General features: G+C 40.6%; 1 protein-coding gene across 3 annotated transcripts; it reads right to left on the reverse strand.

The window, feature by feature from the left end:
* Positions 1 to 26,947: 26,947 nt before the first annotated feature.
* ss18 (SS18 subunit of BAF chromatin remodeling complex) lies at positions 26,948 to 47,879 on the reverse strand. 3 transcript variants are annotated; one of them, XM_017471348.3, is made up of 11 exons: positions 47,670 to 47,879; positions 42,476 to 42,552; positions 41,399 to 41,483; positions 39,979 to 40,120; positions 39,635 to 39,859; positions 37,612 to 37,773; positions 36,337 to 36,414; positions 35,511 to 35,633; positions 33,751 to 33,881; positions 33,149 to 33,210; positions 26,948 to 29,123 (listed from the first exon to the last, which is right to left on the reverse strand). In XM_017471348.3, exons 1-10 carry the CDS (start codon positions 47,736 to 47,738, stop codon positions 33,193 to 33,195), a joined length of 1,110 nt encoding a protein of 369 aa, XP_017326837.1. In that variant the 5' UTR covers positions 47,739 to 47,879; the 3' UTR covers positions 26,948 to 29,123; positions 33,149 to 33,192. The 3 variants fall into 3 exon arrangements, with proteins under 3 accessions (XP_017326837.1, XP_017326836.1, XP_053537550.1); XM_017471347.3 differs by lacking the exon at positions 33,149 to 33,210; XM_053681575.1 differs by lacking the exons at positions 33,149 to 33,210; positions 47,670 to 47,879 and adding an exon at positions 44,167 to 45,186.
* Positions 47,880 to 72,089: the final 24,210 nt, after the last annotated feature.

Genomic DNA, 72,089 nt, shown 5'->3' on the forward strand with positions numbered 1-72,089 from the left:
ACACTGATAGTTGGCTTGGCCTGAATACATTACAAGCCCACATAGAATCAATTTGTCCTGTTCTACTATATCATAACCCAATGCTGTTTCTCCAGTTTTGTCGGCAAGCCTTTCTGCTCTACCTGATCATGGGCCTTGCACACAAACTGAACAACTTGATGAGAATTAGGACAGTTTTTATGTATCCTGCTGGGATCAGTATATCACCAAACACTTGAATATTAGTTACTGATGTATACACCAGCATAGGTAGTGGTTGTGTAGACTTTGGCTTTTATGTACGTATCTAAAAAATGGCATGCACGTGTGTTTTTCACACTAACTTGACTATGTAACAATTGCAGTCATTGCTGCATAGCCAAGGGAGTCCAACAAGACAACATAGCTTGATAGAATCAGGTCCTTCTCCCAGTTCTCAGTTTCACACAGACACCCAAGCATCTAAGAAGGTGACATGTGGCAATGGAAGAAGAGATGCTGGCATGTTGACTGTTATGTCTGCATACATGATGTGGGGCTTCAAACATGCCACTGGACCTACAGGACAGATGGTAGAAATTCAACATGTACAGCATAAAGCATAACCCATACACATATATGACATACAGTGGTGCTTGAAAAATTGTGACCCCTTTAGAATTTTCTATATATCTGCATAAACATGAAACATCATCAGATTTTCACACAAGTCCTAATAGTAGACAACGAGAACCCGATTAAACAAATGAGACGAAAATATTATACTTGGTCATTTACTTATTGAGGAAAATGATCCAATATTACATATCTGTGAGAGGTAAACGTATGTGAAGCTTTGTTTGCAGTATCTGGTGTGACCCGCTTGTGCAGCAATAACTGTAACTAAATATCTGGGGTAACTGTTGATCAGTCCTGAACATCGTTTTATTCCGTTCCTCAGTGTAGAACAGATTCAACTCTGTGATGTTGGTGGGTTTCCTCACATGAACTGATTGCTTCAGGTCTTTCCACAAGATTTCTATTGGATTAAGGTCAGGACTTTGACTTGACCGTTCCAAAACATTAACTTTATTCTTCTTTAATCATTATTTGGTAGAATGACTTGTGTGGTTAGGGTCGCTGTCTTCCTGCATGACCCACTTTCTCTTCAGATTCAGTTTATGGACAGAAATCCTGAAATTCTCTGGTATAATTCAGAATTCATTGTTCCATTGATGATGGCAAGTCGTCCTGGACCAGATGCAGCAAAACAGATCCAAACCATGATACTACCACCACCATGTTTCACAGATGGGATAAGGGCTATGGGATAACATAGCCCTTCTTGTTGAAACCAAAAATTCTATTTTGGTCTCATCTATTCACAAAATATTTTACCAACAGCCTTCTGGCTCGTCCATGTGATCTTTAGCAAACATCAGAAGGGCAGCAATGTTATTTTTGTAGAGCAGTGGCTTTCTCCTTGCAACCCTGCCATGCACACCATGGTTGTTCAGTGTTCTCCTGATGGTGGACTCATGAACATTAACATTAGCCAATGTGTGAGGTCATTAGTTGCTTAGAAGTTACCCTGGTTCCTTTGTGACCTCGTGGACTATTACACGTCTTGCTCTTGGAGTGATCTTTGTTGGTCTCCACTCCTGGGGAGGTTAAGTCTTGAGTTTCCTCCATCTGTACACAATCTGTCTGACTGTGGATCGGTGGAGTCCAAACTCTTTAGAGATGGTTTTGTAACCTTTTCCAGCCTGATGAGCATCAACAACTCTTTTTCTGAGGTCCTCAGAAATCTCACCGATCAACCATGTGTTGTGAAGGAAGGTCAGACTCTGATAGATCCCTGTTCTTTAATTAAAACAGGACGCTCCCTCACACCTGATTGTCATCCCATTGATTGAAAACACCTGCCTCTAATTTCACCTTCAAATTAACTGCTAATCCTAGAGGTTCACATACTTTTACCACTCACAGATATGTAATACTGGATCATTTCCCTCAATAAACAATTGAGCATGTATAATATTTTTGTCTCCTTTGTTTAATTGGGTTCCCTTTATAATCTATTAGGACTTGTGTGAAAATCGAATGATGTTTTAGGTCATATTTACGCAGATATATAGAAAATTCGAAAAGGTTCACAAACTTTCATGCACCACCGTATACACCACAGTGCTGTTGAATTCTTGCTTCTTTTTATGTACCATTTTTGGAAGGAGTCTCCAGTGTCGGGGTTTTGTAACAGCCAGAGATAAAGCTGTTGCATTGAAATTTATTTCTGATTTTATCACGTTGCTATCTACAATCTCTCATTAGTAAGCTATCCAACTGACCTGAACTGTTCCTGCAACGCTTGGCGATGAGCACTAATGATTGACCATTAAACTTGGAAGCGCCGGGGCGCAGTGCCATTAGTCCACTTTAATAACCCATGCAAATGGGACATGGCATCACAAACATGTAATGAGTGAATCTGTTATGTATGGCGAATGGTTCTGTGTATGTGTGTGTGTTTTCGTTTTATTACTGCATCATTAGATTAATTTAGTGTTGCATAATGGGTTCTACATGTTCAGAAACAAACCTATAATTAACTCAGGGCACAGGGCAGTGTAGCAGCTGATGATGGAGTGGTACAACACTGGTATGAGTCCCATTTGGGAGAAAAAGCTTCTCCAACACACACACGTTGGGGGAGTCTCTTCAAACAGACACACGAGGTAAATTAACATGAACAAAAAAAGATATTCATTTCATATAGAGTATAAAATTGAATACACTAAGCTCATCGGAGTCTTCTAGCCTGAAGGTGAAAGAAACCAAACTTCATGAGAATATCAAGCTTTTTCCATGAACATAAAAGTTGTTTTATTCATGTATAATGTTTTCAATCAGTGTCTCGCGCAGTATCCCCCCCCCAACCCTGTTAATGTGAGGTGTCATCTCATTTTCCATGTCAGCTAAGTGTGACTTACGCATCAGAGACAAAAAAAAAAAAAAAAAAACAATGTCAGAAAAGTGTTCAACCGTGATTTATCTTCCAAAGCAGGCTTATTGTGTTGACACTTCCATGCATGCATACTGTATGAATGTAAATGTGCACGCAGGTTGTCTTTTAAACATGTCCAGATTGGGATTCACAGCTCACGAATTCGGATAGCACTTCAGCATTTTGAGGTTGGCTGTCGCATCCAAAATACAACAATTAACAGATTGAGGAAACAGTGTCATTACTGTTCAAAAATTAGCTCTGCATTTACTAAAAGCGAGCGAGCCAATTAGAACTACGACATAAAGTTTTCCTGCTAAGAACTCCTTTTATTTACTGAACCCATGATTATAGTGATTTATTTTTTTTTTTACTACAGTTTCTCTTGAGCTTCCACTTGGAACAGTTCTGACCTTTCTAGAGTTCATTTACTTCTTTTTTTATTTATAGTATCAAGACCAAGATGAAACGTGAACGCTAGACTTAAATCTGCAGGTGATGTTTTTTTTTAATCGATTACTTGTGACAAAACAAACCAGTGCATTTGCATCTACACTGTAAAACCGGATCAGTTCGTTTAACTCCCCCAAAAAAATTTGAGGAAACTAATTACCTCAAAATTTTTTAAGTTGATAAATCAATTTTTTTTTTAAAGCCAAATACACTTAAATATAATACAAATTCATTTTAAATGACAAAGTTTGAGTTAAATTTGTGTTACATTTAAGTGTATTTGGCTTAAAGAAATTGATTTATCAACTTAAAAAAATTTGAGGTAATTAGTTTCCTCACTTTTTTTTTTTTTTTTTTTGGAGTTAAATGAACTGATCCGGTTTTACAGTGTAGCATCGTACGGAAGAGGTTACAAGATTGAGGTTACAAGAGCGTTCCGTTGATTTTACCATATGTGTAACGTGTGCTGAGTGAAGTGAAAAATTTGAAAAATTAAGGTGCTTTATTAGGGTAAAAAAAAAAAAAAAAAAGAAAATCATGGTTAAACTTTATATTGAGGTGCAACAGACAGGTAGATAACAAAAAAAAAAAATCGCATGCAGGTCAAAACGAGGTAACACAACTATAAAATAAGGCACTATGGAAAGAAGGCTTGGACTGAAGGGTTCAGAAGGGTACAGACAGGGTGTAAATAGGAAAGCTAGCATGGAACACTGAACAGGTGAACACAGTGAGGTAATACACCAATGACCGGACAGGGGACAGAGACAGGACTAGAACCATAATAAAAACAAGATGTCAAGATGTTTATTTAAGAAAGTTTCAACGCTTTGTAGTAATCAGAGGTTAACTGTAACTATGTTTTCCTATATAGGAAAGGAGCCTTTTGGGTTTCTTAGTAAAATGACAAACTGTATTTTTTTTGTTTATTAACTTTTAAGAGATTAAGAGAGATTAAGGAGATTAAGAGAGAGAAACAAAGAGAGGCTGGTAAGCTATAACATGAACAAGTGATAACATGAACTAACTTGTCTCGTGGAAGTTCCACGCCATTAAATGCAACTATAAATGGGTAAAAAGTACTCTTTAATAAATTCTTTTTTTAAAATTTTTTTTAATTGTCTACATTGACAAATTGCTGAGGGATGAGGTGGTACCGGTAACTGCTTTGCGTATGAATGTGTTAATGAATAAGTCCATTTTGGTTGGCATTATTTGATGATTTTTTTTTTTTTTCCAATTTATTTAATTATTTTTAATGAAATATCTAAGAAAAGTGCACACACAGGTTTTTGCAGCTCGGGTCTGGTTCCAAGAGGGTGCGTGATGAGGCAGGATGGGCCTCGATGTCTGAAATGTGGCCATTATGTTGAAGAGTAATTAATAAATCATTTGCATATGTTGATCCGGAGCACTGGTTCTGTTCTAAGGATGAGAAGCACCTGAGGGGCGCAATAGCAGCAGACAGCATGCGGGCACAGGGAGAAAAAAAAAACGCTCCTTTGCTTTTTACTCAGAAAACACTCGCAACTAATTAGCCTCTAATTGCCAATATTTTGGCAGGTGTTTGCAGTGCCCAGGTGGAAAGAACTCATCATGGCAATCCTCGAGTGATGCGTTCTCTCGTCCGGGGCAGCTTGCAGTGTGGGATGATAGATTAACGAGGATTCCATCATCATTAATGTGAGCGCTAAGCCTGCACCGTGTTATTAATGCCATTAAGCTAACAATGGAAATCAACCACTGGGCGCCGTTAGATAGCGTTGGGTTGCTCACCATTATGAAACACACTGAAGTCCCATTAGGAGCTTGAAATTGGCAGGAGATTTTGGTTCTATGCTATTTTATATATTAGGTATCTTTTGCTGTACTCTGTGATGATTTAAGAATTAATATGTGTGTAAAATTGTTCTTATACACAAAGTCAAGTTTGCACTTCTATTTCAAATAAATGAACTTTAGTGAGATTTTTTTCCCTTTAAAATAATTTTTTTTTTTTAAACTTTTTTTTTTTAAATAGACTGATTTTAGTAGCCCTATAAAAGTTCTTCCAATATGAAAAAAATGAGGGCGCTAATGAGGGCGTTTCTTTAGAGCGAACAAAAGAACACATATTTGGTTTCCTAAATAACGTTTTAACTAATAGATATTGGTTGGTATTGGCACCCTGTACAGGGTGTACCCCGCCTTGTGCCCGATGCTCCCTGGGATAGGCTCCAGGTTCCCCGTGACCCTGAAAAGGATAAGCGGTATAGAAGATGGATGGATGGATGGATGGATATTGGTTGGTGCCACAGATGTGATGGAAATGTGATGGAAACTGATTGTTTTACTTACTGTGTTAATAATAAAGATGGACTGGAAGGGAATCTAACATGGTGTCCAAAAATATGAAATAAGGGGGCCTTCTTTGGATAGTTTGGAGAGATAATAAAAGGGAAACCTTTTCTAAAAGGGAAAACCTCTGCTGTAGGGTTAGAGATGGATGGATGGATGGATGGATGGACAGATAGATGGATGGGTAGGTGGATGAGTATATGGATGGATGGGTACAGAATGATGGTAGCAGCAGAATGAATTCTGAAGCCTACAGAAACAACCTGTCTTCCAATATACAGAGAAATGCATCCAATCTAATTGGGAGGAACTTCATCATGCAAGACAAAGACCCCAAAACACACTGCCAACTCAACAAAGGACTTCATCAAGGGGGAACAAGTGGAAGGTTTCAGACTGCCCAAGTCTATCACCAGACCTTAACTTAATTGAGCATGCATTTCACCCCCTGAAGAGGAGACCCCCGAAAGAAACAACAACTAAAAGAAACTACAGTAAAAGCCAGGAAAAGCATCACAAAAAAAAAAAAAATCTTTTTGTGATGTCAGTGGGTCGCTGGTTTCATGCAGGTATTTCAAGCAAGGGACATGCAACTAAATATTAGAAAATAAAATCAGAAGGTCATGAGGTCAAACCCCAGCACCGCCAAGCTGCCCTTGAGCAAGGCCCTTAACCCTCAACTGCTCAGCTGTATAAATGATATAAATTTAAGTCGCTCTGGATAAGGCGTCAGCCAAATGCCATAAATGTAAATATGTTCCTATACTTTTGCTCATTTAGAAATTGGGTAGTCTGCCACTAAAGGTGCCATGTTCAAAGTTGTTTAACACATCTAGATGTAAATATCAGGAAATGAAAGCTGAAATTTTGATCTATTGTCTCATGTTTGATCTCAAATCCAAACATCTTCAGTGTATAGCAAAAATAAAAGAATTGGCCTTGCTGTTCCAATACTTTTAGAGCAAACTGTATATAGTAAATCATTTTAGACTAATATCTAATATCATGACCCGCCCCTGAAAGGGTTTTGGAGCTACAGCCCAGGAGCTAAACTTGAACATGAGTCCTCCAGAGGAATTGTTCCTGAAGTCTATGGCTATGGTTCTTACTAAAGTTCCTAAAGTTCTTAACAAGTTCTTGCAGTGGAAATACTCTCAATATGTATCAGAGATTCATTAGACGGTTCAACACCGACTCCTTATGAAAATTATGAGGTGAACTACAAAATTGCTAATTCATCAGTGACTCAATTTTCCTGCATGATTTCCTGTGGACTGTTTGCAGCACATCTCCAAACTGTCACACCCAAGACTTGCGTATTCAAATATAAATTCGTGGACCAACGTAGCTTTTAAAAAAATATTCAACCCTGGAGAGCTTACTTAAATATTGAGCCAAGGAGGGGTTTTTTTTCCCATCTTCCCCAGCATCGTTGACATTTTGGCAGTGAGACCACATCAAACTCTTATGATTCCCCTAAGAGTTTACACCCCTCCCCCTTATTCCCGATAAAGTGCTGAGCAAGCAGAATGCCAAGCACTTGATGAAGAGAAATGGAAAGCACACAGCCACAGCCAGACATCATTAGAGCACATCTCTCATTTCCACATGTAGGAATGTACACAGATGTCTAATGGGGGAAAGGAACGGAGTCTGGCTGTTCGGCGTGCAGGTTAAATCCCTACTCAGTGCTCGTCACTGATGTCTAGGCACATGAAAAATGACACGGCTAAAAAAACATACCTTTGCAAGCAGGGAACAGAAACGGTGAAGGATCTCGTGGATGCTGCTGTTGTAGTTGGCTAAATATTACATCCTGCAGCACCATGAACTATTCAGCACATCACTAGGTAGATAGGAGATGTGTAGTTTGATGGACAGGAAGCGGATGTGTGTTTAAATGTGAGCAGTCTCAGGGCTCGGTAGCCATAATGTTTTACCTCCAGGTGGGTATGTATAATGTAATACAGTACCGAACCCAGATATTTCTATATAATACACTGTAATCCTTCAGACATGATGTTGCATCCCAATGTATACAGTGCCTCGTGGTCGGAAGTTTACGTACATTCATCATGCATGTGAATGTCATGGCAATATTGGGCTTTCAATAGTTTCTTTGAACTTTTCTTTTTCCTGGGGTAGAATGACTGTGCAACGTAGATATTTAATAAATCAAAAAACAAGAATTTGCTTCAATTTAAAGTTTTCATTTATGACAATGGCACATACAGGGTTAAAAATATACACACGACCTAATATTTAGTTGAACGTCCCTTGGCAGGTTTCACCTTGAGCAGACGCTTTTCGTAGCCATCAACCAGCTTCTGGCAGAACTCCGCTTGGATATTTGACCACTTCTTCTTGGCAGAATTGGTAAAGTTCAATGACATTTGTTGGTTTCCTGGCCCTAACTTGAATATTAAGCACGGCCCACAAATTTTCAATAGGATTAAGATCAGGATTTTGGGAAGACCATTCCAAAAGCTTAATGTTAGCCTGCTTTATCCATTCCACAACCAGCTTTGAAGTGTGTTTGGGGTCATTGTCCTGTTGGAACACCCAGTTGTGTCCAAGTTTCAACCGTCTGGCTGATGGTTTGAGATTATGCTGAATAATTCTATGGTAGTCCTCGTTCTTCATTATTCCATCCACTTTGAGCGATGCACCAGTTCCACTGGAAGCAAAACAGCCCCAGAGCATAATGGTTGGTACAGTGTTCTACACCTTTACTCCTCCAAACATACATCTGGTCATTGTGGCCAAACAACTCAATCTCTGTCTCATCTGACCATAAAACTTTCCTCCAGATGGCGTTTTCTTTGTTTATATGGTCAGCCAGAAACTTTACACAGACTTGAAGGTGTCGATTTTGGAGCAGGAAGTTCTTTCTTGGACGGCAGCTTTTGAGTCCATGGTGATGTAAAACTCGCTTGATTGTAGACAGTGACGCTGATGTTCCTGCAGCTTCCAGTTCATGGCAGGCCTGTGCCTTGGTGGTTCTTGGGTTTTTCCTGACCATCTGAACTAATTTCCTCTCAGCTGAGGGTGACAGTTTGGGTCTTCTTCCAGACCTTGGCAAAGTGGCTACACTTCCCAATAACCTGTACTTACGTGCGATTGTTTGAACTGATGATGGTGGAATCTGCAATTGTTTAGAAATGGCTGCAAGAGACATTCCTGACTTGTGCAAATCTACCATGCTCTTTATTCAGATCTGCACTGTGCTCCTTGGACTTTCCCGTAGTACTGAGTGTCGGTCAATCCAGTGAGTACTGTCAAACAAACCCTTTATATGTCGGCACAGAGAATCTGCCAGCTGTACTCAATCATGATCACTAACAGGAAAGAAGAGGCCTTGGACATTTTGGAACTTTCAGCACCACTAAATTAATCATCCAAGTGTTTTTATGTATATTTTTCACCGTGTATGTATAATTTTGGTCCTGTGTTGACAGAAAACCCCCCCCAAAAAACGTGTGAACCAAATTCCTGTTATTTATTTATTTATTAAATATGTATGTTGTACAATCATTCCATCCCAGAAAATGAAAAGTTCAAAGAAGCTATTAAAAGCTCAATATTGCCATGACATTCATGTCCATGATGAGTGTATGTAAACTTCCGACTGTAAACTGTCACTCTTCTTATTTTAAATAATTTCGCTATATATATATATATATATATATATATATATATATATATATATATATATATATAAAAAAATTTTTTTGGCCATTTCAATATTAAGGGCTATGTTGTGCAGATTCATGACCTATAATCCCAGTTATGTCCATTTCAGTTCCAGGTTCAGGGTCCTGAAGACTTTCCTGTGGAAAAAAAAAAACAAAATGTTATAACACTGGAGACTCCTTCCATAAGTGTGTAAAATCTCCATACAAAAAGCTTCACCAAATCAATGGCTATACGTCTTTGTTAAATAACAGCACTTTTTTATGTGGCACATCGTGCATACACGTCCCTGCAGAAATGCTTACTATAGAATCTGGTTACTTATTATTGATTAAAAAAAAAAAAAAAAAAAAAAAAAAAATCAATAAAAAAATTTCACCTCCATTTTTATTTGATATAGTTTCAGTCCGGGATATCGCCTCTTCCATTCTGTTGTTCGACCTTGAGCAAGTGCAATGCTCTCAGGCTCTTTCTAGAACAGTCCTTGCTGTTTTCCATGATCCACTGGGAGCAGTGAGGGCTGTGGCACGGCGGCACTGCGCGAGGCTGGCAGCTGATCAAAAGCAAACACGCTTCCTGTGCTCATTCTAATTATAACACCACACACACACACACACACACACACACACACAACTATAAATACAAATAGTTAGTAAGTGATAGCTAGCGCTCGTGGCCTGGAGGAATGCCTAGCAGACAGCATGCTAATCAGGCTACCTTTTGCCATGGGCTATTTAGGGAATAGCGTCTCATCCCACCAATTCCCCACGCTGAGCTACGGAATAAAGGAGGGAAAAGGGCTAGCGAATTCCCACATTGCGCCATTCAAGGACAAAAGGATCTCAGATGGATCTTTATCTTCGCTCTTGGCGAATATCCATACCAATTATAGCAAATACACAAACGGCACACTGAGCGCGAGTCGGAAATGTGCAGGGCACGACGGAGATTACGGACAACGCACACGTACGAGATAAAATGCTTCCTCTGATGTGTTAATGGCAGGAATTTGGTTCTCTGGAGAGCGTTCAGGTGGCAAGAATGATGGTTACACTTAAGATTTGCAGCAATTATTTATAATTCTATTACAGAAACATCATTCTATGTGGCATATGTATGTAGCTTCAACGCATTTAGCACAGCTTTCTGAAGACATTACTCTCGGAAGTCCTCTTCAACCTTAACACGCTCCCTCTCCCTCCCTCTTGTGACAGCGGTCCCTCCAGATCCTGGCTCTTCTCCAGAAGCGGGTAGGGGACGAGCGTCTGGGTGGAGCGAACTCGGGCACAGAGCACATGCTGAGCTCCACAGGAACCTCACACACACACACACACACACACACAAGTTACAAGCCCCTGGCGCTGACATACGCCTCTCAAGGACGCGGAGAAGTGGGCCATCATGCATCTCTCCTGCTCAGTTTTAATACAGGACAGGATGAGTACACTGAACAACAACAACAACAACAACAACAATAACAACAACATAATTGATATGAAGGGTGTAAAATAATCAGTGTTTCTATCTAGTAGATTTTCTCAGTAAAGAATTTGGTCGAAAGACATTGTTTTAAAATGTGCTTCATTAAATTTCTTCCAATATCTCTCAATCAATCAATCTCAGCTCTTCATCTGTCCGTGTCGTCAGAGTCACGCTCTGTATCTTCCTCCCAATAGCATGGCTATAGTGGGATCACACTGTTTTCGGGACACACACCATCGTCTCCCTGCTGCTCTGCCTCTGATCGACCCGTTCCCCTATACTGCTCCTGTAATGGACGCAGACCGAGCAGGACCCCGTCTCCATCATCCATCGGGACATCATGTGCTCTTCCGGTTATCATCTAGGGCAGCGGGAAAGTCTTCCTTCATCGCCACGTCTCCTAAACCGAGCGAGCAGGGGAAACCTGGTGGGCCCAACTTGCCGCTTTTCTAATTTAATGCTCAGCCTGACGTCCTGCTGGATCAATGGCATTATTTTCCTAATACGGTAGCATGGTGAGAGGTGGCAGGCAGGAGGGGGGTTAGTCCCGGTGTGGACCAGGCCACATTGATTTAGACCACGCTGAACTACGTGCATCTTTGGCAGAGCAGTGTATTTGAGGATGATGAAGGGAGTCCTGCGCCAGAGACGAAGCTGGAGAACAGGGCAGGTGCCAGAGACATTGAAAACAGCAATGTTTACAGATTAAATGAAGGGAGAACATATTACAGCAATTAGACACTCAGTTTGAAAGCTGAGAGCTACCTGAACAAATCTTTGGAGGAGGCTGTAATATGTTAAGTGTTTGTGCCATTGATCGGAGTGGCACTTTTACCAAAGTTGACAGGATCCCCCCCACCCCAAAAAAAAAAAAAGAAGAAGAAAATAAACTAAAATGGGGCAAACTATACAATGCAAGAAGATACTGTACAAGATTGTGAAAACACACACAGACACAGTGTGTCATGGTCTGAAAAAAAAAAAAAAACATCGGATGTTGCTGCCACTGAATTCAGGAAAACGACCGTGAAATGTATAAAAATCTGGTTTTGACCATGTGTGTCTATAACATGTTTCACATAAACCAAAGGCTGTAAAAAGATGTATTAATTGCTACAGTGCCTTGAAAAACCCCCTTAAAAGCCAACAGATACATATGGATTACAAATGAAAGTTTGGTATTTGGTGCTGTGCCGTATTTTATTTTAAAACAATGATATTAGCTTCATGAATGAAAATATTATATTAAGTTTGCATAAGTATTCACCCCCTGTGCTGTGGAAGCTCCAAGTTTACACATATTAAAGATATTGCCCTGACAAGAACACAATTGGCCTCTACTGATGATTCATATTGGGCTAAAGACCCCATTAAAACGAGCACCATTGCTCAGAATGTGAATCGGAAGGAAAGCTCTGAAAATTAAACCAAAAGAACATTCTAAGGGAATTAGAGGTAAAGTCATAAACATGCACAAGAAAAGGCTACAAAATAATATCCAAGTGTTTGGAAATCCCAGTGAGCACTGTAGGATCAATTGTGAGGAAATGGAAGCTGCATCATAGCACCTAGGCATGCCTAGACAAGGCCATCCTTCAAAACTCAAGAAGGAAGAAGGGAAGCCACAGAGAGGCCAACAATCACTTTGAAGGAGCTACTGGAGTGAAGGTAGACCAGTCAACAATATCAAGAGTTTTGCTTACAACCGGACTGTATGGGAGGGTGACTAGAAAGAAGCCATTACTGAAGAAAAAACACTTCACTTTATATCTGGAGTTTGCCAGAAAGCAACAGTAAAATGTGGGATAAGGATTTGTGGGCAGATGAGACAAAAAATTTAGCTTTATGGCAAAAATTCAAGAGAGTATGCCATGCAAATCCTATGTGTCCATCCATTCCACAATAAAGACCATCCCAACAGTGTGAAGTATGGGGACAGCAGCAGCGTGCTGTGGAGATGTTTTTTTTCTGAACAGATGGATGATACCGCAAAACAACCTGCTTCAATCTGCTAAAGCTTGGGAGAAACTTCACCATTCAGCACGCCAATGATCCCAAGCACAAGGCCAAAGAGAACACAGGAGTGGTTGAACAACAAAAAGATTTGAAATCTATTTGAAAACTGCGGCCTACAAATGTCATTCAACCAACCTGAAGCAGATCTTCCATGAAGATTGAGCAACAAGTACTCCCAGTGCACGAAGCTAGTAGGAACCTACCCCAACAGACTTATTGCAGCAAATGGTGGTTCTACCAAGTTCTAGTCTGAAGAGGTTGAATAATTAGCATTTTTTCAGTTTTGAATGAAATATTTTTAAGATCCGCTGACAGATAATGAATTTCGACTTGGGAAATGTAGCTACTTTCAGAGCATACTGACTTGAACGATCCGTGAAAGTGTCGTTTGTAATCCAGACAAACCTGATGACATTCAAGGGGGGGTTGAATAAATTTGCCGGGCACTGTACCTTGATAGTTAAAGCCAATTTCAGCCATCTTTGAACATCATCACTTATCACAGTGTACGAGATGATCTCAATAAAATCCTGGTTGAATTCTATAACAGACTGTATGATAATGAGCTCGGTCAGATTATACCAGCCCAGCGCTAACATTTAGCATAACAACACTGGTACACGTCACTGTTTGCTTCCTTGTCTGCTTGCTACATACAATTCCAATTCTAGCAATAGTACATTACATTCAAACCATTACTACACTTACTATGGGCGGTCAGTCATGGCAACATGCAACATTATATCTAGCTATGGCTTCTTTTGGAACTATTCTTATTCGGCAGAGCAAAAAAAAAAAAAACAAACAAACAAAAAAACCCAAATATTTGATAATGTGTCTGAAATGTTTGCACAATCCTATACTGTCTTCCTATTGGTGGATTTTAGACAAGCGTTGTAGCAGTGCTACCACTGAGATGTTAATTAAACTTTGCCACTGACTGGCTTTAGTTACAATGGCACTAATGAGCTGATGAGTATGTCACTTTATGCATTCCTAGACCACCGCTCTCAACTCTCAACCAAAGAGTTCTTGCGATCTTCTCAAATGGTGAATATCGAGCGTTGATCAAGTTGTCGCTTATGTACATTTGGCATAGCAAAATGGACTTAATCACCCTAATCGATTTGGTTTGTAAATGGTCTAAATACCAGCTGTCAAATGATCACAAACTGCAGAGATGGAATACAATTATTTTTTATAATAATAATGTGTATATATATATTATATATATATATATATATATATATATATATACACACACACACACATTATTGTGTGTATATGTATATATATCCACACACACACACATATTATATATATATATATATATATATATATATATATATATATATATATATATATATATATATATATATATATATATATATATATATATATATATACACACACACGCACAGGGAGGTAATGAGACAATTGGCTACAGGTGTTCAAAAGTGAAACACCGAGGACGTGGGTGTTACATGTGCAGCGCCATTAAGATTTTAAACACGCCACTGCATGGAAAGTAAGGCGTTACCTCACAGGAGATAATTACCCGTAATTAGGAAAGTTCTGAAAAGTCAAAACTTTGTGAGGATGTTTTATTTTCTCTTGAAATCACACTCGGCATAACAATAAGCCTCGTAACCAAAGTGATAGTTTTCTATACTTATATATATATATATCTAAAAACTTTTATAGTGAAACTTTGCAGACAATCATAAATGAACATGTTCCAAAGTAGGAGAATTTTAAGGACTATTCCATGATGATTTCAGGCTCCAGTGCCCAAAGAAAAATAAATCATAATGTCAGACAAACATGAACTCCACCGAGTCTTTTGAACTGCAAGTGAAAATCAGGAAATAAGGCTGTCATTTATCAAATAAAGTGTCTGTGGAAAACGCAGACAGAAATCAATTAGCAATCAGAGCTCATTTTCAGTGCGTATTTGCCTTTCAGTTAAATTTTCATCATCATAACACTGCACTGAATTGTTGTGGATGAAAAAGGAAGTAAATTATATAACCTTCTTTTTCTATACGTCAGAGCAGTATACAAATCACTGAAGTTTTCTCGGTTGCCAAGTCAATCACTAAAACGGTGTATATAAAGAAAAGTCAGTTATCTGAACTCATTCTTGCAGTTCTTAGGGTGTGTTGTTATGGGAAAATAATCAATGACAGGGTGGTGTGATGTGGCTTGACACAAAAGTGTTAAGAGTTACTGCACCTTGAATTGCCTTGTGTGAAATAACTGCTTTGTGCTTTATAAATAAACCTGACTTCAGCATCTATCAGTCTCGAAAGACCATGGGTGTCACTGTAAACCAGAAAATGTCACTGTATCTGGTGATGCTGGGACAATGTTTGCTGTGGCTGTGAAACCCCACACGGGAATGGCAGTCTTTGCCGCACAAGCTGCTGTCAGCAGGCGTCATCCTCTGGCTGTACTTCCACTGAGTGCCTAAGTCTGGCCATTCCTCGAAGACCCTCATACAGCTTCTTCCTCCATAAGTATGACTGCTGTCTAGCTCCTCCCAGTACTTAACGTCCATGTACAGCGATTTCAAATCTCTTATAAGCATCTTTGGAGTGGATGGGGGGATGCCCTTATGCTCTCTTGCTGGATGCCAGTTATACCATACAGCAGGTCCTTTGGAATTCTCCCATCTGGCATGAGATGAAAATGGCCAAGCCATCGGAGTCAATGCTGTTGGAGGAGTGTGAAGAGGCTGGAAGGTTCAGCGTGGGTAAGGACCCAATCAGGCCACCTGATGCCAAGGATGAGTTGTAGGCTCCACAGGTGGAAGAGTCCAGGACTCACTACTATACAGAAGGATGTTGAGGATGCATGCAGTGTAGACTGTCACTTTGGTGTGGACCGTCAGCTTGTTGTGTTCCCACACTTTCTTCATTAGCCAGGCAAAGGTTGTGGCTGCGCAGCTGATCCATCTGTTGATTTCCCTATCCAGGGAGAAGTTGTCTGTAACGATGGAACTGAGGCAGCTAAATTTGCGCACCGTCTTCAGTATGCAGATATTTTGATGGAGATTACTGATGGGTATTCGATGCTCTGGCCCGTCACATTTTTTCACATTCTTTACATGCCAGAGAGAAGCTGTCCAGGAGGTTCTGTAGCTGTTCCTCCGTCTGAAATACCAAGGCCACATCATCTGCAAACAGCATGTCTCATGGGTGAATACCTTGCTGATTACACACCACACAATTCCTTCGTAACTGCTGCAGTCACTTCTGTTGCCTTTATTTGTTTATTTTTTATGAGACTAGTGCGGTCTCTCCTGTCACAAGGCATGGCTCCTCCTACCTAGTACTGACAGCTGGTCATACAGGGCATCCAACATCCTCGGCACACTTGATGACGTCTGATGGTATGCCGTCTAGTCCCGGTGCCTTGATAGTTGGCAAGTGGTTGATGGTCTTGCTCAGCGTCTCAATAATGAGGGGGAACCACTTCCACCCATCTCTCCAGCTGTTTGCCTTTCTTGTTGATAGTTCCCTGGTAGCTGACTTCAATAGGGCTACTTCGCACTATATGGAACTGATGGCTCTTTTGATCATACACTCCATGATTATTGCCGAAATCAGCCTCAAGCTGACTGCTTCTAAACTTCCAAAGGCAGTAATCATTTGCACAGTGCCAAGTGGTTTTCTGGACTTTGCTTTTGGGTGTTCGGTCTTCTTTGCCTCTATGCGTGGGTTCCTAGCGACTTAAATTTTTCTGGCTGTAGTATAACCTTAGAGCAGAATAGTGAGTGGTTAGTGTTATAGTTTGCACCAGCTGCATAACCTGGCCTGGGAGTTCGGGGCTGAAGTCCCGAAGATGTTTACTTCTTTACTTAGAGCGATTTGTGACTAGATAACTGAACGCCAGTAAGAGAAGACGGTAGTGTTGTTCTTCAGTAAACAGATGCGAGACCAATCAGACTGGGATTATAGGAAAATATGAGGAAATACTCGTGTCTTGTTGACTGACAGGTCTCAATTCTGCCAAATGCGAGCTCATGGTCAGTTAGTGTGAGGGGAAAAATAGATGTGCACTGATTTATTTATTTATTTATTACCAGTAAAGGGGTGGAAACTGAAACACGGACTTCATCTCATGCTGAAAACAAGGTGTGTAAATGTCTATGAGTTCCGATACATGAACATGATATGAGCAGAGCATAAGCACAACTAATGTACTTTGCATGGCACTGTAGCAGCTGAACCCATACAATGATAGCTTAATTGTGCCTCCCCTTGGCTAGCAACATCAAATTAGCCTAATCTCATGTTAGACAGGCAAAAAAGTTTTATATTTTATCGGTCTGAGGCAAGTTTTATCATAAATCCAATTTTTTCTCTCATCATGTCATTCACTGAACAGCTAAATTACCCAAGCTTCCATAAAACAAAACTTTACAGAGCTTTATTAGAAAGGGTTCAACAAACCATAAACAATTATTGCACATGCACCTGTGGAACAGTCCTTAAGACATGAACAGTTTACAGGCGCTAGGCGATTAAGGTCAAAGTTACAATAAGTTAGGACACTAAACAGACCTTTCTACTGACTCTGAAAAACACCAGAAGTAAGATGCCTAGGGTTCCTGCTCACCTGCGTGAACATGCCATAGACCTGCTGCAGGGACGCATGAGGACTGCAGATGTGTCCAGAGCAATAAACTGCAATGTCTGTAATGTAAGATGACTAAGACAGTGCTACAGGGAGACAGGAAGGACAGCTGATCATCCTCGCAGTGGAAAATTACACGCAAACGTGTGTCCCTCCCGACGTGATCGAGAACTTGCCTTGGTAGAAGAGTGGAGGAACATCTCACAGCAAGAACTGGCCAATCAGGTGCAGTCCATGAGGATGAGATGCACTGTAGTACTTAAAGCAGTTGATAAAGACACCACGTACTGACTGTTACTTTTAATATTGACCCCCACTTTGTTGTATAAAACCAAAGTATTTGATGTTTTACCCAGTCAACAATATTGTTTTTTTGAAGGTTATCAAGCTGTTATCAGCATCAGGTTCAAAATCCAGCGCCTGTCACGGTATGAGGGTGTGTCAGTGCAAATGGCATGGGTAACTTGCACATCTGTGAGGGCAGCATTAATCCAGAAAGATATGTACACATTTTGAAGCAACATATGCTGCCATCCAGAGCAGGACAACGCCAAACCACATTCTGCCTGAATTACAAGCGCATGGTTACGTAAGCAGAGTGCGGGTGTTGGCGTGGTCTGCTGCAGTCCTGACCCGTCTCCCATTGAGAATGTGTGGTGCATTATGAAGCTCAAAATAAGGCAACGAAGGCCATGTACAGATGTGCAGCTGAGGAAATGTATAATGTATGACTGGGGGGAAAATTCCGCTTGCTAAACTTAACCAACTGGTGTCTTCACTCAGCGTCCAAACGCTTAAGTGTTATTAAAAGAACAGGTGATGTTACACAGTGCTAAACAGTCGACTCTGCCAACTTTTTTGGAATATGTCGCAGTCATCAGTTTTGAAATGAATGTATATTTTCCAAAATGGATAAAATTCACAAAGTAAAACATCAAATAATGTGTTAGTGTTTTTAATATAGTACAGGGGGAACTGCATTTTCAAATGACACTTTGTTTTTTTTTTGTTGCATTTTTCATACTGTCCCAACTTTTTCGGAACTGGGGTTGTATTTAGAAGCAATTTTTTCTTACCTTAATCTGATTAAAGTCATACTCGAAGTAAACACAAATGGAATTAAGACGTGTGGAGTATTCCTGTTTTAGTCACATTATCGACGTGCATTACAGACACGTACACACCTTAATCACACTATTAACGTCGTGTGAGAGTTTTCACCGCATTGTGCGACAGGACACGTACACACACGGCAGCGCTCGACCGTTTGACGGTAAACAAGAGAGCACGGCTGCGTCCCAAACCACGTACTTACCTACTATATAGTAGGAGAAATACATGTATCTCAGCTACTATATAGTAGGTATGCTATCATCTATTTGCACGTACAGCACGACAAATAATTAACCACACTTCGTAAAAATTAAAAATAAAAACACCCAAAACTGTGTACGATTCCATAGCGAAGACGAGCTGCATGTCGATACGTGAAATTCTGGAGGGACATCGGACGGCGTGGCGCGGGGACGTAACGACGTGTGCCGTTAATCGATCTATCTTCTATGACACGTAAAACGGGAACATGAAAGGAATATTCTAAAAGCGACTCATATAACCACCTTAATCAGAATATTATCTTATTCAGAATAAGGTCCATAATTAGATTACTGCTGTCCAGGTAAATGTAGTAAATGATACCTTTAAGGAAAATGTAGGACTGAAGTTACAAAGGTCAATTTAAAAAAAAAATTTAAGCACACATTCCCTGAACACATTCTGTTTGCAGAGATGTGAGAGTTCTAAAACACACAAACGGTATTTATTGCTTTCTATCGATTTCACGCTTTGGGGGCCTTTACTCCTGTGGCACCCTACAATGCAAGCACTGCAAGTGACCAGTGACCTCATTTTCTCCTCTCAAACCTCATCCATCGCATTCATTCATTGAGGTCCCAACCTCCCTGGTATTTCTCACCCTTTTTACTTTGAGCAACTAACCAATAAAAATAAATACCCCAAAAATGATAAATTTGCTAAAGAAAGTAATTATTTGTCAAAATAAGTCCAAAGGATTGCAGTTTCTCTTCGCTATGTTATCTTCAAACTGTCACAATATTTTATTGCCAATATTCTCGCAGTTTGTAGCTCATTTTGTGTTAGATATGTGCTGCGTTGCTAATGCCTGAAGTATGTACAGACACATGTATAAAATTGAAACAGTCTGGCAGCCAGTTATGAACGAGTTACTAATGGAAAATGGTATAAAGCCCTGTAGCAATACATAAATCAACACAAATGGTTTGCAGGCAGATGAGAGAAGCCTGACGTGTGCCTGAGAGCATGTTATGGATTTTTCAAGCTGAATATCAGTGATGAACTCTCTGTACGTCGCATTGATAGCTTCTCCGCATGCTTCGTGTCCTGCAGGATTCAGGACTGCGTTTCGAGACTAAACCTGCGGAGAAAATCACTGATTGATTAAGAGCATGAGGACAGGAGCGTGACTGCAAATTAATTAGCGTGTTCGAAACGCACATCTCGCCTTATTCAGCACACCTCTGGTCACCTGTGCTTCAGTACAAATCCCTTCTACATTTACTTACATATGGACATTAAAGTTCTGGCAGTTGTTTGACTGAAACGTTTTGTATAATCGTTTATATCACAGTGCTGTTGAAGTCCTGATTCTGATTGGTCGGAAAGTCCCTAATGATTTTCTATAACAGCAGCCTTAATGGTACTTCAGTCTTCCAAACGCAGGTTTATATTAGCGCACTCGCTATAAACATTATTACATATGTTCATATTCCACAATAACATTTCAAAGATGTGGGCTTTTATAACACCTCAGCAGTACCACAGGCTGATTGCCTCCATTCAGTTTATATAAATATAAAACATACACACATACAGACCTTCAGCTGTTTGCGATGAACAAATCAAACAAAAGCAATGGAAATAGTTCAACGCAACGAATGCTGCAAGTGGTTTCCCGAAATTCGACTGAAAATGCAACTTATAATGATTTCTCCAGTTTCAAAATCATTCAACCCCCTGAATAGAATCCATCACAACAGCACAAATATGCAAAACAGGTGTTGTCTCAAGCACACCTGATGCAAGTAATCAAGGGCTTCATTAGTTGCAGCAGGTGTGCTTGAGCTGGAACACATGAAATACCTGAACTGGCTAGGGGTAGAAAACATATGAAATACCTGGACGGGGCAGAAAAAGGAAGCCATCAAACAGATTTGTGAGAAGGCAGGTTGTGAAAAACCCTCGAGTGACTGCAAAAGACCTGCAGCAAGACTTGGTGGAAACAGGCACTGAGGTTACAGTGAGCACAGTAAGGCGCGTACTAAACGCAGAAGGTTTCCATGCCAGAACTCCAAGACGTACACCGCTACCGACCCAAAAGCACAAGAAAAGTCGCTCAAAATCATATAAATAAGCCACAGAAGATTTCGGAGTCTGTTCTGTGGAGCGATGAAACAAAACTGGAACTTTTCAGCATGATGGATCAGCGGTATGTCTGGAGGAAGAAGAATGAAGAAAGAACACTCTGTCCACAGTCGAGCAAGGTGGTGGCTCGGTGATGCTCTGGGGCTGCTTTGCATCCTCGGGCACTGGAAACCTGCAGCATGTGGAAGGCGAGATGGATTCACTGAAGTATCAGGAAATCCTAGGAGAAAATTTTATGTCTTCTGTGAGGAAGCTGAAGCTTGGGCGTCATTGAACCTTCCAGCAGGACAATGATCCCAAGCAAACCTCAGATTCCACCAAGGCTTGGTTGCAGAAGAAGTTCTGGAAGATTCTACAGGGCCATCACAGTCACCTGACTTCAACCCCATAGAAAATCTCTGGTGGGATTTGAAGAAGGCGGTTGCAGCACGCAAACCCAAGAATATTACTGAACTGGAGCCCACTGCTCATGAGGAATGGGATAAGATTCCTCAGGAACACTGCCAGAAGCTCTGCATCTCGTTTGCAGCAGGTCATAACAGCAAAAGGAGCTCTACTAAGTACTAAAGATGCTCGCCATGAAGGGGGTGAATAATTTTGAAACTGGAGAAATCATTATAAGTTGCATTTTCAGTTGAATTTGGGGAAACCACTTGCAGAATTCTTTACATTTTGACAATAAACCTGATTTACACAGGGGGTCGAATCATTTTGATTGCAACTGTACATAAATCCCATTCACCAAGCACATTTCTGTCATGTGGTAATATTATGAAAAATATACTGAAAAGCACATATAGTGATGGAAAGGCTGCAAAGCATTCAATGCAGTGAAGCATAAGGATAGCTAGATTCTCTGAGTAGATACCTTTCAGTAATACTACTAAATATATTCCTTAATAACTGCACTCACAATGTTACAGCAGCACGCAACCATCAAATACAGTGCATTCAGAAAGTATTCAGACGCCTTCATTTTGTCCCCCAGATTTTATGTTGCAGCCTTATGTTAAAATGCTTTATATTTTCCCCCCACATCAATCTACACTGCATACACCATAATGATAAAGCAAAAAAAAAAAAAAAAAAACCAACAGATTCATGATAACTTTGCAAATTTATTAAAAAGAAAACGAACTCTGAAATAGCACGTTGAAAAGTATTCTGACCCCTAAACGAGTACCTTAGTTGAAGCACCTTTAGCAGGTATTACAGTCTTAAGTCTTTCTGGGTATGATACAAGCTTTGCATATCTGGATTTGGGCTTTTCTGCCATTCTTCTCAAGCTCAATCAGGTTGGATGGGACCGTCAGACGGCAGACATTTTCAGGTCTCTCCGGAGATGTTCAAGTCCGGGCCACTCAAGCACATTCACAGAATTGTCCCTAAGCCACTCTTATGTTGTCTTGGCTGTGTACTTAGCGTCACTGTCCTGTTGCAAGGTAAACCTTCAGCACAGTCTGAGGTCCTGAGCACTCTGGAATAGGTTTTCATTAAAGATATGTTTATTTTTTCTGTGTTCAGCTTTCCTTCTACACTCACCAATGCCCGAGTCCCTGCCATTGAAAAACACCCCCCCCCCCCACATACTGATGCTACCACCACCATGATTCACCGCTGGGATGGTTTTGCGCAGGTGATAAGCGGTTCCTGGTTTCCTCCAGATGCATGACGCTTGGAATTGAGGCCAAACAGTTCAATCTTTGTTTCATCAAACCAGAGAATCTTGTTTCTCACGGTCATTCATGTGTCTTGCACTGAGGAGAGCCTTTCCCATCTGGCCACTCTACCATAAAGCCCAGATTGGTGGAGAGTTGCACTGATGGTTGACCTCTGCAAATTTCTCCCATCTCCACACATGTTCTCTTGAGCTCAACCAGAGTGACCATTGAGTTCTTGATCACCTCTCTTACCAAGGCCCTTCTCCCTCTGATTGCTCAGTTTGGCTGAGTGGCCAGCTCTATTAAGAGTCCTGGTCGTTCCAAATTTCTTCCATTTAAGAATTATGGAGGCCATTGCACTCTTGGGAACCTTCAATAGTAGCAGAATTTGTTTTTGTTGCCTTCCCCAGATCTGTTCCTTGATATAATCCTGTCTCTGAACTCTGCAGGTAGTTCCTTTGACCTCATAGTTTGGTTTTTGCTCTGAAATGCATTTTCAGCGGTTATATCTTACCTCATATAGACAGGTGTGTGTCTTTCCAGATCATCTAATCTTGCTCCAAGTTGCGGTGAGATTTCAGATGTTGCCCCAGTCTTACAAAGATGTCAGTTAGTAAAGCTTCTCTCCATGATTAGTTCGGTGTCTCTCTCTCTCTCTCTCTCTCTCTCAGTGAGTTGTACATTGTGGCCTATGGGCCAGTGCGCAGTAGTGCAGGCTGCCTGGGTCCGCTTAACCGGAGCCGTGCACATATCCTTCATTCCTTTTTCTCCCCACAAGGTACAACACATGAACAATCCATGCTCATCTCCCTTGTCTCTCGTTACATCCTCTAAAAGTGTGGCTCAGAAACCATCCATGCTTCTGTCCCTTGTTCCTCCATTTTTCCTCCTCAGAAACTACCCATGCGGTTTCTTTGAGTCGAGGTCAGAACAGGGACCGCTCCACAGGAATCATTACGATAACGGCAGGAGGAATACGCTCCGCTCCATGGTCTGGTCCCACAAAGTCCTTTTTCATGATCACATTGTGTCTCTTTGTTCTAAATACAGGGACATGATGACAAGTAGCCTCAGTAGTATCAGTAGCCAAAAGACAGTGACCATTCTTGACCAGAATTCACAATACATGTTTAATGTTTAAGATATTTTTAATTCCAGATTGATTGCATGTTGCCTGCAAAGCCATTTTGAAAAGTCTGGCACGCAATTTTATTTAGAGCATCATAAATAGATCATCAGGAAATGTACAAGGCAACATAAAATGCTTTTGTCGAATTATGTGAAATCTATTAGTCTGTAATCATCTTTAAATGGCTGCTGATTGAATGAGTGGCCTTCTTCACACACTGGTTTTGTCACCAATGTTAAAGAAAACCATTCTCCTGTCATACTCCCCTTTCTGAAAGGATCTCATATATTGGAGATAAACACCAATATTCATATTCCCAGGAAGCTTTGTTCTGCAGCTACAGAAGATGTCAGTCATTTACTGCCAGAATAACCAATGTCTTTTCTTCCCTAATGCCTGCGTCACCCTTGCCTCCTTTCTGCCGTGCGGCTATGGTTGTTTGGCAGCCAGGAGCTTACAGTCGTGCGTAGTTGGAGACCCTCCACCCACACATGCACACCTCCATATACAGCCCAGAAGCACCGGAGCTCCAGCCCAATAATGGCAAGCGCTTCCCCTGGGCCCTCGGCTCAAGCCTCCGGCCGCTGCTTGTGTTTGCACCATTTATTTAGTGTGACATGTCTCCAATTAAACTGTGGAGGCTGCTACATTTCCCCCCCGTAAGCACCCCTTATTCCTCCCTGCAGACCTCCAGTCACAGAGACGAGAGAGTGAGAGAGAGCGAGAGAGAGAGAATATCTTGCCTTCCAGCTATGATCGCAATGTCATTTTCCCCCTCCGTGCTTGCAGTGCAGCTCAGAGAGGTGGCAGAGATTATAATAACAATATATCAGAATATCGAATGAGATAATCAAGGTCTGAAATGAGACTGTCACAGCGCTCTGCACATGACAGCAGTGGCAGACAATGTGGAGATGACACGCGTCCAAGATGACACCACGCAGGGGGGAAAGGCGACTTATTTTTAGGAAGCCTGTGAGAAAAACCTGCGTCGTGCCTGCATGAAAGGTGCAAACAGAAGTTGAATGCATATTTCAGGTACAAGCCTCGTTGCCTTTCCCCAAAGGCGTCTGATACTCGCTCTTAAATTCTCCTTCATGTTGGTTCGGCTTGGGCTCCCATCTTCTTCACGTCAACACTGTTTTTGCCATTTTCGAGTCTGCCGTCGACGTAGGAGTGACTTTGTCTGACCCAGAGAGCGTTAGCGGGTTCACGGAGGAACTCACTGGTTGGCAAGGCCCTCATTCAGCAGGGGTTCAACCAATCATCTGCCTCCGCCAAGAAGCTGGGCCAGGGGGAGCCCCAGTGGCAGCTGGGAAGGGTGGAGTGGCCAGCTGTGGAGCAGCAGGGTGGTGGGATTTGGAGGGGAGGGGGTTGTTGTAGAGAAGTCTCTCTCTCTCTCTCTCTCTCTCTCTCTCTCACACACACAGCTCATGCACCTTATCCAGCTAAGATTGGTACCATTTTCATTTAAACATTGATATAAATAGAATTTTCTTCTATTGCACACTCACTCAGCAGAGTTTCCTAACCAGCCTACCCTCTACACATCCAAACACTCACACATTCACAGCCTGATTGACCACACATCTGGCATGCCATCTGTATCTTTCCCCATCTGACGTGACGCATAGTCCCTCCATCGCATTGGCGAGAGGAAGAGAGGTGCGAACACGTCCCTGTGCTCTCGCCATGCAGCTGGACACATTAGAGAAGCTGCACCGAGCCAGGCTCTCGCTCTCAACACCACAAACAACTGATTTCTCTATTTAAACTGCCAGGCCAACTACCTTGCCCTCTGCCATGTGTGTACACGCCATCATCTTCACATCGTACAGCTTCGCTAAAAATTAAACGCCTCTCTGAAAGGTTATGTCTCTTAAGGAACTTGCATGGGGCGATCTGGCAAAACCCATCAGATGTCACAGTGGTTGAATTCAGGCTAACATTCATTAATATTTTTTTTTTTTACCCCAAAAGGTACGGAAATTACTCTCTTACCTTTGATTGTGCTTTTTTCCCCCCCGAGAAGATCATGCCATGTTTAACACAGTGGTAAAAGAAAACATCCTACATGCATGTTTTGGGAGGTGGGAGGAATCCAGAGGAAACTATTCACAGATAGTAACCCACGCTCAGGATCGATCCGGGGACCCTGGAGCTGTGATGGGTCACCATAATGGACTCTTTAAAATCCTAGAACTTTTCATGTGGTTGAGATACATGCAAGAGAAACACGTTTCAGTTCGGGAAAGTCTGTAGTTTTCTGAAACAGAAAAACTGAAGGGTTTTCCCAGACCACCAGACACACGTGAGAGTACTTGACTTGTCATTTAATTTCATCATGTAGGCAGAATGGGTTTCTGATGACACGATATTGTACTTGCACTTCATGGTGGAGGGCACGTTGATCTTGGCACCGTTTTTGGGATGACTCCCTGACATATGACAGATACACCATCTCTGACTCAAGCCATTAAAGACGAGGCTTCTTGCTATCCTGCTGATTCAAAAGGTTTCTCCATTGAGCTTGGCTTTTTAGCGTTTCCATCAAGATCTCTGAAGTAACCACAGAAGAGCTGACCTTCACAGTAACTCATTTTGTACATCAGGAAGAACACATTGATTATGTGAAATTTTTGTCTAGCTCTGCTTATGCTCCTCACTGCCATGTACGATGAGCAATGAACTCCTCGTGCTAGGATTCATGTTAAAGATGCTGGCGTTGGTGTGAATTACACATTACGTAGTCCCCGGCAACAGTCGGTGCTCGCTTAACTGAAGTGCTCAAGGAAAATAATGTATCTGGAATATGTCCAGATCACGGTCATTTCGGGTCATCTGGTCATTAGGGATTACGCCACATAGTATCATGTGGAATTGGATGCTGGTATGCAAATGTAAATGAGCATTGTACTGGGCCAATATCAGTACTGATACAAATGCAGCCCTAGGCCAGACTCCCAAAATGTATACCAGTTCATCCCGTTTAGCATCTTATAGAAGGCTGCATGAAGTAAAAGCACTTGTGGCTACTTACCACTCACAACATTCCATCCCATCGAACAAAACAAACCCCCCCAAAAAAAGGAGATAACTATGAAAATAAAACCCGTATTACAATAATTTATTTCAGCCATTTTGTTCAGTTACAATGATGTACAACTTTACATTGTCATGGAAAAAGAGACAGTCATGGCACATTTGAGTTGCATCATGATACCGAGCACCAAATGATTATTCCTCATCAGCACAAATACACTCGTACACTCTGATCTCGTACTCCCATCCCTACCCGAAACTTTACAAAAAACCAAGCAAAAAAAAACAAAACAACAACCCTAAAACAAAAAAGAAAACCATACACAGGTTCAAGTACCTGTGTTAAGTGTGCTGGCTTCAAACTTCATCATAGTACATGCTCAGAATTACACATTAGGAGGAGTTAGTAGGAAAATTATAAAGCTACAACCAGTACCATGTTTTCTGCATACAAAAAAAAAGAAGGAAGGAAAAAAAAAAAAAAAAAAAAAAAATAACACCCTCAATGAAAAGTAACCATTTTGAAGACGCTCAAACATAAGGCGGCTCTGGTTGTAGCTTTTATTGAGGAACCTAAAATAAAATAAAATAAAATAAAAGCCCGATTCACATTCTCGGCCTGCTAAAACAAAAATTCACAGGAAAAATAAAATGTACAGAGGACCAGAATAAGCAGGCGCCACGATCAGCGTCACCGTGGTGGCTGAACAAATTTGCAACATGCGTTCCCTAATCTTCATACTGACTGACTGACTGACTGACTGACTGAGTGAGTGAGTGACAGAATAGCTGTTAAGAGCAGCTTGGTGTTTCGAAAGCAGACTGAATGCAAGCTCAAAAACTGATTTTCTTTTTCGTTATGTAAACGCTGATTTCTATTTAAACCCGTCTGTGTCTGGATGCTTTCATCATCTTCACAATCATGGGCCCGGTATGAATTTTACTCACTATATCTGGAAAAAACAACAACATCTGGATTGTTCTGGACCTGTATGAAAGAATTCGATGCTCCTTTTAACTCGTCTCACTGTACTACGACTCCGATTTGAATGCGACTCCTGACTGTCCACTCTTGGGGCTGTTTTTTTTTTCCCTCCCCGTGTACAGCCGAGTCGCTGCACTTAAAAACGAAGTGCTCCCTTGTGGACAATTAACACGTGAACCACCAGAGTAGCAGATGGGTTTAATCAAGGTTCAGCATGGCTGGGAGGAACCAAAGACATTACACTAGAGAAGAAAGGGACAACAATTATTATTTTTTTTTAAAAGAAAGAAATGGAAAAGAAAAAAAAAAGAAAACACCTAATAGACATTAGTGGAGGAGGAGGGGGAAAGAAAAAAGAAAAAAGAAAAAAGAAAAAAGAAAAAAAAAAAAAAAAAAGGTACAATATTTAGAGCTAAAGTTTCCAAATCCTCAGTACAAAGTAAGCTCTATCTAGAAAGCATAAAATACATTTGTACATTATACAAGTTTGACCTTGACATGTAAGAAGAATATTCCCTGTGCAAGTTCATCTCTCTGGGCCGCTCCTCCTCCCCACGTTATTGCTTCAGCTAGATAAACTTTCACGCAATCGAGTGAAGAGATGGTTACGAACATACTGCAGCAGGATGAAAAACTCCTGTGCTGCAGGATATCGAAATCCCCCTCCCGGGTTTTTCTTGTGGAAATTAAATAAGGCCGCTCCGATTTGTTTCGTCATCGTTGGTGGTGGTGTTTTTTTCTTTTAAGGCATTGCTGCTTTCAAGGTGGATGGCTTTGGATAAAATGGAGGGGTTGTGAAAAAGACCAAAAATGTGTCATTGCAGGAATAAGTAGTGAGGTTTAGAGCTTGCCATGTGATCTGCTGAAACAGGAAGTGGCTGAAAGAAAAGAAAATGGTTTGGGCCTGATCTTCTCATCAACGCAAAAGACTGGTCGAGGAAAACATGTACTGTCCAAGTTTCATCCAGTGTCAGAGTGTGTTTCTGAGCACCAGGGGAAGAATTATGCCCAAAAAGAAGTGTGTTTGGATTTTTCTGTACGAGAGAAAGAGAGAGATAGAGACAGAGAGAGACAGACACACGGAGGGGGAGGGAGGGAGGGGGGGGGTGATCCATCTCTTCATAATTTAGAAAAGGGGACTGGGAGTCTCAGAGAGCCGTAGCCCTTCCGCAGGTCCGGAAAGACGTAAAGCGCCAACACGGGCGCTCTAACAGGAAGAAGAGCATCTCTCGTTTACTGCTGGTAGTTGCCATATTGACCCTGAGGATGATGAAAGAAAAACAAAAAAAAAGCGAGAATGTAAGCTTCTGACTCATCCTCCGATGTCACTTCTTCAAGAGCCTGCATGCTAGATGTTAATAAAACACTTCAGCATTTTTAGATGCATTCATTACAAACGTACAAGCGTCATTTATTACACGTGTGAGAACCTTGCCGTCGACTGATCTTGCCTGGTGCGTCTCTTATGAGTACAACGTGTCTCTCTAATTTAGGGCTAGAGACGTTGCTGTTGGACTGCATCATGGACCACGGTAGGATAGATAATCTGGTCAATTATTTATTTATTTATTTAAAATCACAGTGGTACACAGTAACACCTAAAAGAACAAATATTATGAAACACTCGACATTAACGACTGATACTGATCTTATCCTTAAGCAACAGTTCTTACCTTTTCAGAAGTTTCAGCTTTTGTTATGGGCGGAGTTCTACACTACACACTATTCGACCCGGATAGACTTGCGTTCACACTTGCACACTAGTCAGGTCAGTCATTTTCTATCTATGTGCATGATCCAGCAACGATTTCAGGGTCAAAACGACAAGTTGATGTCTGGATTGAGATGTTCCCTATGCAAATTAATCATGAGGATGTAGAGCGAGAGAGTAATCCGATCTCAGACCAATCTGGTCGCGTGTGAGGTCCGATGTTTCTTTAGTTCCCCACATGCAATTACAAAAGAAAGATTTACCGTGGTTTCATCCCATCCTTTCATATACGACCTCTCATTAAAGGGGTCATATCATGATGTTTAATGTTTTCCTTCTGTTTGGATGTGTAACGTATCCGTTTGTGCACGTCTAAGATCTGCAAAGTCACAAAGACCATAGTCTCCACCAGAGGGATTTATTTTATCTGCTCAGAGAACACTGCTCCAGACCTGCCCGAAACGCGCCGATCGAAGTCCAGACGTTACTTCCGCAATTCCTCTACGTCACAGCATGCACTATCAGCATAATCCCGCCCAAAGGCAGCCATGGAGAAAGGCGGCAGGGCTTCGGTGAATGCAGGCGCCATGTCGCGGAAACACTGTGCGTTTTGGTGCGAAAGCAAAACCTTTTCGTTTAGCCTTCCGAAAAAGGACGGAATTAGGAATCAGTGGTTACTACTCATTTGTAACGCTGTTCCTGAGCAGTACAACCCAATACTTTATGCACACACGGCGCATCTTACGGAGGACAGCTTCCTGAACCTGGGCGAGTACAAGGCAGGCTACACACGAAGACTACTCCTGAAAAGTGGAGCGATTCTCACTTTGCTCAGACAATCTCACGCTTCGGAATCAGGACCCGTTAAGTGTGTGATTATTTTATGAAGTCGCGGTTGTAGAGCTCTGCTAACGTGCTAGCTGAAGTTTCCTTAGTTTTTAAATGTTCGTTTGTATGTTGGTGGTCTGACAGACGTCGATTGTATGTGCTGTTGTGTTTGTATCGTGAAACGGTTTATCAATCCAAATCACAATAATCCTAGCTTTCCAAAGATATATGGCGTGAGTACCCAAGTACACACAGAAGCTGCGTACAGCACAGTTAGTCCCACAGGCGGGGTCGGAATTTACATCGTATCTGAAAGGTAAGCGAGCTACAAAATAAAAAAAAATAAAAACATGTCACTGTGAAACGTTCTGCTCAAGTCGTGCTTGCAAACTTGCTTCGTCTTGATCCGCATTTTCTGAATCTGGCTCAGAACTGATACGGTCAAACCGACGACATGTTGCTTAGGAGCTTTGAATTGCGTTAGAAGACTTGGCGGTTGGAGCTAACCCAAAGGCTGTTACATTTCCGACTCACGCGTGAGACTTTTAACCAAATCACAACGCAAAGGGTCAGCTGGCCAATCAGAGCACTCTGGGCTTTTCGTAAAGAGGGGCTTTGGAGAAATCGGAGCGTTTCAGGCAGCCTGGGAATAGAGGTACTTCAATAATGTACATTATTTGACAAATAATGTGTTTTTTGAACATTAAAGCATGTTAACCTATTCCATTACAACAAATAAACAAAATAATTATATAAATATGACGACTCCATTAAATGTATATAGAGACTTTATGGAGAAATATAAAACTTGGAAGGACGCAGCAGAGACAGATCGCTGGTGCCTTTGGTAAGTCTACACAGCTAGTACGGTCGATCTTACGATCTTACTACGCACTCTGTACAGGATTTCGTTTGTGATCAAATGCTTGATTCTGCTGCGGCTTTTTTTTCAAAATTTGAGATGCAAAAGTTATTTGTGCTTTTTTTTTTCTTTTTAACTCAAATTACCTACATTGGCAAAATTGCAATTGCACGGAATTGTTTTGCACGGTCTTTCACAGTGATGTTTGATGGAAAAGGAGACCTTTTAGCTGTACTCGTGGTCGACGCACGTGAATCGAAGAGGGCTTTGACTGAACGCGTGCTGCGATGACGTAAAATCACGAGTCTTGGCCAAAGTCTGCAGAAAATCTGCCGTAATTTTTAAAAAACGGCAAGAATAATTGTGGGGTATGCGTGACTTTACTTTCTGCGAGCGCAAAGTCCTGTAGGGGCTGACTGCAGTTTCTCATGCTGGACAGTTCACGCCCATAATCTACAACAGTAGAGGTCGCTACATGCCCACACTCGGCAAACTACAAGCGACACGAGCGACTTTCAAACGTTTACGTGAATACAGAATTAGGTGGAATACGCGTCCTGTTCGCGAAACACAGAGATCACATTTTATTCTTATTTATTCTAGGCTACATGTGCTATACAATATAATATAACATAATATATGTGTGCTAGCAGAGCGATATTAAACTTAACAAATTAGGGACAGAAAAAAAAAGCTTAACGAAAATTAGTGGCAGTTTATTGTTTTGTCGAGCTGCAACAACCAAGTGACAAAACTTAAATAATATTCAAATTCAATAATAAAAATATTTGTTTAGAGCTGGGCTATGTTAGGACACAGTGTGAGAAGCACTACTTCAATTCAGAAAACAGTACGACCAACTGGCCTTTATTTATTTATTTACTTTAAATCGACAAAAATGAATTAACTAATTAATTTTAAAAAATATATTTTTTTTTAAAAACAACAGCAACAAATTAATCTATTAATTACCAACACTAAAATAACAGTCGGTCGCAGCCTTTGATTACTTCACATCTTGGAGATATTTGCAGGTCACATCTTTCCAGAAATTGCGGAAAACGTAAGGAGACAGAAACGCACTGCAATCTGTATTTTGAAGAAGGTCAACGGTGTAATAACGGTCATATTCTACACCCTGACTTACCGTGAAACTGAGAGCTCAACAAGCCGTATATATCCCTCCTTAGCTTATGTAACGAAAAGAGCTTTGCCATGAGGACAGCAAAATAATAGACTACATGTAACATCATATAACACATATCACAGTTCTAATATACCCAAATTACAGCTTATAGAGCAAATAATGCATAAGAAATTGCATTATGCATTATGAAGATGCATTATGATTGACACGATTTCCTGTGTGTGAGATTGACATTAACAGTCTGAGAGAAAAGGAGTAAAAGTGACTGAAAGAAAGACGTGTTATGAAGGTTACCTTTTGGCCATTTTGTTGGTATTTTTTTTTTTTAGTATTTTACATATATATTTCTAAAAAGGGGTTTAAACATCTGGACAAAAAAACATCCACGGTTGTTGCACTACTCGGGTATTAATAACGATAAACAAATTCACATCTTAAAAAAAAAAAAAAAAAAGCTGGATGCAAGTGTTACGAGTACAAATATTTACAATTTATAACCACCGGGTTTATCCCCCCCCGCCGGCCCGCAACTGACTGTTCATCCATTTAAAACAAGGACCTGAGGATTATTTCGACCCCTGATTACAAAACAATGTAAAATACAAGACCAAAAATAAAGACAATGAAGATAAGAGTAACGGGAAAGAGCGGAGGTGGGAAGGTGGGGGGGAGGGGGTAAAAAAAAGCTAAGAGTTCAAATGACTGGATCTGGACAAACGCTTCACGGCAGCAATTACCTTTGCTTCTTATACATCTAGTCAGGGGTTGAAATACTCGTTCGTTATTTCCTCATGTGCCCCTGAATGTTCAAACATAGAGATATGAAAGGAACAGAGTGGCCCCCTCGCCAAGGGCCACAGAGAAATACAGGAATAACAGAGGCAACAAGAGGACCAGCTTATGAGCTGTCGGCTCAGTGACGTTAATCCTTTTTACATGTCACTGGCTCTGTGATTCACATGCATCCTTTTTATTTATTTATTTATTTATTTATAAGCAGGAGCTACCAGAACAGATCTACCCCACTTCAGCCCAGTCTAGATCAGAGTTAGAAGTCCACTCATTTATTCTGTCCCTGTTTAGATAAGGAATTGGTTTTAATGGGAGAGATAAATAAAGGACTGAGGATGGCTGCTGCAAAATAATAATAATAATAATAATAATAATAATAAACAGATTTCTGCTTTATAATTGAGCATTGAAGCAGGACTGAAAGAAGAAGCGGACTACCTGGACGTCATTAAAGACTGGGTTGAAGTGCTCCAAATAAAACAAGTACAGACATCCCAACTCCCCTAACACAAATGTTTTAACTCTGTTTTCTCTCTTGCGGACTTACCTGGTCATAACCGTATGGGCGCTGTGGTTGGCCTTGTGGAGGACCAGGCTGAGGTGGTCTATATGCTCCATACTGTTGCCCCTGGCCTTGTGGGTAATTGGGGTACTGACCAGGACCACCTTGAGAAGGCCCTACAAAGACGAGCAGCGCAAGAAAAGTCAGCGTACTGCAAGACACCAAGCCCTGACTGCTGATACGAGCCCAAGTCTGCCTGCCACGTTAAAAAAATTCTCAATACAAATCAGCTGTGCTTTTGGATATCAAACGCAACGGTACATTCTGCGCCTCTTTATAATCGTCTGCCGAAATTCCGTATGAAAGTCGACATCTGAGTGCCGGCGAGCGCGAATCAAACGCAACGCTGCCGCAGAGCGAATCAATCAGCGTGCAGGCTCGGAGGAAGAGGAGTAGGAGTGGGATGAAGGCCGGCGCTGGGCTCGACTGCGCGTAATGCTGGCGGCGGACCCAAGAGAAGCGCGCTGCCCTGCTAATGTGGCCCGACATCAAGGAGTCCATAAAGCTCGATTTAAAAAAGCCCAGGCTCATTAAGAGTGACGTGGGCCGGCCGAGCGCTTTGGCCATTACGCAGTGTGTGCTGGGCTCGCTCTGTTTCAGCTCGCTCGAAACGAGCCCACGCAGGATCATTAGGCGCACTGGCCCATCTTAACCTTGTGGGCGCATGGAAGAGCGTCTTCCAGATGGTGCCCGCAGCTTTGCGGTGCATACGTGTGAGCGCGCGCACGATTCTCCACCAGATCATTAAGATGTGAGAAGCCTCCAGCCCAGCCAGATCGAGCAGGAGAGATGAGCTGACAGGATGCGAGGAGGGAAAATAAAATTAAAAAAAAAAAAAGGGCCGGGGGAGGACGAAGAGTTCCCAGTCACACTCGCTTTGAGCCATAACCCGGCCACCTTTCTCTCTCGTCTACACGCAGTAAACACATGAACTTGCACATAAACTATTAATACTGCTATATCCCGAGGAGCCAACACTCCTAACAAGAAAAGCATAGCAAGTAGAGAAACTGAGCTCATAGCAAAGGGTTCAAATATCACTTCAGAGATAGGGAACTGGTACAGGTTTGAAAAAGGCACCAGAACCAAATGTGGCTGGTTCAAGTGACGTGTCCTTTCCCTTTCGGTGATAATCCAATTGCTCTCTAGGTGAAAAATCAAGAAAGCTGAGGGGTTTTTTTTTATTCTTATTTTTAAAGGTGTCTCCTGTATCGCTGTAGAAAGGGGCCAGACATTGTAAATGCTATGGCTAAACCATGAATTTGTGAATCTGGGGCCTCACTTATGAAACCATTTGACCGTCATTTCTTTGAACTTGTTAATAAACAAAACTGATGCTAAGCTGTGTGTAAAGTTAGCCAATTTGACTAGCCAAAAACCCAGGACGATGAGTGACGAGTGCCGATATTGAGCTAAATCACGATTAGCCAAGGCTTTTTTTTTTGTATCCTACCGTATTTGAGCTGTAGGTGGAGCTGATGCATTAATCCGTTCCTTCATGACTTTAATGATGATTTTGCGAATAATAATCAAGCTTTGTGTGAAACTGACTAAAGAAAAGGATTATTCTCTGAACGTCTTTCTACTCAGGCCCTTAAACCCTGCCTAGTTCTCAGGATGAACGAATGGCAGAACGAATCGGGTAACCACGTCCACCTTGCGATGCTCTCCTGAAATTTTTGGTCTGAACAAAACCTGAAGACTTTTACTTTTGTGTTAAAGTACTGCGGTATTATGCAACTCACCGTAGCCTTGCTGCTGGCCTGGGTAGGCCTGCTGTGCTGGGTACTGCTGCTGTGCTGGGTAGCCCTGAGGCTGAGGGGGGCCTTGCTGATAGGCTTCCTGCTGCTGACCATACTGTGAGTTTCCTACACACACACACACACACACACACACACACACGAGAGAGAGAGAGAGAGAGGGGGGGGGGGGGGGGATGTTAATTACTGGAGCAGAACATATACAAAAAATGTATACCTTAATGAATAAATAACATTTAACACAAAGATAAGTGCTTTCAAGAATGTAAGTAAAATGAATCTTCATTAAAATATAAAATAAATAAATAAATAAACAACCCAGGTGTAACTAGTTTTCTAACAGCACAGCGTAAAGATTGTGTGTTCTGTCAGAAATGCCCACACACACACACACAATTTGTCATTCTTCTCCACATTATAACTCATGGCTGTAAGCTGAATGGCCACCAGATGGCGCTCTGACGTCATTATTTACTTAATCGCTCAGACTACAATGACATTAACAAGCCACTGTGTTAAGCAGCACATCTGGAACATCTGTACATATAGCACACCACAGCAGTTACGGCGTCTGGTACAAGATGCGCTAAACGTTACAGTCTAATAGACTCAATCGGGCAATTTTATTCAAGACAAAAGGCAGATTGAAAATTACAAAAGACCGGTTCGATGGTAGAACACTTATACACAAAAACAAACACTAAAAACAAATCCAGGAGGTATTTATGAGATTACGAGGTCAGTTACAAGGTGCTACAGGAAGGAACGACTGCTGTAGTATGACAGAAAAGACAACAAGATGCCTCCTTACCCTCAGGTGCCCCCTGGCCTCCGTGGCTGTACTGTTCACCGTAATAGTCCTCCTGGCCTGGGTACTGCTGCGGCGGCCCTGGGGGAGGAAAAAAACCCCAAAAACAAACCCACGCACATTCTTAATCTTATGCACCTACAGGCAAACATGGAAATTAACACAGTGGTGCTTGAAAACTCGTGAACCCTTTAGAACGTATTGTGATGTGAAGATCAGACTCCGATAGATCCCTGTTCTTTAAATAAAGCAGGACACTCACATCTGATTATCATCCCACTGATTGAAAACACCTGACACTAATTTCACCTTCAAATTAACTGCTAATCCTTGAGGATCACATACTTCTGCCACACAGATATGTAATACTGGATCATTTTCCTCAATAAATAAATGACCGAGTAGAATATTTTTGCATCGTTTGTTTAATTGGGTTCCCTTTATTTACTTTTAGGACTTGTGTGAAAATATGATGTTTTAGCTATATAGAAAATTCTAAAGGGTTCACAAACTTTCAAGCACCACTGCGTGTAGCCAGGTATCATGATGAACAAACTTAATTTTAATTTTTAACTCTGTGTAAAACAATTTCCTCAACACACCGTGTTTATTAACCGGATGAATGAAATTTAAATCAGGACCCTGGGCTGTTAGTAAATGATTCATACACAGTTTTTTTTTTGTTTGTTTTTTTGAAAAGCAACAGTTTTTAGAGCGGCTCAAAGTTAAGGGAGAGGGGGGAAAAAAAAAAGAGGACAAAAATGTGAGTACAGTGCAGGATGTCATGCATAATCGTGTTAATTATAATTAGAAATGACCCGATGCTACCTTTTCTTTTCCGATAGCGAAAATAACACTTCGCGTATCAGCTGATATCGATACCCATCCCATATTGTTTTCTTTACAAACTACTCCGCTTTAAAAAAAAATACATTTGTTTTGTTTTTTAAAAATGGATTAATTTGCATTTTAATATTAATATAATACAAGAAAAAATTATATGTTTTAGAAATGTTCTAGAAATGCATTTTTCCCCCCCAAATTCGATTTCAATCCTTGGCATTTGTTACTGGATCTGATAATCCAATATGTTTTCCCTAATATCCAATCCACCATTTTTTTTTTTTTTTTTGCTGGTATCAGCCAGACACCGATAACGTGGCATCAGCTCGGTGCCATCTCTAGTGTTAACGTATGAAGAAATAAAGAAGATGGTGATTATGGTCACTTATTATAATTAACAGTAGCCAAGACAGTAAGTGAATGAAGAAGTTGAACCTTGCTGAGGTGGTCTGTAAGGAGGCATGGGCCTCTGTCCCATCACATGGTTGCCTTGGCTCATCATACCCATGGGGTTCTGCTGTCCTTGGTAATGCTGCCCGCCGCCACCAGGGGGGATGTTGTACTGCTGCGTGGGAGGCTGCTGGTGAATCATGGGACCTAAAAACAAACCTCATGTTCAGGCACTCTTAAACTAAGTAACACAAAAGCTCCATAAAGATAATACCATCATCGTTTTTTTTTTAGAATCCATTTAGAGCTCACAGACATTAAAAAAAAAACTAAACACTATTTGCACATTAGATGTTAAACAAAGTGCAACAAGTCACAGAGCAAACAAATAAAACCAGTCAGACTTCCATTATCAAATCAGTAATGATGTCTAGGCTATTAAAATACGCCAGCAATTCCCTCTCAATTACAGCCAAATCAGCCAACCCCAAAACACACACACACATATGTATGTGTGTGTGTGTGTGTGTGTGTGTGTGTGTGTGTGTGTGTGTGTATGTGTGTGTGTATGTGTGTGTGTATGTGTGTGTGTGTATATATATATATATATATATATATATATATATATATATATATATATATATATATATATATATATATATATATATATATATATATATTTTAGACATTAATTATTATATGTATTCAGGCTCTTTAAACTTAGACAAGAGTGCAGGAATATTACAGAAGATAGTTTAACATCCGGATATAAAACAATACATCACCTGTAAACGTTATTAGAATCTATAATCTCTTAATAAGGAGGTTAGCCGGGGAGCCCAGGACAGCCATATTACATATCCGAACGATCAAGGTTTTTTTTTTTTTTAATCGACAGGAGCAGGATCAGCTGACTTAACGGTCACCAGGGTGGTTTTTTTTATAATCACTCATCCAAGAACCAGGGAAAGAAAAAAACAACTAACATAATACTCACGGACTTTTCACAAAGAACGTTTCACATTTAAAAACGTTTGCTTAAATGTTTAAATATAAGAAAGTAACGCACGCCGGGTCACAGCACAGTCTGCAGTGGGTCACTCCTCTAATACCACAGCGATTTTATTCCCAACGATTACAGCGTTTAATTCATTAATTAAACGGTTATATACAGGTTATAGACGTTGCCCTCCAGAAATATTGGCACCCTTGGTAAATATGAGCAAAGAAGGCTGTGAAAAAATTGTCTTCATTGTTTTTGATATTCACAGAAATACTCTGCTGTCACAGATCTCAAACAATTGCAAACACAACACAGGTTTATCAAAATAAGTATATCTTCGTTAGACATAGGTGTGCAACAATTATTGGCACCCCTATGAATTAAGATGAGAAAAATATATTCAAAGTATTCTTTTTTTTTAGTACCTTGGTGACTAGGAACAGTCATGTTCAACCATGACTTCCTGTTTCACAGGGGTATAAATATGAGGTAACACATAGGCAACATCAGTTTTTTATTATTATTATTATTATTATTATTATTATTATTATTATTATTATCATCATCAATATCATCATCATCATTATTAGCATCTGCCTTACAAGTCCCTGTGTAGAATGGCTGGAACTACTTTCCGAGCCCGTGCTGTTATACAGAACTAACGCGCACCTCCAGGCCGATCAGATTTGAGAATTCAACAGCACTGTGGTACAAACACTTCATTGAGCTGAAATAAAAACGATGACATTAGCCAGACTCAAATCTACGTGTGACGAAAGAGCAGCGAAGCTCGCAGCTGAAATCTTAGCCAAAAGACTTGCTGCGTATTTGTCGAGACTTTGGCTACGTGAAGTCGCTCCAAAATGTCTTCAAATCACACTTGCGTGTTAAATGACATTAGTTGCAGCATTTCAGTCTGGACCTCCGGCAAGCGTTGCATGGGACTGGTTAGATGCTAGCTAATGAATTGTTGACGTGTCCACCCCTGGTATGTATTACTATAATGATTAAATAGTTAGTCACACAGTCTGTGTCATGCAGTACCGGTCATCAGCAGAGCAGTACCTTGGTTGGGCTGCATGTTCATGCTGGGTCTGGGACCGTAACTTCCCATTGGCTGGCCCTGGCTCATGTTCATCTGGCCCTGGCTGCTCATGCCCTGGGAGGAGGGAGCGGCATGGTTGTAGGCGCCCATGGAGCCGTGGCTGCTGGGAGGCATGTTCATGGAGCCGGTTGGCATGTTTGGAGGCTGGTTAGGCCCTGGGCCCTGCATGGGCATGTGGTTCGGTCCTGGAGAGAAAACACACCTTGTTAATTCGTCACTGTTGAGTAATGACCGATTAAAAGCCTTGATCCATCACGTCACAAGTCGGGATTTTTGTCCATATTGTTAAATGGCGCTCTCTTACCGGGCATCTGGCCGTTCATCTGGTTCTGCATGTGTGGGCCAGAAGGCGGGCCGTCAGAGGGCATGCTGTGGCCGTGGGGGGGCTGTGGAGGCGCACCGCTCTGATTCATGCCTCCTGACATGCCCATGTTCTGTGTGGGGGGCTGTAAATAGCAGCGGTGTGTTAGAACTAAACTCAAATTGGGTTTTTGCTCTGCAGTGCAGAGTGCACACTGCTGTCTGTCTAAACCACCGCCTACAGAAAATCAGAAATCAAGACATATGAAGTTATATGCTGATGTAATAGAACACAAACAGTTAACACTCTAAATATATTTAACAGGTCTATTTAACACCTGGATTATTCTTGCTTTACTGGAAGACAGTTATTAATTAATTAATTAATTAATTAATTAAATGCTATTTCTAGGAAAACTGTTACAAATTCGGCGTGTAAAACGCATTCGTGACTCGTTCGACGTGCGTCCGATCGAACGCTCCGTACAACACACGTGTCCTGATCTCTCACTACAGTATCAGTTAGTAAACATTAAAACGCGGCGATCGAGCAGCTTCCCACGCTATCCATCCTCCAAACAGCCCTTTTGGGTTGAAAATATGGTCAGAGTTGACGTGCCTCTGCACTCGGTCCTCCTCCAAAAATCTCGATCTCGACACAAACGAGCATGACCTCGCTCCAAAAAAAAAGAAAAAAAAGAAAAAAAGAGAGAGAGTCATCGCGAGCTGCTTCGATGACCGTGATGGTCTGTGGCATGATGCGCTGGGAAGAATCAAAGCAAGCATTCGGAGAGATCAGAAGTCATCCAGAAAGCTTGCAGTTCTATTTCACCGCCTCGTATTAAATGATGGTGTATGCCGGTGTCTAACGCCCTGGCAGGACGAGGTCAAGGGAAAAGACCGCTGCAGGCTGGTAACAGACCCAAAACTCCATACTGATCAAAAATGCCTGAAAGCCGGCTCTATTTAAACTCTTGGCTGCACTGTTTTTGGGAGGTATGGTGCGTATCGAACACTATTGGGCATACTGGGGAATTAATTGACTTGTTCCCTTCTTGACTTCCTGTTTGAAAAGGGAATACATCGACATATGGAATGAAATCACGGCACTAAAGTGCTTTAACGTCTAATCGTTAAGCTTCTCGTTACTGAGAGCAACGATACAGTTATTAAATCTATAACCATTATGCATTATCCACGCGTTTGCGCAACACACTATAGGGCCAGAAGTATGTGGACACCTGACCAGCACACCCGCGTGTTTCACACGATTGTACAGAATGTCATTGCTTGCTGTAGGCTTTGTAAAGACTAGCATTGGGAAGAAGTGGATTACAGAAGATGTTACTGCAGACGATAACACACACGACGTAGGAGACGCAAACTGGTCTAGTTTCTGAAGAAGGAACACAGACGACACTCACGGCCGGGAGGAGAGACTGCATGTTCTGATTGGAGTCTGCTATTGTGGCCAAGTAGACCAAATTTCTGTGAAGCATCTGCTGGTAGCTAGAAGACAAACACAACAGGGTGGGTATTATGATTAATAAACAGTGCAGGACAATTCCAGATAGAGACACGTAAACTCTCAAGTGTGCGCACAAAAATTCTGATTGGTCAGAAGGCGTTGATGAATTTTCAGCCTCAGTAGCTCTGACAGTATATCTGTCTGCGTTAACATTAATGCTAGTAACAACTCGTTCACAGAGATTTGTACGTCAGACGCTTGATCTAACCCTAATGACGAAACGGATGGATGGGGCGTAATTTAACGAAGTAAACCGTGATGGTTGAGACGGTCACGTTTTCTGCAAGCAGAGTTAACGTCTTCGGAAGGAGTCTCCAGTGTCAGTGGTGAGTTTTCTACCACGAGACAGGAGCTGTTTCTGGAGCTTTTCTGGTTTCTCAGTGACGTGACAAAAGAGGGAGACGAGAGAAAGACGAGCTGGCAAGGAAACGAGTAACTATAAACGGATAAAAGACGTACAGTCTTTCTTTAAAAAAATACTTTTTTTAAATCGTTGGCTAATTGCTGTCATAAGAGGAATGAAGCATTTCAAAACGTGCTTTTATTGGAAAATAATTGCATTATCCAACAGTACTACTACAGGAGTGTCGCGTCTTGAATTAATTTCCTATAACGGCATGGTACCGAGCGCGTTACTCATTACTAATGGTTCGTTTTTGGGGAGAAAGAGTTCTACATTACGGATGCGCCGTGTCTGAAACAGTCGTGGCCGAGACGAATTGTTAAATCGACAGCTGAAATAGGAATTAAAAATAAAACTAGATACAAACAAAAGCCGAGCTTCTCCCAGGGTGAGACTGATATTACTGTAGACTCTCCCTGTGTGTGTCCTGTTAATAAACACGGACACACACGCCTACGGACCGAGGACACGTCTCCTGTCGTGAATGTCTGAAAATATTCCTGTGCGAGTTACTTCAGCAGGAGATCAGATACGAGGCCATATGCGCTAGATGTGTGTGAAGGAACTCACTGTGAACATTCTGCTGTTTTCCCTTTGCTCTGGAAGTCCATGATGCACTGAATCAGCTGATTGTTTTCATCCAGTAACTGAGGAGGGAAGACACACAAACACAAATGCATTTTATTCTCTTCCAGGCTAAACTCCGCTTTACACCACGCTGCTCGAATCTGATTTGTTCGGAAGTGCGAAGTCGTGGATACGGTGAAGTTTTCTCTGTGAAGACGTTCATTTGGACATTTTTAGGAAGGAGTCTCCAGTGTCCGCAGCACAGTGACGGCTGTAACTAAGTTTTTCGAGATGGGTTCTTTCTTCAAGAGGACAGACAGAGAGAGAGAGAGAGAGAGAGAGAGAGAGAGAGAGAGAGAGAGAGAGAGAGAGACAGAGACAGACAGATAGCCAGACAGAGAGCGAGAAAGAGACACAGAGCGAGAGAGAGACACAGAGAGAGAGAGAGACACACACACACACAGAGAGAGAGACACACACACAGAGAGAGAGACACACACACACACAGAGAGAGACACACACACACAGAGAGAGACACACACAGAGAGAGAGAGACACACACAGAGAGAGAGAGAGACACACAGAGAGAGAGAGAGACACACACACAGAGAGAGAGAGACACACACACAGAGAGAGAGACACACACACACAGAGAGAGACACACACACAGAGAGAGACACACACAGAGAGACACGTGGGGAGAGAGAGAGAGACACACACAGAGAGAGAGACACACGCAGAGAGAGAGACACACGCAGAGAGAGAGACACACACAGAGAGACACGTGGGGAGAGAGAGAGAGACACACGCAGAGAGAGAGACACACGCAGAGAGAGAGACACACGCAGAGAGAGAGACACACGCAGAGAGAGAGACACACGCAGAGAGAGAGACACACGCAGAGAGAGAGACACACACAGAGAGAGACACACACAGAGAGAGACACACACAGAGAGAGACACACACAGAGAGAGACACACACAGAGAGAGAGACACACACACAGAGAGAGAGACACACACACAGAGAGAGAGACACACACACAGAGAGAGAGACACACACACAGAGAGAGAGACACACACACAGAGAGAGAGACACACACACAGAGAGAGAGACACACACACAGAGAGAGACACACACACAGAGAGAGACACACACAGAGAGACACGTGGGGGGGGGAGAGAGAGAGAGAGAGAGAGAGAGAGAGAGAGAGAGAGAAGCTGGTGAGGGAACGACTGTTAACAGCTGCTATAACACAAGTGCTAATATGAACTTGTTTTGTGGTGACATTTCACAATATTAAACAACTAGAAACGGTTAAATACTATAACGTCAAGTCCGTTAACAAAATCGTTGGCAAACTGCCGTAGCAAAACAGGAAGAAAGCACTTTGGGACATGCTATTACTTTGTGTTGAGGAGCATCACCCCGCCCAAGCGTCAATCATTATCCTAGAACAACACCTAGAACATGTTGTTCTAGAACACCTAGAACCTAGCACTTTCTTCCCCCATTTCTTGCGGAGCTTCATGCAAATAATGAGCTTCAAAGAAATCATGATTTCTTTAAAAGGCACCAACTTCATCAGATTATAAACCACGTGCCGGTCCCTCCGGGATTTCACCATCACTGAAACGAACGCGAAACCAAGCAGACGCCACAATATTCTGAGGAGCTTACAATTGTTCATAATTACCACAGATTTGAGCCGAGACGCCTCACGTGACGTCATCGCGGCACGGCCGAAACCCTCTTCCGTTCACGTGCCTCGAACACGAGTACAGCTAAAAGCTCTCGTTTACCAACAAACACCGCTGTGAAAGACCGCGCAAAACTATTCCGTGCGACTCCGCGATTGATTTCGACAATCTGAGAAAAAATAAAAACTTTTTGTTTGTTTTTTTTTAAAAAAAAAAAGCACAAAACCTGTTAAACGCAGTCGGAAGTGACGCGAACGCCCCTGACTCTACGTTCACACAGACAAGGAGTCAGAGTCCTTTTAACTCGAATGAAAACGGGGAAGATCTCGTTTTGCGCATGTCCGGCGACGTAACGTTAAACGGAACTCTAAAAGGATAAAAAGTACACGTTTTTACGTACGGGAAAACTGTAACAGTTGACAGATTAGTGTGGAAGAAAACTTCAGGATGTTCTGTTAGGGAACTGAAACGTCGCTGAAATCCTGCCTCCATTCTGTGCACGGAAACAGAAAACCCAACGGTTTGTTGCGTGCTAGCGAGAACGCACGTGAGTCAGCTCACCCATCGCAGGATTCTTTTAGCTGTGCCTTGAAGCCATTTACATGTGCGTAATCCTTTTACAGATATAATCCTGTCACTTATACGTTACTATTCAGTAGCGGTAACGTCTTATAGTTTACTCTCCATCTTATTAACGGTTTTATTGCATATCTGCATGTTTGTATATTTGGATTTCTGCTTTGATCTGCAGCACACGGTTTCAGCTGGTGCTTCAGTCCGTTTTATATTTCCGAGGTTGCACCGACCCAGTACGTGACGCGACGCTTTCCCTTTATCACATCCTCAAGGTTTTAGCTTCTGATTTCTTGGCGCTGTGGAAGAAACCGGTCTGAGGCGGTTTTAGAGAACCTTGCAGTCTATGGGATTAGATTCGGGCCAAAAGTATTGAACGCAACATTTCAAGAAACAAACAAGAATACACAATGAGAAAGAAGGGGAAAAAAAGAAATAAATAAACCCCCCCCCCCCCCCCCCCCCCGACTAAAACTGAACACAATGAACTAAAATAAACAAAAATAAACAGCGTTCTTTGGTTAACGGTTTTCTAAGCTTGCTTTTTGCTAATCATAGTTTGTGAACGTGCTGCCAGACTTTTCGTTTACGATCGCCACGCTGGCACAAATCTGGCATGTGTACGGGGCTTAACACGCTTCACTCTCATTGGCTAGTGAGATTTAGATCGATAGCTCGAGTGTCCAGCTGAGGAGAAGGAGGAGGAGGAGGAGGATGGCGGCGACGAGACTACCAAAACCTCAAATATTAATTACGAACTAATATACTGACTCAGTAAGAGGAAGTCATTTCCCCTACAATGTACAAACCCTACGTCTGCGTCCGAAATCACACACTTACCCGCTACGCAGTAGGTGAAAAACGGCACGCCAGAGGGGTAGTGTGTCCGAGTTCTCAGTATGTGAGAAAAACCCACACACGCGTACTGTACTATCAGTACGCGATTTCGGACGCAGCCTATAACGATACTCACTAGCCGATGAGAGTAAATCGCTGTTAAGCCCCGCCCACATGAGATTTGTCCCAGAATGGCGAGCACACGATTATAAACCTAGCGAAAACAAAGCTTGGAAGGAAAAAGAAAAAAAAACATTAAAGAATGCCGTTTATTTCCATTTCTGCCCCGGAGATCACCGTTTTCAACATCGGAGCGTTTTCCCTTCTCATCGAATATTTCTGAAAAGTTACGTTCAATACTTCTGGCACAAATCTAATCACGTAGCAGTCCAGGAACTTCGTGTAACCCTGTCTTTACTCCTCCTTTGTTAGACCGATGTGATTGAGATCGATCCAGTTAGATGCGGATCTTCCTTCTCGCCAAAGCCGATAATCGCGTGTTGTATATGAAGTGATCTCTGTGATTTCTGAGACAGCTGGATTGCTCTTGTATCAGATTCACTGAGGAATAAAAACAATAACAATTAGAGATGATTGGTATGGGCCGATAAAGGCTATTTTCCCCACTATGGGCTATCGGCCGAGAGTTTAAAAACGTCCGATAAATCAGGGCGGATTATATCCTGTCAATCAAAAGAGGGCGGGAAAACACCTGGATTTGGTGCTGTGTGTAAAGATGTCTCTTCTGTGAAATGACGACAAAACTCCAGTTTGTAATCTCTGCACGGATAAAATTTTACACCGGACGCTGCACCAGTGAAGCGGGAGTTTCGGCGTCGAGTCTAAAGAATATTTCTGCCATTTGCCAGTCTAAAGAATATTTATAACATTCAATAAGTTAATAATCTTACTTTAATCTTCAGAATTTAGTTGATGTGTAAATGTTAGAGTAATGTGTTTTATGTTTATGAGACCAGTTACTGTCAAACAACTTTGACAGTAGTACTTTGTGGAATTAATTATACAGTATCGGTATCGGCCGATATCACTGAATAATCGGTCATCGGTATCGGCTGAGAAATTTAGTATCGGTGCATCTCCAGTTATAATAAATAATAATAACAAACACCTTTTCGATTCAGCTTCTGGACTCCCGATGCTCGTCTTCAGGGTGGAATTAATATATACTAAGAATTTATTTCCCACTATAAAAGGCATATAGTTTGCTCCAAATCACTGTCTATGATTAGGAAAAAATCATAGCAAAGAATTAAGGGACTGAAATGGAGTTAAGCCTGGTACTACTGCGAGTTCATGGATTTAACTACAATCTAAAATGAGCTGAGGAAAATCAAATAAACCAAAGATGTTAAATGAAGCTAAATTATCTTCCTTTTTGTTTTTTTTTTGTGGCCCAAAACAGCACTAATGTGAAGCTACAGTGAAACAAGTAAACCAACCCTTACTCACTAGCTCTTTACTTTATAATGGTTTCCTTCTTTATTTTATAAAATAACAATATCATAATAAATGTAAATGATTTAGTCAAATTAAATTACAACAGGTTTTCAGCTTTTATGTGTATGTATACATTATGAGGCATTAACCCTACCAGCTAGCTAACAAAGGCAACAGCTAACGTTAATTGCAGTCAGTTATATAGCGACGGAAAATACCGGCTTTATCCCAAACCGCGTTCAGTTCTCCATACTGCTGCACTACCTAGGGTACACGATAACGGTTCCCACGCCCTACTCAGTGCACTATGAAGTCATTAGTGCGCCGTTTGGAACTCAACCTGGGCCTTGAAGTGAGCTAGTTAAACATGGCGGTTTGTGGTGTTTAAAAAAACATTTTGAGTGCTGTTTATTCAAAATAAACGTTGCATATACAAGCACGGTCGTTTTTTTGTTTCTTTTTTTTTTTAAGATATGCGTATTAGAGATTTATAGCATCTTCTAATTTATGTCTAAAGTTAAGCCACGGAGCTAAAAGTGTAGCAAGTGCTACCAAGCTAATTAGCTAAACCAGGCTAACAGACTAGCATCGTTGTATTATCGCTGCGCTTTCCCAAACACCATCACCATACCTTCTGTATCCCCGCGGGTGTAATATCACCCTTCCCGCGTTGTCTGTGAGGCGCGAAAGCCACCGACATGCTGAAGTTTTGAACCAAAACGTATAACGCGGCTAGTGGGAGGTAAAAAATAAAAAATAAAACACTTGCTACGGCGTACAATCACATACAGCTTCGCGCTAACGAAATCTGCACGTACAGCGCAGACTGGGGTGGAATGTTCCTCTAGCGCGATGTTCCGGGGGGAGGGGTGCGTCGACGTGGTTTGTCTGTAACTGTTTCGGAATGATTTTGTAGTCACTAATGCGATTGAAATCGATATATAGTAACTTGTACGATTATATTCTTACAGAAGAAGAAAAATCTCATGTTTTAAAGTACACCTGCGTCTATAGTGCTATGTCATCCCCCCCGCCCGTGAGCAAATGGTTTGTTCCTCTAAGTCAATCTCGGGCAGGTCGTGTAGAATTCCACAGAGCGTTCAGTAGCACATGAATACACACAGCGTTATTTTTATTTTTTTTTTTTTTACATTTTAAACCTCAAATATGGAGCCTGCCCTTATTCATGAATATGTTTATAAACTGTTATACAATGCAGGAAGTGGTGGGGCTCGGGGTTGAGTTAGAGTGAACGCCGTGTAGCTTTGGTTTTGCTCTAATCGTTAGGAAGTCATGCCCCTGCTTCATGACATGAGCTCAGTGTGAATGGCATTTTGAAGATGGCGGGGATTTAATCATGTGGTCTGAGTTAAGATCACAGCAGTGTGTGTGTGTGTGAGAGAGAGAGAGAGGGCAGCTACCTTTACACAAGGATAAATAATTTTTTTTAAAAACAAACAAACTAATTTAATAGTGTTTAATTTGTGTGTTTATATTATATTTGAAACCATTAAAGTGCACCTATTATGGTTTTTCATGTATAAAATTTCATGTAGTGTGTTCTATATGTAGCAGTTTGTGAATGTAAAAAGTCTGCAAAGTTTCTAATATCAAAGCGCAGGAACAACTCACAAAAGAAGGAACCGATTCGTTAGTGATTCCAGACTTTACTTCCTGTACTAACCTAAGTAGGTTTGTAACAAAAAAAACCCGCCTCTGGTCTTCATTGGCTGCTCGCTGACAGTGGTAGACCAATCACAACAGAGTTGAACATCTGACCAATCGGAGCAGAGTATGCTCTTTGAAAGGAGGAGTTTAGAAATAATCATTTAGAACAAATCATTTAAGGAGTCGTTTGGGGGGGGGGGGGTAATGCTGCAATTTAAAGTGCACCTATTATGGTTTTTCAAATATTACCTTTCATGTAGTGTGTTATGTACGTAGCTGTTTGTGAATGTGAAAAGTCTGCAAAGTTTAAAAAATCAAAGAGCACAACAAACTGAGTTATTGACTCACAAGAGAAGGAACCGGTTCTGAACAGCGAAACGAGTCGTTAGTGATTCCAGACTTTACTTCCTGCACTAACCTACGTAGGTTTGTAACAAAAAAAAACCTGCATCTGGTCTTCATCAGCTGCTCGTGAAGAGATGGAGCTGAAACTCAAATACGGTAGTGGGCGTTTCCTTTCTGAAACACACTGACAGCGGTAGACCAATCACAACAGACTGGGACGTCTGACCAATCAGAGCAGAATATTCTCTCTGAAAGGAGGAGTTTAGAATGAATCCTTTAGAACGGATCATTGAACGAGTCATTTTTGACAATGGATAAACAAGGTAATGCTGAAATTTAAATTATGAGCACGTTAAAGTGTTTTTTTTTTTTTTTACCTTGGATGCATGTAAACCTATTGTATGAGACCTTTAAAACAAAATTAGGCACGTTTCAAAACCATAATAGGTGTGCTTTAGAGAAATTGTCAATAGCATTAGTGTTGTTAACTTTTCCTCATAGACCCTTTCCGTACATCATAAACGTTTCATACTTTCAGAGGTGTTTTTTTTTCTTTAAAGGAAAACATGAAATTGAAATTGGTTGGTTGCTATATAGGCTACTTGCACTCAGGACTATGATGTATTTCAGTTTTACACAATGCTAATATAATGTCGAGCGACGAGCCAAGAGTGCCTATATTTCCTATAACCGCACTGGGACGTTTCAAGTGAAGTCAAGTGGGTTTTTATTGTCATTCCTGTATATAGCTTGTATACACTGGAATGAAATGACGTATCTTTAGAAACATGGTGCAACACGGAACAGTACACAATACTACATCCATCCAACCATACATCTTCTATACCACTTATCCTACAGGGTCACGGGAAACTTGAGCCTATCCCAGGGAGCATGGGGCCCTGGACGGGGTGTCAGTCCATCGCAGGGCACAATCACATACACATTCACACATGCATTCATACACTACAGACACTTTGGACATGCCAATCAGCCTACCATGTATGTCTTTGGACTGGGGGAGGAAACCGGAGTACCCGGAGGAAACCCCCGTGGTACGGGGAGAACATGCAAACTCCACACACACAGGGCCACGATGGGAATCGAACCCCTGACCCTGGAGGTGTGAGGCGAACGTGCTAACCACTAAGCCACCATATGCAAGACTACATAAAGTGTGAGACGAGTGCAAAACAATAAATACACAGAACAAAACACCAAATACGCAGGACAATAGATACACAGAACCTGGACTATAAACGGTAAACATGGACAGTAAACTGTAAGCGATCGTGCAATGTAGCAGCACAAGTATTTCATTAACTATGTTTCCATCCACGTATCTGTATGCGAATTTTGGGATTTCGCATAAACAACGTTGGGATTGAAAAAACCAGCTGTGAACCAAATCTCCAAAATGAACATAAAAAAAACGTATGCGCTCAATCGAGGTTGATAAAAAAATTGTATTTGATATGAAGACGTGCGCATAGACTACGATGAAAACACATTTACAGAAGAAATCCTTCGACGCGCATCAAAAAAGTCCTGCGACTTTGCCTCAACAAATCATAAATCACGAGACACATCGGATGGAAACTGTGCTTTATACGATATTCCAAGTTAAATTCGCAGCTTGGATTGAAACATAGCTACCGTGTGCATCGCTCCGCTTGTCCGCGTTTACCACGTTAAATGCCACTTTCAAATTCCTCATTCGAAACGTTCAGTGTTAGCGACATCATCGGCAGACATGCCAAACGATACCTTTCGGGAATATAACTTTTAGCTTAAATGATGAAATCTCATCAGACGAAGATGAAAAGGAAAAAGAGACACCAATTTTACCAGAAGCACCTTTAACAGGAATGTACAAATCAATGTGAGCTAGTTAGCCATTTTAGCTGATGTGCTATAAAGTGAGCGCGGCTTCTTCGGGATCTATTTCTGCTAGCGGAACAAAAATGAACAGAACATTTGTCATTTGGCCATGTCACTTCCTTGATGTTGATTTTCTGTTTATAGAACTTATAAAAGCAATATCGTGCTCGCAATCATGCGGTTATACGGAATATCTAGATGACTGCGGCGCGAATCACAGCAGTGCCGATATTCATTATAACCGCACTATTGCTTATACAATATTGCTTATTTGAAATAGTGCTAATGTTGCTTTTTCAGTAGCATTGTTTACGACGGGTGTAGAAGTACATCGTGGCACCGTGCATCGCGATTCTATTAATTATGCATGTGATGCAGTTGCACTGTTTGAACACCAGAGGTCCCAATTTGAGCATCCCATAGTGTTAAAATATATAGAGAGCACACAGGTCACATGATCGCGTTCTTTCATGGAGATCCTGAGAGATCATGTGGACTCATGAGGTCCGATAGCCCGATAGCTCTGGATTGCTACGACCAACACGCATAATACGTTATACATTTATGTTCCCAAGGCTTTGGAAATCGGGCGTTTTACCTGACAGACACTTTGTTTATTCACTCAAAATTTTGGAGAAAGTTTATAAATGTATTTATTCATTTTTAAGATATGGTGTAGTACATTTTGTTTACAAGATTAAATCTCTGTTCATAGCAATTTGTTTATTTATTTAATGTTATACAGACAATAATGTACATTGTTTTCTGATTCAGGAGTCTTTTCAGTCCGAATTTTTCTTCATTAAAATTTTGTTCAAAATATCCTGAGGATCGAATCGCAAGACTGCTTACTTTTAAATGTATTATTCTGTATATACAAGTATTCGCTTTAGATTAATAAACATTTACATTTATTCCTTTAGCAGACGCTTTTATCCAAAGCGACTTACAAATGAGGAAATACGAGCAAAGCGATATATCAAGCGGAGAATAATACAAGTAGTGCTACCGTACAAGATCTTTAATTGAGTTCTAGAGAAGCAAAGTGCACAGAGTCGAGGTGTAAGTGCCAGAGTAAGTTGTTTTTATTTATATATTTGTTTTTAATAATGTGGGGGTTGGCGTTTTAGGGGTTGGTTAGGTGTTCACGGACGAGGTGGGTCTTTAGCTGTTTTTTGAAGATGGTGAGAGATTCTGTAGTCCGGATTGAGGTTGGAAGTTCATTCCACCACTGAGGGACGGTTAGTGTGAAGGTTCTGAAAGGGATCTTGAGCCACGCTGAGTAGGCACTACCAAGCGTCGGTCGTTAAGCGTGAGGGAACGTAAACCTCAAGGAGAGAGTTGAGGTAGGGGGCGCTGTTCCAGACAAGGTCTTGTAGGTGAGCATCAAGGCCTTGAATTTGATGCGGGCGTCTACAGGAAGCCAGTGGAGGGAGATTTGGTCTGGTTGAAGATGAGGCGTGCTGCTGCATTCTGAATCATCTGAAGGGGTTTGATGGAGCTGGCCGGGAGGCCCGAGAGTAGTGCGTCGCAGTAGTCCAGTTTTGAGATAACAAGAGCGTGGACGAGTATCTGTGTAGCCTGTTCGTTGAGGTAGCGTCTGATTTTCTTGATGTTCTACAGAATGAACCTGCAGGATCGTTCAGACATGTTTGCTTGTTAAAGCTATAACATTGCGTATACAGATTTTGACTATACATTTCGAGGAGGAAAATACACATCACACATCCCAGTTAGCTGGCTAGCTTGTTGCTATCAAAAGCAATCGTGGAGGCTGTGGATGCTCTTTAATTTTTTTCCACTTTGTGTGTTGAATGTGCCTCAGTGGAAAATGACGTCATTTCACCCTGTAAATCACCACTTACCACGTGTGCTACCAAATGTAGCACAAGTCCCATTGCACCTCTATTAGCAGGTAGTCAAGCCACATTGTGGGTGAGGTAATGGAGAAAACATTATCTGAAGGGTGGAAGGTCTACAAAGCAGGTTAGCCCCTTTTATCACTAACATTATAGCAGTTATAAACAGTCATTCCCTCACCAGCCTTTTTCCAGAAAAACAAAACACATTGTGATGTTAGCGAGAAACCATAAAGTCCTGAAGACTTTATGTGTGTGTGTGTGTTGGAAAACAAAGTTAGAGCTTTGCCTCTGACTGTTATAAAGCACAGACACTGGAGACTGCTTTCGAAAAAGGGAAAAAAAAGAGGAAAAAAAAACTTCACTACATCAAGACGCTTAAAAACAATCTGTTTATGTGGCGCGTCTGCCCTAAAGGCCACTAGAGAAATGATAGCATATTAAAACGAACCACTGTTTGAGGCATGTCCGAGCTAAAGTAAGGCATACATTTTCATCTACCCAGTTTAATCCCAAAGTCCGACTGAAATAAACAAAGACAAGGCATCGGCGCAACTTCTGATTTCACACCGAGTAGCCTAATCCTTTAGAAACAGAGCTCAGCCTCGATCTCATCAATAGATGGAGAGAGTTTCATGATCTGAGAAGAAGCCTGCTGGGTTTTTCTTTCTCGTGCCGATGGGCAGACTTCACCGTCGCTCATAATTGGTACTGATATGCCACAAGACACAAGGCTGGTCTCCTGCTGCACTGAGGCGTCATCATTAATGCAGAAGACGGGGTCGGTAACTGGGGACATGCAGTGGTCAAGCAAAAAGGAGATCAAGCGCGTATAAATCTAGACTCGGGTTAACAAAGGTTGGCTAAAGACAAGGAGAAAACAACATAAAGTGTGTTAGTAAGGGCTACGTCGAGTCACCAGAACAGCGTGCGTCCACAGTGGGACAGATTCTCGGGTACTATACTGGACCGATGAGGAGCCAAATCATTCTAATGACGTGTTTGGGAGTTGGGAGGAAATCAAAAGGAGAACATGTGGATATGGGGAGCATTTAATGGGGAGTCACTTTAATAGGAACGCCTAATTGGTGGGTAATATGGGGCAGTGGTGGCTTAACGGTTAAGGCTCTGGGTTACTGATCGGAAGGTCAGGTGGTTCAAGCCCCAGCACTGCCAAGCTGCCACTGTTGGGCTCTTGAGCAAGGCCCTTAACCCTCTCTGCTCCAGGGGGCGCTGTATCCTGCGCTGTGACCCCAGCTTCCTGCAAAGAAAATAATTTCACTGTGCATATGTATATGTGACCAATACAGACTCATTATACATAAAATCATGCAGATACGGGTCAAGAGCTTCAGTGCACACCAAAAATCAGTACGTGAAAAAATGTGATCTCAGTGACTTTGAACCTTTGTTGGCATTGTTGTTGGCTGGTTTGAGTATACCAGAAACTGCTGCTCTCCTGGGATTTTCACACAAAGCGGCCTCCGGAGTTTATACAGAATGGTGTGAAAGACCAGAGAGCATCCGACGAGCTGCAATTCCACTTGCCGAAACACCTTGCTGATGAGATGTGTCTCTTTATGACCGTGGTGAACAGAAAAGCATCAGAGGACTCGGAACACGTCGGACCTTGTGGAGGATGTGCTACGACAGCAGGAGTCAGCCAAGAAGGTGACTACAGTGGGGATCACTGAGGATCACTCAAACTGAACAGTTGAAGATCGGAAAACCGTCATGTGGTCATTTTTCAGTCTTCAGTATAATAATAAATTGGATGAGCGAGTGGATTGAGCTATAATACAATATAGTACATATGTGTCAGTAAATGTATACAGTATAAAAGTGGGGAAAAGTATGTGAAAAATGTAAAAAAAAAAAAAAAAAAAAAAGTTTATATATCAGTTGTATGAACTCAGATTGATTTAGTAAGTCAAATGACTGAGATTGAGATTTTGACTTAGTCAAAATTATGACCTAGTAAGTCAAAACAACGAGATAATATCAAAATAATGACTTGGTTAATCAAAATAACAAGATAATAAGTAAAAAAATAATGAGATTGTCAAATTCATGAGATAGTAAGTCAAATGAACATCTTATTAAGTCAAAAATAACAAGATACTAACAAAATAATGATATATTAAGTCAAAATAATGACTTGATTAGTCAGAATAACAAGATGATAAGTTTAAAAAATGAGATCGTCTAATTCATGAGATAGTAAGTCCAATGAACACCTTATTAAGTCAAAATAACAACATAGCATGTGAAAACAATGAGACAAAATAATGTATAGTAAGTCAAAATAATGACTTGATTAGTCAAAATAACAAGATAAGAAGTAAACAAAATGAGATAAATAATGTATAGTAAGTAACAATATCTAGATTCTAAGTCAAAATAACATTATGTTGATGATTTATTACCAGAAACCACCAGAAGATGGCAATCTTGACCCAGGCACTGTTAGTGCATTTGTATCTCTCGCTCATTCTCTCTTCTTTCATTCTGCAACCCTGAAAGAATGATAGAGATTGTGGAGAGAAAAAAAAAAAAACTTACAGCACAAAACCCTGAGCCTTGACATGTTTTTCTTTCGATCCGTTTGAACATTTTGCCTCCGGGGCTTCGCATTAGAACCACTGAATCCATCGCATGAGCTGAATTGTTCTTGATTGTCATGAGAAAGAAAGACAGAGAGAGAATGTGTGAGGCAAAAAGGAGGGGGAGAAAGTGTGACACTGTCCCTGGAGCATTGAGCAAGCTGTCAGGGTGCGTCGAGTCACCAAGGGCTGCACGCTCGGACGACAGCGTCCCTTTGCAACCCGTCACGTGTTCGCTTGCGTGTCTTCCATTTTCTGGGTGAGTCTGATCGGTGTGTGTCTTACATCTCGAAAGCTAATGAGTGGCATGACGTTAAAGTATACATCTAGCTGGATGGTGACAAAGGATGTGATCTTATTCCAAGCTTACGTTCCTGCCCAAGTGTATGCCTGGGAGCACACCCACCATCGAAACCCTTCAATAATAGCAAGCAAGCACAATGGAAGAGAGTGGGTGGAAAGAGTGGAATCGTGGGAAAGCGCTGCCTCCGGCTGAGCGAATTATCCTACAGGCCGCTGCTTCTTCCTCGTACGTCTGCCATTCTCTGCAACTCCACCCTGTGTAATGTGGAGAAGTGGACAAGGGACCAGAAAAATGAAGGGAACTCTAGGGAACCCACAGGCCTACTTCATCCGGGGGCATATCTCAGATATCTTACTCCTCAACCCCTCCGGTAACATATCACATAACCTTGCATCTGTTTACTTCTCAGAGTGATCATGTCAGCTCAAGCAGACGCAATACATGCATATTAAGAGGGAATCTATTCAGGAGTAGTTCCTGGTAATTGCTACAATTATTTATTTCTCAAGACAGATTGCAGTCCACTCGCTGTGCTGTTAAAGGAGCTGACAGTGATGCAAGGGATGCAAGACTGACAGTCAAGAAGAATCCTCCAAGTGGCAAGACATTAGGGTTAGAGAGTCGTGTGCTAGATACACACACTTCGGCATATTCAGAGTTGAGCCGCACACGTAGGGAGGAGTCAATACGGAATACTTTATTTTAATTTCCCCATGGGGGATTAATCAAAGTTTATCTTATCTTATTTGATCTCATCTTAAATTCTGTTTATCACTTATGCACATGTCAAAGTCACGTGTGACTTTGACCGTGAACGTTTTGGCTATTTTGTGCGAAAGCCCTGAACTGCAAGGTATGGAATTATTTGTTTTTTTTTTCAAGTGCTTTCGTTATTTTGACTTAGTAACTTGTTATTTCAATGTAGGAACTCGTTATTTTGACTTACTAAATAGTTATTTCAAAATATTATCTACTAATAGTATAGTTTAATGAGGTAATGATCAACATAACTAGATACTAATTTGAAATAATAATAATAGTAATAAATTATAATAATTAGTAAATAACTATTGAGTAAGTCAAAATGATGTGATAGTAGGTTAAGATGATATAGTAAGCCAAAACAATGAGATACTAAGTCAGAATAATGAGATACTAAGTCAAAATTATGACATAGTAAGTCAAAACCACAAGATAATTTCACAATAACAATATACTAAGTCAAAATAATGACTTGGTAAGTCAAAATCAGATAATAATACAAAATTAACGAGATACTAAGTCAAAATAACAACACAGTAAGTCAAAACAATGAGATACTAAGTCAAAATTATGAGATACTAATTCAAAATAATGAGATACGAAGTCAAAAACATGAGATAATTTCAAAATAACAATATAGTAAGGCAAAATATTGAGATAGTAAGTCGAAAGTATGACATTGTAAGTCAAAACCACAAGATAATTTCAAAATAACATTTTTTAGTCATATTTAGTCAATACTAAGTCAAAATAATGGCTTGGTAAGTCAAAATCAGATAAGAATACAAAATGAATGAGATACTAAATCAAAATAACAACATAGTAAGTCAAAACAGTGAGATACTAAGTCAACATAATGTGATAGTAAGTCAAAAATAATTATATACTAAGTTAAAATAATGAGATAGTAAGTCAAAACAATGAGATACTAAGTCAAAATAATGTGAAAATAAGTCAAAACAATGAGATAGTAAGTCAAAAAATGAGATACTAAGTTAAAATAATGTGATAGTAAGTCAAAAAATGAGATACTAAGTTAAAATAATGTGATAGTAAGTCAAAAAATGAGATACTAAGTTAAAATAATGTGATAGTAAGTCAAAAAATGAGATACTAAGTTAAAATAATGTGATAGTATGTCAAAAAATGAGATACTAAGTTAAAATAATGTGATAGTATGTCAAAAAATGAGATACTAAGTTAAAATAATGTGATAAAGTCAAAAAATGAGATACTAAGTTAAAATAATGTGAGAGTACGTCAACATAATGAGATATTAAGTTAAAATAATGTGATAGTAAGTCAAAAAATGAGATACTAAGTAAAATAATGTGATAGTAAGTCAAAACATGAGATACTAAGTTAAAATAATGTGATAGTAAGTCAAAACATGAGATACTAAGTAAAATAATGTGATAGTAAGTCAAAACATGAGATACTAAGTTAAAATAATGTGATAGTAAGTCAAAAAATGAGATACTAAGTTAAAATAATGTGATAGTAAGTCAAAAAATGAGATACTAAGTAAAATAATGTGAGAGTACGTCAAAAAATGAGATACTAAGTTAAAATAATGTGATAGTAAGTCAAAACATGAGATACTAAGTTAAAATAATGTGATAGTAAGTCAAAACATGAGATACTAAGTTAAAATAATGTGATAGTAAGTCAAAACATGAGATACTAAGTTAAAATAATGTGATAGTAAGTCAAAAAATGAGATACTAAGTAAAATAATGTGATAGTAAGTCAAAACATGAGATACTAAGTTAAAATAATGTGAGAGTACGTCAAAAAATGAGATACTAAGTTAAAATAATGTGATAGTAAGTCAAAAAATGAGATACTAAGTTAAAATAATGTGAGAGTACGTCAAAAAATGAGATACTAAGTTAAAATAATGTGATAGTAAGTCAAAAAATGAGATACTAAGTTAAAATAATGTGATAGTAAGTCAAAAAATGAGATACTAAGTAAAATAATGTGATAGTAAGTCAAAACATGAGATACTAAGTTAAAATAATGTGATAGTAAGTCAAAACATGAGATACTAAGTTAAAATAATGTGATAGTAAGTCAAAAAATGAGATACTAAGTTAAAATAATGTGAGAGTACGTCAAAAAATGAGATACTAAGTTAAAATAATGTGATAGTAAGTCAAAAAATGAGATACTAAGTAAAATAATGTGATAGTAAGTCAAAACATGAGATACTAAGTTAAAATAATGTGATAGTAAGTCAAAAAATGAGATACTAAGTAAAATAATGTGATAGTAAGTCAAAACATGAGATACTAAGTTAAAATAATGTGATAGTAAGTCAAAAAATGAGATACTAAGTAAAATAATGTGATAGTAAGTCAAAACATGAGATACTAAGTTAAAATAATGTGATAGTAAGTCAAAACATGAGATACTAAGTTAAAATAATGTGATAGTAAGTCAAAAAATGAGATACTAAGTTAAAATAATGTGATAGTAAGTCAAAAAATGAGATACTAAGTTAAAATAATGTGAGAGTACGTCAAAAAATGAGATACTAAGTTAAAATAATGTGATAGTAAGTCAAAAAATGAGATACTAAGTAAAATAATGTGATAGTAAGTCAAAACATGAGATACTAAGTTAAAATAATGTGATAGTAAGTCAAAAAATGAGATACTAAGTAAAATAATGTGATAGTAAGTCAAAACATGAGATACTAAGTTAAAATAATGTGATAGTAAGTCAAAAAATGAGATACTAAGTTAAAATAATGTGAGAGTACGTCAAAACATGAGATACTAAGTTAAAATAATGTGATAGTAAGTCAAAACATGAGATACTAAGTTAAAATAATGTGATAGTAAGTCAAAAAATGAGATACTAAGTTAAAATAATGTGATAGTAAGTCAAAACATGAGATACTAAGTTAAAATAATGTGATAGTAAGTCAAAAAATGAGATACTAAGTTAAAATAATGTGATAGTAAGTCAAAACATGAGATACTAAGTTAAAATAATGTGATAGTAAGTCAAAAAATGAGATACTAAGTTAAAATAATGTGAGAGTACGTCAAAAAATGAGATACTAAGTTAAAATAATGTGATAGTAAGTCAAAAATGAGATACTAAGTTAAAATAATGTGATAGTAAGTCAAAAAATGAGATACTAAGTTAAAATAACGTGAGAGTACGTCAATATAATGTGATAGTAAGTCAATATAATGAGATACTCAGTCAAAATAAGAACTTACTATGTCTAAATACAGAGATAAAATCTTGAAATAATGAGTTGCCATGTCAAAAAAACAAACCCTAAGATAATATCTGGAACCCACCTCGCACAATAGCAGTTCAGGGCTTCTGCAGTTTTGTGCTTTAAATCCACAAAACACATTGGAATGCCATTTGGGAACAATATTAAAAATATGTAAGGAATAAAACACAAAGGGATATGCTACTCTAGGAAAATACTCATCAGCAGGTTGGTGTGATGTGGCCTGACATGAAGCAGAGTTACAGCTTCCAAACCGAGTGTTTAATTACTCTTCTTCCACAGCAGTCTGTCAACATTATTATTTTTTAAAAATTAATTACAGCATGACAACGTAAATGACACCATGTTAGAACAAGTACATTAACTCGTCTTTCAGCTGGAGCTATTGTCAGAGCCGCTTATGTAGAAAATGAATCAATAGCATCTGATCAAGCAAGAATTCAACAGTGCTGTGGTATGAATAACCAAAACTTTATACACGAATGAGGAGAGTTGTACCTGGAGATGCCACGAAAAAGGAAATCCGCAGCAACGTTTATCTGGATGAGGACGGGTTCCCTTCTGAGTCCGGTTCCTCTCAAGGTTTCTTCCTCATATCATCTCAGGGAGTTTTTCCTCACCACCGTCTCCACCGTCTCGCTCAATAGGGATAAACTCACACGCTTAAAATCTCCATCCTGTGTTTATATGTTTCTGTAAAGCTGCTTCGAGACAACGTCCGTCGTTAAAAGTGCCATACAAATCAAGTGGAATTGAATTGAAAATAGAATTTACTTTTAAAAAGCCATTTGTTATTGTTTTCGTCACACAGAAGCAACTCCTAAAGACGAGAATTTTAGAAACGCGCCGAGCGACGTCGAAACGCTTATCCTCTAACCCATCAGCAACAGTGTGTACAGGTACGACAGTGGTCCTCAAAGTCCAATTACGTACTGTGCAATAAGGCGTGGACGGCTCCGGGCTCCCTGTGACCCTGTGTGAGTGGTATAGAAAATGGATGGATGAATTTTCTAAGTGTATCATCATTCTGAAGCCATAACATAAGAACATGAGAGTGTGTCCATTTAAAAAAAAATATATATATATATAAAAAAACAAACAAACAAACAAAAAAAAACGCCTTGGCTAATTTATGGGTTCTTCAGTGGTCCAGCTTGAAATGCTCTCTCAAAAGGGGAACACTCCGGTGTTGAACTGTTCTGAATAGAAATAAAATCAAGAACATTCTAGATTTATGTACCCCCCCCCCTCCCCCCCCCCCCCCACTTCAAGAGTTTACCTTTAATAAGTAAAGTGCGCTGGCCGGCTTTACTTATCTAAGACCTGACATGACTGTTGATCCTCTGCATAAAGTGAGAAAATCTGATCAACACTCTTCTGCCCAAAACACACACACACACACACACACACACACACATCCAGCCAGGTGTGATAGCAGTGTTATGTGCTGTTTGGTATGGAAATCCTGAATGCAGCCTCGGTTCACCTTTTTTAATACCAGGTGTAAACAAGGAATCACAGTTTCTTTAGCACCTAAAGGTTATTAGTGGCCTTTGGGCATCTTGAGCTGCATATCACCTTATCACCAAACACACACACACACACACACACACACACACACACTGTGTGGGATATGAAATCAGCTTTAAACTTGACATTACTCTTTCCGAACTCATAAGCAAAGAAAAAGGCAGTGTGTGCACGTGCGTCGACATTCTGCGCAAGTAAGCGTGTTATCTTTATGTTTCGGGCTGATCGTGGGCAAAAAAAAAAAAAAAAAAAAAGACAGAGGAGAAGAAAAAGAAAGAAAAAGTGCAGCCAGATTGGCATGAATCCATTGTGCTGCGATGATCAAAATAAAAGAGATGCTAAGCAGCTGCAGGGCATTACCCCCCCCCCCCTCCCGCCACCTCACCCCCCCATCTCCCCACCCCCTCCCCACACCCCAAGATGATGGGATGTGAAGAAAAGCAGAAAGGAAAAAGAGAGCTACAAAAGCCTGCACTTTTAGCTCAGAGCTTCCTAATCCAAATTAGGCAAAAGAAAAGAAGCACAGTCATAGGCAAAAAATCCTGATTAAAAACAGCGAGGCTATTAAAAGTTGAAACATCTCGGCAATAACAGCGTGCAGCCGAGTCCAAATCCTAATGTGGAACACACAAGTTCATCGAGAAAAGAAGAAAAAAAAAAAGCTTTTTACTTGGGAGGTCAAGTTGCTGGAAGAAGATGCGCACTTGGTCAGAAGCAGGATCGTCATGGTTCACGACCGAGTGAGCATAAACAAATGCATGTTTTGATCTTTTATTCCAGTACCTTCATGAAATTGTGAGCATATGACATCTTTTAACTGTGAACGTCTGCACTGCCATTCTCTTCCAACTTCTATAACGTTCTTAGTAGCTTCATGGACATGATTTACGATTTATAAGTGGGGCGCACGGTGGCTTAGTGGTTCGCCTCACACCTCCAGGGTCGGGGGTTCGATTCCCACCGTGGCCCTGTGTGCGCGGAGCTTGCATGTTCTCCCCGTGCTGTGGGGGTTTCCTCCGGGTACTCCGGTTCCCTCCCCCAGTCCAAAGACATGCATGGTAGGCTGATTGGCGTGTTCAAAGTGTCCGTAGTGTATGAATGTGTATGTGAGTGTGCCCTGCGATGGACTGGCACCCTGTCCAGGGTGTACCCCGCCTTGTGCCCCATGCTTCCTGGGATAGTCTCCAGGTTCCCCGTGACCCTGAAAAGGATAAGCGCTATAGAAGATGGATGGATGGACTCAGTTAAGCAGTTAGTGAACAAATACAGTATACGCACTTACATGGTATATATGATTTAGAAGGGCTTCGTTCAACAGGCATTAGCTGTCATAAACGCTGCTTGAGATTAGTTTTAATGTCTAGTTGACGTAACAGCTACAGAAAAAACTACAACGACTCTAAGAAGCTACTATCCAAAGAAATCTCTGTAGACCAGACATACAACAGCGTCATTATTTCACATGTTGTCACGCCAGTTTATGTCCAGGTTTATAAGAGTGTCATGATGTCATGACCCTAATTCTTGCTAAACGTATTCAGTTTAGCGTAAGCATGTTATAGACGTATCACAGGATGCCGTCGTGTCAGTTTATGCCCAGGTATATAAGAGAGTGATGATTTCAATGTCTAGTTGACGTAACAGCTACAGAAACATTTGTGAAGGCTTCATAGGATTATGAATACAATTCATAAGATAAGATAAGATAAACTTTATTGATACCACACTGGGGACATTCCTTCGTTACAGCAACTCAATTACACACACACACACACCCAAAAAAAAAAACAGATAGGAAAGAATACACATTAAATAGGAGTAGAATTAAAAATATATATATACAATAGGAATAGAAACATAAGAATAAAAGTAGTAAAAAATTATAATAATAAATGGTAATATGTACACTATATATAACATATATATATATATATAACATGAAAACATTTCAATGTATAAAAGGTTGGGGTTCATACCACTTACATGAATGTACATAAGCATACATAAATATTTATAAAGGCTCCTTTCAGCAGGTGTTGGCTGTCATAAACATTGCTTTGATCAGGTGGTTTGTTAATTTGTCATAACAGCTAATCAAACTTTTGTGAAGGCTTTATGAGACTAGGATTTTATTCATAAGCACTTTTTTGTCATGTTGACATAACAAAGATTTTTAAACTTAAAAAAAACAAACAAACTCGGTGTTTATAACCCCTACATAAGCATGTCATGGCAACTGATAGAGTTTTCCAGTTTAACTTAAACATGTTCTGAACATGTCATCGAATGTTGTCATGACAGTTTAAGTCCAGGTATATATTATTATTATTATTATTATTATTATTATCTTTATTTTATTTTTTTTTAAAAACACGATGTTTATAACCCCTACATAAGCCCTTCATGACAACTCATATAGTCTGACAAACCTTCATAAAGGCTTCTTTCAACAGGAGTCAGCGGTCATAAACATTGCTTTCATCAGTTTTAAGGTCAAGGTGATATAACGGCTAAATAAACCTTCATGAAGGTTTCACAAGGTTATGATTTCATCAGAAATAACTTCAAACCATTTTTAAGTCGCACTGACAACAAGAAGAAAAAAACGACATACTGACATACTGTAGCTTGACAAACATTCATAATTCTTTCCTTTAACAAGAATCGGCTGTCATAAGCATTGCGTTTATTATTATTATTAGAAGCAGTAGTTGGTTTATTTATTTATTTTGTCAGAGTGACATAACACCTATGATTATGATTAGATTCATAAGCACTGACTTAATAAATATTTACGTCACGGTGACATTGCATGAAAACATTTACACTTAAAATGGTTGGGGTTAATAACACCTACATGAGCACTTCAAGGCAACTGACATAACTGACTTACCAAACGTTCCTAAAGGCAGCTAACAGGCATTGCTTGTCACCAACCTGCTTTCATTAGTTTTAATGTCAAGTTGGCATAACGTCTACGCAAACATTTACGGAGGCTTCATAAACGTGTGTGTAGCTGTTATGACTAGATCCCATGAGCGCCATCTTTACTGATGAAAACTTTTCAAAAGCGTGGACGCCACAACCCCTACATAACCACTTCATGGCAACTCACATTACCTGGCATTAAACGATGTGGAAACGTTTATAAAGACGTCTTTCGACAAGACATTGGCGGTCGTAACGCTGCTTTCATTAGCTGTAATGTCATATTAGCTGTTTAATAGCTACAGAGACCTTTGCGAATGGTCATAACGGTGATCTGACATTTCAAACATCAAATCTGAACTCTCGCTAATTTAAGGTCGTAGGAGATATACATAACCGTGTTATTATCGTGTTATGGGAGTATGTTACATCATCGTCGTCATGCACTGACACTGATTAGTCTGGAAAGTGTCATAACCCAGTTATAAAGCAACCTCAATTGATTTGATGGAGCTGTTATAACAACTCGACGTTGGATGGACTATTGAACGGAAGCGTTATAAACGTCTGTGTTCGTTTACGTCAGTTGTCATCATGTGCTTATGTAACCTTTATAGACTCCATGTTTCATCTAAAGGCCGTTTAAACCTATTCCTTTAATGTCTGTGGAAAGCCTCGGCGTGTCCTGGAGCTGCACCTCTTTACGCTTAACAGTGCAGTTGTGTGGAAGTGTGAGACGACATAGGCGAGAGCCTGCAGGAATCAGGACACAGCTGTGGAGCTTCATGCACATGGTACAAACAGCTGCCCCTCTGAACGAAACAACACACTCAGACAAGGGCAAGGTGGAGAACACGTCACCTAAACAGCTTTTAAATAAGAATAGTTCAACCATACAGTAAGTAAACCATCTTTAAACATGTCATCTGGTTACGTCTTTAAGTTTAAATGGTTAGAACCCTAACGGTTCTTGGTGGTGTTCCTCTACAACAAACTAGAACCCGTTTAGGAAGCTAATATCCAAAGAAACCCTGTTCTCTAAGAATATACACGGTAGACGCCCGAATAAAGGACTTAATTTACTTGAAGCCAGTGTCATAAGACTGACATAACCATGTTATAAATGCCAAGATGTCCTACAGTGCCACGACAGTTTATAACCACATACAACAGCGTCATTCTGTCGCATGTCGTCATGACGGTTTACGTCCAGTGATACAACAGCATCACGATGTCATGGCTGCTCACGTTGGCTTATTACACATGCACATGGTGTCAATGTTTAATAAAACACGTGTTATGCCACTTTGACCACTATCATGACATGTTATTACTGTTACAAGTGTAATGGCTGCATTATAAACGGCTTGTCATGACCTGCTACATGTATTATAGGTCATATATGACATATTACATGTATGCATGTATATAACTGGAGTGCCATTAGTGATATGTAAAAGATAATGCTTTTTTTACCCAAAATACAAAGAAACGAGGCAGAGAAAAAGAAGTGGCAAGTTATTTTGAGATAGTGAGACACTTCACAAGGTGTTTTAAAAAAAAAAAAATAAAAATAAAAAAAAATCATTATCACAGTCCAAAAAGTAGGCAAAATCCAGAACCATTAAAAAGTCTTTAGGATGTTTCCCACTAATTATTCTACTTAGGACCCGAAATGAGATGGTTTCACTTTTATTAAGGGTTGAATTATCCAACGAATGCTTGAGTAACCTTATGTACTGTTTTCAGTGTACCGTGTACCTTGGTTACCCTGCTGAAAAAAACAAAACACGATAGATTTTTAATGGTTTTAATGGGAACTGTAATTTTCCCTGTGGGTCTTTATCTATTGCCTTCTATTGGTGGCATGATTCCCCTGCCGAAAAGAGAGGTTCCAATGGTCTAGAGATTCTAATGGTTTCCAGAGATTTTATTGGTTTTCCACTACAAATACCATTACAAACCATCAGCTGTTAACCATTAAAACCATCACTAAATGGTTTCCATTACATAGTATTAAGGATATAGGTTCTAAATGGTATCCATAGACATAACATGCCACCAATAGAAGGCAACAAATTACCAATATGATCCACAAGGACCATTACAGTTTCCATGAAAACCAATACAATTCCCATTATAACCATTACAGATTCTATGAGGGTTTCTATTCAGCAGGGTACTTAGCAAAGCTTTGCACACGTTTTGATTCCTCACAACTTGCCGTGTTTGTATTTGGCTAGTTCTTTACCCGACCCTATTCGTTTATAGAAAGGGTTCTTCGGAAGTCCCTCTGGGAGAACCCTTAAAGGTTTTATCTATCTACAACAGAGTGTTTCCCAATCATTTGGCGCACCAAGTTCCAAGCTAAGAACCATTCGTTTTGTCCAACAAACCCTTAAAGAAAAACGTTACTTACAGGTTTTACACGCACCACATGTGAATATATACGATTGTTGTTATGGTTACATCTACAGGGCATTATTTCGCTCTGTTTAATTAAAATTTGCGCATAGTGTAGCCTGTAAATAATGTCTTTTTTTTTTATTTTACCGTGGCGAAACCATAATTTATGCTCGTCGTCATGGTTACAGTCCACCGTGAACATTTTCTCCATCGGCAAATCTGTCCAAATGATTAGAAAGTCGTATTTTTTTCCCCCGTAGATACGGAACAAAATCTCTTGTTATGCACGTTTTTGTGAACGTCCACCATCGAACACTAATTCGCATCGTGACATAAAACATCAAGCATGTCGTACAACATTTGTAGAGCTATTGTCTCGGTAATGACAATGTGACACTTTTATGTCAAGCTGTCATGGCAGCTTATGCTCCATGCTACATTCATAACATGTTTAAGATGCAGGGTTTTAGTAAAAGACTCAAGAAAAAAGAATTTGTTTTAATATCAGACAGCATGCACTCACGGGGCAGCAGGATAATGAATGAGGTATTGATTCTTTAACATTCTTTAACATTCCTCCACACCCGATTTTATTTAACTGTGGTTGACTCAAGCGTTGGCGCAAACAAAGACGCCACACCTCATCCTGTCCTTGCTACATCTCTGCTGTGTGTGTGTGTGCATGTTTTGATCAGTGAGCGAACCCCTCAGGCAGAACGCGTCAAGGTTTGCCTGCACTCACACACCAATCCCCGCTCTCAAACCCCAAGGGAGTGCCATGAGTGCTGGAGGCAAGGGCAAGTCCAAACAACACACACACTTACACAAAATGGCCGCCATTGTCTTATCCTTCTACATGAACTGATTGGAAGGCAAGATTAAATGGGGAGATTAGATCGGGTGCGTTACTCTGTGCTTAAAGGTTATGATTAATAATAATAAAAAAACAAACAAACGCTCAATTCTGATTGGTCAGATTGGTCCTAAGACTTTATTGTTTTTCTAACAACAAGGCAACTTTACAGGGACTTGTATGGTCGATGCGCCACGTAAAGGGATGCGTGTAATTGTTGATATGGTGAAGTTTGTGGAAATAACGAGTCTCCAGTCCCAGTGCTGATAATTATATCGAATAGTTTTGTACTTTACTTAATAAACCATTGTAATTGTTTAAATTTGCGTCATTGGAAGATGGAGAAACCATTACCACGTGTGCTGTAACTGGAAAATGATCAACTTTGGCATAATAAGAGTAACTCTATTTGGTCTTTGGGCCACATTACATTACACCACCCTGTCATTGATTATTTTCCCAGAACACCACACCCTGAAGTGGTTTATTCTTAGTTTATTCCTAGCCTGTGTCTCATTATGGCTGATCACACTGAGGGAGAAGTGACAGTATTTGGTGGACATGATTTGTGTAGAAAATGATTTTTGTTTTGTATACAGTAAATACTAATCAGATTCAGGCTTCACACAACTGCAAATACACACCGGACACAAAGTAGAGATTCTCATATCTCTCAGTATATCATCCAGTTATGAAATATTTGAAATCGATGCATGAAATATAATGGTATGTTTCATTTCCACCCTTGAATGAACCCAGTGCATTTAGCATTGTAGATGTGTGGTGTAGATCTGCCTAAGGGCATGCTGCAGACTTCTGGACTCCTCTCTCTCTCTCTCTCTCTCTCTCTCTCTCTCTCTCTCTCTCTCTCTCTCTCTCTCTCTCTCTCTCTCTCTCTCTCTCTCAGGCTGAATCTGCGAGCTTGATCCTCACCCCGGTCCTGAGGAGTGGGCTGGCTTTTTGCTTGGCAAAATGGAAAGGGCCAGAGGGCCTTTTCATTTTCAGGGCCCCGTCGTTTACTTGGTAGTGTCGGAGCCCTCGTGTTCTCAGAGTTCATGTTTCAGCCCCGGGCGAGCCACGCTGTGTTATTTTGTTTTATCTCATGGCTTAGTCGAGTCGGCCGGCGGACTCCCAGTAGACTCTTGCATAGCAACCGACGAGATCAACAAAATAAGCTTGTTTGAGTTGGCCGTGCCAGTATGCCGATGTCGTCAACTTCTCGGTCTCACAGTCTTACGTTTTCTCTTCGTTCCCCTCCCTCCCTCCCTCCCTCCATCTCTCGCTCTCTCTCCTTCTCTATTTCTCGCTCTCTCCTTGCCCAGGGGAACGAGAGACCTCTAATTGGAGCCTGTTCTAATTGGAGTCTAATACTGGAGTGAGACAGAGTCAAGCCCCGAGGCGAGAGAATGAGTAGAAGCAAACTTAAGTATTGCAAAAAAAAAGTTGACATGTAAGCGGGAGCTTAGTTCTCCATCTCTTTCTCTCGCTCTCTCGCTCTTTCCATATTCTTTGAATTTAGAGTCAAATGCAGTAAATGAATAGCGTAATTGTGATCTACGTGAAGTTTTCCATTCATCCATCCATCCATTTTCTGTACCGCTTATCCTACACAGGGTCACGGGGGAGCCTGGAGCCTATCCCTGGGAACTCGGGGTGCCAGGCAGGGTACACCCTGGACAGGGTGCCAACTAATCGCAGGTCACACACAATCGCACACACATTTGCACACTACGGACAATTTGGACACGCCAATCAGCCTACAGCACATGTCTTTGGACTGGGGAGGAAACCGGAGTACCCGGAGGAAACCCCCGCAGCACGGGAAGAACACGCATACAGTAGGGCGGAGGCGGGATTCGAACCCGCAAACCAAACGTGCCATCCACTAAGCCACCATGTTCCTAAAGTTTTCCAAAAGCAGTAAATATCATTTTCATTTATTTATTTATTTTCTCACTCTTATTAATCAGTGGACTGTACATATGAAAGTTATTTTTTGTAGCATAGTAACGTAGAAATCAAACAATAAACTGAAACAATGTTGCCACACCAGTGTAGCCTCCAGAGGAGCAAAAGGATCCTGATGTAGTGGCGTTCTAACTCAGGGAGTTATGTAGGAGTGGGGTTACAATGGGGACCTACACAATATTAAGCAGGTGGTTTAAATCTTATGGCTGATCAGTGTATATTTTTAGTAGAAAGGTGAATTATTAGTTAATTATCATTTAATTTTTTATAAAAAAGGTCATTAATGAAGTATGGTCAGCTTACTCTGGTTATGAATATTAAGGTTACAAGTGGGCGGGGGAAGGGGTGGCGTTAGGGATTTTGTATGTGTATGAAATATATGAGTGTGTGAATGTGTGTGTGTGTGTGTGTGTGTGGTACCCTATGATGGGCCGGTGTCCCACCTCACGCCCAGCGTTCTCGGGAGAGGCTCCAGCTCTTCCAGGACACGATGGCTACCGGAGATGAATGAATAAATAAACAGAGCAAAAACAGTTTCCTTCTAAGATGTAACCATAACAACTATTGTACAGTGATATTCTGGTGGGTCAGAGAATCACAGTACATTGTATAAGTTCTTTGAATAGTTATCTTGCTAAAAGTGTGTATACCTGCCTTTTAGTGTTCCTGGGATAGGTTCCCGGGATCCACCATGACCCTGACCAGGATAAAGCGGTTTATGAGATCATGTTGGTACAAGAGCTTCATGGCCTCTCAGCAGCAATTCAGATCAGTTCTCCGGAGAAAAAAAAAAAACCAGAAAGTAGACCAACAGTCCTCGGGCGTGTTCACAGATCTTCACATTTCACCGACTCCATTCCTTAGATTGCTATAAAGCAAGTAAACTTTATGAGTGGTTAATATCACACTGAGTACCACACCAACCTCTCTTTTAGTGCCGCAGTGCTAAACTTCTCTTAATCTCTTGCCCGAGGCGCTAGGCATCGCCCCAAGTACACAGAAACCGCAACCTGCAAAACATTAACAGGCCGAGAGACAAGTCAGAAACAGATGGGTTCCAAAATGTGATATGTTTCTTTTTTGCATGGCATGAGCGAGGGACGACAAAAAAAAGAGAGAACGAGAGAGAGAAAGAGAAATAAAATCGAATGGCAAACAGATGGTAACGTTCGAACGGCTGTGGAACAAACAAAGGCATGGGAAAGCGGCAGCGCCGGCTCGCCCGAGGACACGGCACGAACGACTGTTATCGGCCCTGCAGCCAGGGTCGTAAAACTGAGGGGGTAGTGCATCTCTCTGCACTTTAATGAAGAGAAGAGCTCCGTTCTGAGATTGCTTTCTCTGCAGGGGTGATGAGGAAGGCGTGCGTACCTGTTTCATTTATCTTTATCTGCTTATTTCATCCGCTCAATGAGCTCTCCATCTGTCTTCATCTCCCACTGCCACCCATCCGCCGTCTCTCTTTCTTTTTTTCTTTTTCTTTTTAAAAAAAAAAAACCCAGCCTTTTATAATAGTCGTGTTTTTATTTATTTATTTTTTTTATTATTGAATCTGATTGAATAAAGGTTTAAACAAGGTGCAGGCGTGTAGCTGTTCTGTCCTGCGCTTCATGACAGGATGGATGATGGATCGCTTCAGATATTAGAAAGCTGATAGAAACCACAAGCGCGTAAACACTATTGCGCAACAGGTCTTATCGTACCGAGTCGGCTAAGAAGGTAGAAGCGTAGATACCGACGAAGATAATGGAAACACACAGACAAGAACTATTAGTTAAGAGCAGGACCAGCCTCCCAGGCAATAAACAACGAGACCACCCAGAGACCTGAGTACGGAATTCCAGACTTTGACTAAGAATGCAAACATAGATAAACAAATCCAATCGCAAATGCGTACACACACACACAAACTGAGGTCTGCAGGACCTGATGCTTACTGCATTACTGAACTGGAATTAAACCAGTATGAATTCAATCTTTTCCTTTATAGAATCAAGAATAGAAAATGTGTGGCGGTCTGATGTCACCCATCAGATGTCACTGTGGTTGAAATCTTGAAAAAAAAAAAATAAAAAATAAAAAACACAGAAAAACTGTATGGAAATGTTTTTATTTAGGTTCATATCTAATCTTGTGTTGCATCTCATAAATAATAACATAAATGAAAAGAAAAGCAGTGGTCTTGTGGTTCTCTACTTCTTTTCTCTCACACCTCGCAACGTTTACCCCCTGACTCATTTCTAATTTCAGAATGAACACACTGCAAACCCAGCATTGTTTTTATACTACGTAAAACAAAATCTTCTCGTGCATTAATCAAATAATCGCTGAATAAAACACTGTAACGTACATTTGATTGCTTATTAGGCAACGACCTTGCTATTGTTCCCAGTTCTCCATGTGCTCTTGTTTATGTTTTGACATGTTCCTTTATTTTGGTCCTGTCTCTGTCCTTCTCCTGTCATTGGTCGATGACCCTATTGTGTTCACCTGTTCTGTGTTCAACCCTTAAATGGTTTACTTACTTATTCCAGGTTGCACTATGGCAATAGGACTATGATGATGATTTTAGGATTGTCCTAGATGCGCTTTCACGTCCTACCCTTAACTGTATAGTACATTTACATGAAACCCCTTTATGATGATGTATGGTGTGTACGTTTCGGTTATGATTTTGGCGTCTGT

The sequence above is a fragment of the Ictalurus punctatus genome, chromosome 7, assembly GCF_001660625.3.
Source record: "Ictalurus punctatus breed USDA103 chromosome 7, Coco_2.0, whole genome shotgun sequence".
NCBI classification, from domain to species: domain Eukaryota; kingdom Metazoa; phylum Chordata; class Actinopteri; order Siluriformes; family Ictaluridae; genus Ictalurus; species Ictalurus punctatus.

Bases quoted from the DNA above. Each gene is read 5' to 3' on its own strand.
- ss18 (XM_017471347.3), bottom strand. From the start codon at position 47,738: ATGTCGGTGGCTTTCGCGCCTCACAGACAACGCGGGAAGGGTGATATT. The intron at 41,484-42,475 runs GTGAGTTCCTTC...TTTGTCTTCTAG, and splicing joins AAAACAGCAGAATGTTCACA to CTACCAGCAGATGCTTCACA. The intron at 39,860-39,978 runs GTAAGAGAGCGC...TTTTCTCTCCAG, and splicing joins GATGAACGGCCAGATGCCCG to GACCGAACCACATGCCCATG.